Source organism: Aulonocara stuartgranti (assembly GCF_965226115.1).
Source record: "Aulonocara stuartgranti genome assembly, chromosome: 7".
Classification (NCBI taxonomy): domain Eukaryota; kingdom Metazoa; phylum Chordata; class Actinopteri; order Cichliformes; family Cichlidae; genus Aulonocara; species Aulonocara stuartgranti.
Genome location: NC_138945.1, coordinates 18,446,508 through 18,515,936, shown reverse-complemented (window position 1 = coordinate 18,515,936; position 69,429 = coordinate 18,446,508). Strand labels below are relative to the sequence as shown.

Here is a 69,429-nt window from a genome sequence, read left to right as displayed (position 1 = left end):
TCCTCATCGTTCAGACCACGAACTGAAAACGCCATCTTTGCCAACCTATCAGGCTTTCTATGGTGCTGGCTGTGTACAGCTGCCAGGTACTGACCGTCTTGAGTACGTGCAACACATTGTCAAAAGAAACAGAAAAATATGAGAAAAACAGTGAGGAGATCGAGAGCGCTGTTGAGTAATATGAGCAGAACAGAGGTGTGACTGACGAATGGTGTAATCTGGCACCTGAATCAGATCTCGTAAGTTTGCCACTTGTTGAACAAGAAAGAGAGCGAGACAATGAAAATGAACAGGAAGATGTGCCCGACTACAGTCGTCAGGCTGATGCTTCAACAGAAGTCAGAGCCATCAGGGAACCCCCCTGCTATTGATCCCACATTGTTACGTCAGATGTTTCAGAATCTGAATAAGAAGCAAGCCTGCATATTTTATGCAGTTAGAGACTGGTGCACTAAAAGAGTCTGTGCTCTAAATCCAGAGCAGCTTTTCTTTTATATTAATGGTGGTGCTGGAACAGGAAAAACACATCTCATCAAATGCATCTACTCAGAAAGTGCAAAGTGCCCAGATATGCAGATGACGTTGACATATCAAAACCCACTGTCCTGTTAACTGCTTTCACTGGGACTGCAGCTTTTAACATTTCTGGAACAACACTGCATTCTCTTCTCAAGCTCCCTAGAAGCTTAAAACCTCCCATTTGGGGACTTGGCAATCAGCTGGATGAAGTCAGATCAGAACTTTTGAATGCTGAAATAATCGTCATTGACGAAGTGTCTATGGTGTCAAGACATCTCTTTGCATATGTAGATGCAAGACTCAAACAGATCAAAGGGACTCTGAGACCCTTTGGAGGCATGTCAGTCATTGCTGTTGGAGACTTCTATCAGCTACCCCCAGTGCGACAGTCTAAACCTCTCTGTGTGCACGGCCCGTCCGAGATCGACCTGTGGCGGGAGCATTTTCAAATGATCACTCTGACTGAGATTATGCGTCAGAAAGATGATGTTGTCTTTGCTAAGATGCTGAACAGAATTCGTGTGAAAGGAAAGTTGGATGAGCTTTGCGAAGCGGATAGAAATTTGTTGTCATAGGCCATAATTGAACCAGCCCTTTGTCCGACTGATGCGTTGCACATCTTTGCAACTAATAAAGAAGTGGATGCACACAACTCTTCAAAACTGGCTCTGCTCCATACTCATGTCATTGACATCCATGCAGATGATTTTAGAAAGGATCCTAGAACTGGCAGAATGGCACTTCAAGACAGACCATTTAAAGGAGGTAAAAACGAGTTACCAGACACACTGAAAGTTGCAGAAGGAGCTTGTGTCATGCTCACCAGAAACATTGACATACAAAATGGTTTGGTTAATGGAGCTTTTGGAAAACTACTTAGAGTAGTTTACTCTGAAAACGACCAACACATCATCAAGCTTGGACTTAAAATGGATAATGAGACATCTGGAAAGAATAACCGCACACCAGCAGATGACATGGTGTACATTGAGAGAGCAGAGGAGAATCTGAAGCAGAAAGGAGTGGTACAAAGACAGTTCCCAGTGAAGCTGGCCTTTGCATGTACAATACATAAGGTACAGGGTATGACAACTACATCAGCTGTTGTCTCTCTTAAGAGCATTTTTGAGCCCGGCATGGCCTACGTAGCTGTCAGTAGAGTGACGTCTCTCAGTGGACTGTATCTTCTTGATATGGAGGAGAAAAAAATATTCACCAACCCAGAAATCACTGCAGCGCTTGAGAACATGAGACAAGCCAACCTTGATGACATGATGCCTCTTCTACACGTGAGACAAACACTCAGCAGGTCAGAAGTTTTCACCATTGTTGATCATAACACAGAGGGACTGCCAGCTCACGTTAATGACATCAAGAGTCACCATGAATTGTGTCTAGCAGATGTTTTGTGCCTAACAGAAACACACCTGCGGGGCTCTTTTGTCGCAGAGAGTCTCCACTTGGAAAATTACAATTTGTTCAAATGCAACAGACACCTGTCCTACACAAACTTTCCCCAGATGGCAAACAGAAGTGGTGGTGGAGTTGCTGTTTATGTGAAAAGTGACATTCAAGTGCATGAAAAACAGTACATCCATAATGTAACTGACCTTGAATTTCTGGCTTTAAAGGTTGAAGCACCAGTCAGTGCTCTGATTGCAGTTGTGTACAGACCTCCAGACTACACTCTGAGGCCATTCCTGAAAAACCTGGTAAGCCTATTAGACTCATTAGAGATCATGGACTGTCATCCCATCATAGTTTGTGGTGATTTTAATGAGAATGTTTTATCCAGCGCAAACAAACCAATCCTGGAGCTGTTTGAGTCTAGGGGATACGTACAGGTCATCACTGCCCCTACCACAGAGAAGAACACACTGCTTGACCTAATTTTCATTTCTCAGCCAGAGCGATGTCTCCATTCTGGAGTCATGAAGACCTACCATAGTTACCATGACCCTGTATACTGTGTTTTGTCCTGTGATGATTCTTGATCTAGATCTTTGAATACAGTAAGTAATTTCTATATTTTTGAATGACATAAGATAGTAGAGCGATATTTAAAAGTTGGCTTAAGAAAAAACACCCTGCATTGCAGGATAATGTTTGAATTCTTTACATAAAATACAATTAAATGAATTAAGTAATGATATCAGTAAAAGATGACAATTTTATTTATTACAGAAAATCTAAAAATCACCTACAGTAATCTATGAATGTCAGAAAAAATCAAATATAGCAGTTTAAAACGAACAGTGTAGGCATATCCTCTCTGCAGCCAGGCTTCAAAATCCTGCCAGGCTGCCCCAGTCTCACTGTGGCTGGGAGGGAGGGAGGGTGGACCAGAGGATTGCCCACACAACAAATAAATGTTCAACAGCTTCTTCGTTGTTTCTGGGAGAACAACACAGACTAAAGGTTTAAAATACCTAATTACAGCAATAATGACAGTTAAGCCGCTTTATGTGTGCCTTTATTTTAAAATACTATTTACAAAAATGTTATTGATTTTGGTTTGTTATAATCTTTAAACTTTATCAAAAGTATATGATTATATTTTTGGACAAATCTTACAATGAAACACACATTTTTATGAGCTTTTATCATGTTTCAGCCAGTGCATTTATCAGGGTGGGTCTGGGTTGATAACTGCACACTTCTGGCCAGAAGTGTTTCAGCAGTGTCACATATGTACTACATATGTGACAACTTGCTTTCGGTTACCAGCTGATACCCTACATTTGTATAGACATTGGATCTTGTGAGGCTGGGGAGTTGAGTGGAGTGGGTAGGTGGGAGTTGAGTGGGGGGGTGCGGTGGGAGGTTTTTAGGGGGGGGGGGGTTTGTTTGTTTGTTTTTTTAAGAGAGACACAGTCCTCCTGTGTCTTCTTCAAGCTTAAAAGCGTAAAATCCAACAGTGTGAAGCACACAGCAGCCAGAAACTGTAATGCCACAGATCAGAGAGGCTTCATCATCACCATCTTCGCCATACGATCAGAGCGTGAGACTTCACATCTGGAGCACAGGAGAGATTCTGTGATAAGTCTTCCTTCTAGCTTGTTCCCACAAGCAGTCGGTGAGATAAAGGGTTAATGACATTATTTCCATGAAAACATGTATTCATTTTTGTGTTTAATTGTTTAAATTGTGTTTTCACTTGACCTTAGGAGTGTTATTTTGAGTGTATTTGTTTTGAAGGGAGGAAGGTTCAGGGCTGAAGCAATCAGCTTCATGGGCTCATCCGGTTAGAATAAGAAAAGCAGCCATCTAATGCAGAATTAGTTTCAGGGTACTCCTTTTATTCTCAAATAAATAAGGCAAAAAAGGAAGGAAACAAAGACACACATGGACTGCCAATGCTCAGCTGCCGCCCCGTGTGGAAGTGCGGAAAGAGTGAGCCAAAAGTGAATGCAGTCCTTATATACTGTGTGACATATAATGTGTGACAGGTGAGTGCAATCAAGGACAAGCACCACACCCAATCAAAGGTGAGAGAACTAAACAAGGTGCATCTGGTGAAGTGAGTGGGTGTGCTGGGATGTGCTAAAAGGTGGGTCTCTACAACAGCCGCCCCCATATTTCTAGTGAGAAATATGTTGATATGATCAGGATCAGTCTTCGTCAGGAAGCGAGGGCAGGGGGATCAGACAGGAGACAGGGCGGATATAGGTTTTATCCTGTACTAAGACCTCCACAGTTCTGATGTGGTCATCTGGGCTTTTCAGCAAGCGCGTCACTCTTCCTACAGGCCAAAGGGCTCGTGGAAGGTGTGAATCCATAATCATGACGACAGAGTTCAATGTGAGATCTGGTTTTTCCTTCTGCCATTTGGGTCTTCTTTGGAGGGATGGTAGATAGTCTCTTATGAAGTGTCGCCAGAAGTGATCTGCCAATATTTGTGCATGTCGCCATCGTCGTCGGCCTAGGAGGTCAGAATCAGAATAGGATACCAGGGGGAGTGATGAATCATGTCGGCCCATAAGGAGAAGGTTTGGGGTTACGGGGTCAATGTCCGCAATGTCTGAGGATACATAGCCTAGGGGTTTTGAGTTAAGAATGCCTTCAATCTCAATTAGGACTGTTCTTAAGACCTCTTCAGTGACCATCTGTGCACCAATGGTTCTCTTCAGAGCATTCTTCACAGAACGTATCTCCCTCTCCCAGGCTCCGCCGAAATGGGGTGCATGTGGGGGATTGAATTTGAAATGGATTCTTTTAGTCATTAGGACCGGCTGCAGAGTCGGAGCAAGGTTGTTAAAAGCTGCCCGTAGTTCCTTATCTCCTCCTTTGAAGTTAGTTCCTTGATCACATAATTTCCAGGGGTGTTCCTCGTCGAGAAATGAATCGTTGGAGGGCCATGAGGAAGGAGTCTGTATCCATACTGTTTAGGAGGTCAAGATGTATACACCGAGTGGTGAGACATTTGAATATTATTCCCCACCTTTTCTCCGATCTGCGGCCTGTCTTGACCTTGTATGGTCCAAAGCAGTCTATTCCTGTGGAGTAGAAAGGTGGTTTGAATAACCTAAGACGAGCAGCAGGCAAGTCTGACATTTTTGGAATGATGGGCTGTGCTCTCCATTTCTGACATGCGACGCAGCTATACCGATGCCTGCGTACGGCTTCCCTTCCTCTGAGAATCCAGAATTTCCGACGTAGTTCAGCAAAAAGTCTTTCTGAACCAGCATGATGCAGTTTGTCATCATAATTTTGTATGATCAGTTTGGTCACTGGATGAGCAGGATCAAGTACTATTGGGTGAATGACATTCAATTCCAAGTCTGGGCTTTGCCGTAATCGGCCTCCTACATGGATAAGTCCAGAATTCCTGCACAACACTGGTGACAAACACAATAGACGGCTGTCGGATGAGAGGGGTTTGTCTGACTGTAAACGGGCTAAGTCTTCACCGAAACTGTCCAGTTGTGCCTGACGAAGGATTTCTTGTTCTGCTGTTTGATAATCAGCTGCAGAAGGAATGTTACCCTTTTGGTTGGAGAGTGAATGAGCCGTGAAATCCAATAGCTCTTGATACGTTCTGAAGCTGGGTGTGTATGTATGGGAGGGTATACTGACAATACCAAAGAAGTAGGATTTCTTTAACTCAGTCTGATCATCATCAGGATGGAGATCTGTAACTGTGGGCCAGTTATTTGGAGGTTCATGCAGAAACGAGGGACCCTCAGTCCACCTGTTTGGGCTAAGGAACTCTTTCAGGGATTTACCTCTCGTAACATCATCAGCAGGATTTGTGGCTGAATTGATGTATCTCCAGTCTTGACTGTTTGTGAGGTTTTGAATTTCTGAGACTCTGGCTCCTACGAATACCTTGAAACGGCAGGAATCTGACTGAAGCCAGTGAAGTACAGTTGTCGAGTCAGACCAAAGGGTGGTAGTCCTGACTGGTAAGGTGAGTTCTGTTTGTATGAGCTCACTGAGGCGTGCGCCTAGTAGGGCTGCACATAGCTCCAGTCTGGGTATTGTTAAATGCCGTTTAGGAGCAACACGTGAGCGAGCTAACAAGAAACTCAGTTCTACATGGCCTTCAAGATCATCTGATCTCAAATATGCGACAGCACCATATGCTCGCTCTGAAGCGTCACAGAAGATATGAATGTCTCGAACTGTGGTAGAAACATCCATTTCCTTAGAAGTATAGCAACGTGGGATGGCAATTTGTGGGAGATAACAAAGTTCTTCTTCCCAGGACTTCCATGCCTCTAAGAGGTCGTGTGGAAGGGAAGGGTCGTCCCAATCTCTCTCTTTTCTCCATAGCTCTTGCACCAAGGTTTTGGCGCGTGTTGTGAATGGGAGTAAGTAGCCTAATGGGTCATACAGACGAGCAAGTACTGCATAGATACGACGCATTGTGGTGGGGTGTGAGGCTAGAGTTCTGTATTTATAGGCAAACAAATCAGTCTCACAATTCCACAATAATCCTAATGTGCGTTCATGTGGGCCAGATGGCTTGTCTTCAGTCAGGCAAAGTTCATTACTTGCCATTCTTACCTCAGATGGTAGATGGCTAATCACAACAGGATTATTGCTGGCCCACTGGCGAAGGTCGAAGCCTCCTTCTGATAGATGGTTTCTTTTTTTTTTTTTTTCTTTTTTTTACTTTGATTTTTATTAGGTTATTTTATCATTGTGGACATACAGTAAAGAAAATAACAAACAGACATACATATAAACAAACATAGAGTCTGGAGTTTACATATCTTTCTCCATTTATCACATTGCAGAAAAAAAAAAGAAAACCTATTATGTTATTTCATTTGTGTCACTTCTGAATGTTTTCCACTTCCTCCATAGTCTGTCGTATTTACCTCCCATCAGTCTAATGTTGAGTGTTATTTTTTCCATCTCTGAGATATCCTCTACAATACTGATCCAATCCCGCTGGGTGGGAGGATCTGGATGTAACCACTTCTTTGTAATTGCTTTTTTTGTTGCGGCCAGAATTATTTTGACTAAATACACGTCCTCTTTTTGTATGTATTCTTTTATGTTTCCTAGATACATCACTTGGCAAGTATTTGGGAATGTATAACTCAAAATATTATCCATATTCATTTTTAAGTCTTCCCAATACTTTTTAATTTTAATGCATTTCCAGAATACATGAGAATGATCCGCTTCCATTTCTCCACACAATCTCCAACAATTTTGTAAACTTGAGGTCAGTTTGCTTTTTATTTTGGGTGTAATGAAAAAACGTGTCAAATTTTTCCAACAAAATTCCCTCCACAACGGCGAATTAGTTGTACTGTGTTGCAATTCACACATATTGAGCCATTCTTTCTCTGTTATTTTTATGGTCAGTTCAACTTCCCATTTCTTTTTAATATAGAGTGTTGAATCTTGTCTATTTTCTTCTAATGACCTATAGAAGGTGGAAATAGTTTTAAATTGTTTATGTTCATAGCAATCTTTTACTTTTCCGACAACCCCCAGTGGTTTCCCAAGCCAGTCAGTTTTTATTTGTTTTGCGTAGTAGTCCCTAACTTGCAAATATCTAAAGAAATCTCTATTTTCCAATTTGTATTTGTTTTTTAGTTGTTGGAAACTCATTAGTCCTCCGTTTTTCATAAGGGTACAAACTGCTGTAATCCCTTTTAGTTCCCACTGTTTGAATGTTTGGTCCAATTGTCCTGCCTTGAAATTTTTATCATGTCTAAACCATCTGAGTATAAATAATTGTTCTTTTAACTGACATTTTTCTATTACTGTGTGCCATATGTCTAATGTAAATTTCACAATTTGATTCATTCCACTTTTATTCTTTGTCATTAAATGTTTGTCAGAGATAAAAATCTGAATGTTGTTTCCCTCGATTTCTTTCTCAATTTCCTTCCATCTTGCCTCATATTCTGGTCTACACCAACCAGCAAGTGGTCTGAGTTGGGCTGCATAGAAGTATTCCCTTAGGTTCGGCAAGGCCATCCCTCCCTTGCGCTTCGGGAGTTGCAGTGTTGTTAGTCTTATTCTGGGCTTCTTCCCACCCCAAATAAACCTTGATATCATCTTGTCCCATATTTTGAATTTTTTTTGAGATATAGGAAGTGGGAGTGACTGAAACATGTATAACAGTCTTGGGAGAACATTCATCTTTATTATTTGGATTCTTGAGTAGAAGTTTGTAGGTGTTGCCGACCACCGTTCTAGATCTTTTCTAATGTTGCCCTCCACCTGATTATAGTTTATGTCCGCCATATCTGATAATGATTTTGTCAAGGTTACGCCCAAATATTTCATGTTGTTCGAGTGCCAATTTAATTTGTATTCGTCTCTGATCTTTTGGGAGGGTATATAATTGAATGATAGAATTTGTGTTTTGGATACATTAATTTTATAGCCTGATAAGTATTCAAAGGTATGGAATAGTTGCATCAAAATTGGGAAGCACTTGTCAGGGTTTCGTAGAAAAATAATAACGTCATCAGCAAACAATCCAATAAGGTGTTTTTGTCCAGCAAGGGATACCCCCTCCAACTTTGAATGTTGTCGCACTGCTTGTGCTAGTGGCTCAACATATAAAGCAAAAAGAATTGGTGACAAGACACAGCCCTGTTTTGTACCTCTATATAGCCGAATTCTATCTGTCAGACTGCCATTCACCTTGATTCTAGCTGTAGGTTGATTATAGATTGTCCTTATACATTGTATTGAGCTGTCCTTAAACCCGAATTTTTCCAATACTCCAAATAGGAAGAGCCAGCTTACGCTATCAAATGCCTTTTCTTGATCTAAGCTAATTAACACAGTACTGATATTCGTTTTTTCTGCATTGTCAATAATGTGAAGGACTCTCCTTATATTGTCCTGTGCCTGACGTCCCTTGATGAATCCAGTTTGATCCACTTCTATCAGATCTGGTACAAATTTTTGGAGTCTTTTGCTAATGATCGAAGCGTACAATTTATAGTCGTTATTTAGGAGGGAAATGGGTCTATAATTCTTGCAGTATTCTTTGTTTTTTCCTTCTTTGGGTAAGATTGTTATAATAGCTTCTCCCCATGATGGTGGAGCTATTCCCTGATTCAGAGTCCAGTTGAAGCAAGATAGAAGAAGTGGCTTGAGTTCTTCTTTGAAAACTTTGTAAAATTCAGCCTGAAAGCCATCGCTTCCTGGGGCTTTATTTGTTTTTTGTTCGGCAATAACTGTATCTAGTTCCTTATCTGTAATCTGTGAAATCAGTAACTTGTTTTGGGTATCTCCTATGGAGGGCAGATCCAGCGGGTCAAGAAAATTTTTTATTGTCTCAAGGTCTGCGGCTGCCGGTTGTGAATACAGTCTCGTGTAATATTTTTTAAATTCATTTTCTATCTCATTAGGCATATAGTATAATTTGTTACTATCCAAATTTCTTACTTTATCAATAATCCTTGATCTCTGCTTTTTACGCAGTCTACTGGCAAGTATTTTAGTTGCTTTGGGCCCTGATTCGTAATAGGTTTGTTGCATATACCTAGCCTTTTTTTCTACTTCTTCTTTTAGTAATTCATCAATTTGGTTTCTGATGTCTGATATTTCTTCTAGAATTTCAGGATTTTTAAGTAGTTTATGTTCCCTCTCCAGATGTTTAAGTTTTTCTATCAAATTTTTATATAGGGCCAGTCGCGCTTTTTTTTGTGCTGCTGTTAGGGCTATGAGTTTTCCCCTTAAGACTGCCTTTAATGCATCCCAAAGTATAGTTGGGCTCACATCTCCGGTATCATTGTCTTCTATATACATTTTTATATCTTCTTTAATTTTCTTAACATGTTCATCCCTATTTAAAATACCCAAATTAAGTCTCCATGCTGTATGTATTTTCCTATTATCGAGACTGATTTCTAGACTAATCAAACTATGGTCTGAGACATCTGCCACACCTATTTTACAATCTATAACATTATGAAGTTCTTAGATGGTTTCTTAATTTGTCTAGGAGTGTTCGAGCTAACTCTGCTGATGGAAAACTCTGCAAGCAGTTATCCACATAGAAACACTGCATTACTGAAGACTGCACATCTTTGTCAGATTGATATTCCTTCACATGTCTCTGCAGTGCATAGATTGCACAACAAGGGCTGCAGGTCGTGCCAAAGGGGAGTACCTGCCACTCATACACTGAAGGGGGAGCTGCTTTGTTCATGTCACGCCACAGGAATCGGAGGAGTGGTTTATCAGGAGGCAGAAGACGGACTTGGTGAAACATCCCTTTGATGTCGCCACTTATTGCTACTGAATGTTGCCTAAAACGCAACAAAACACCAAGAAGTGTTGGGCCTAGGATTGGTCCTGGCAATAGGTACTTATTGAGACACTGACCTTGAAATGTGAAAGAGCAGTCAAAGACTATGCGATCTTTATTGTTGTGACTTGTCATATGATGAGGGATATACCAGGTTTCTTTGCTATTGTGCATCTCCTCTGGGCTAAGTTTGACTATATAGCCTGCTTGCTCCAATTTCAAAATCTGATCCTTGTAAGACATGGCTTTGCCAGGATCTTTAGCTAACCGAGCCTCAGTGTTGCGGAGTCTAGACATGACTACATTTGGAGGGACATTCAAAGGAGGAAAGTTTGCCATCCGAAGAAGAGGAGTGGCGTAGCGATTAACACCATTGATCTCAACCCTTTTTGTGGCCTGTTCAAGGAGTTCCAGTGCCAGTTGATCTTGCTTTGATCGGATCACAGATTTCTCACTGTATTCAGGTAAAGTGTCTAGTTGCCATAGCTTCTCAACATGATAACGCAGTACATCTGCAGATGAACTGAGAGATGTGAACAAACACTGCACGTGCTCTGTACTGCTCTGGGGATGAAAATCTGTGATCGGGCCTTGAAGTGTCCATCCTAATTGGGTTTTAACTCCTGCAGGAGACCCATATGGTCCCTGTCTCAATGGAGCAGTAGGCGTGATGAGGTGAGTATGATCTGAGCCTATGAGCAGGAGTGGCGCTGCTTTATTAATAATGGGTAATGGGATACCTTGAAGATGCTTGTATCTCCGTTGGAGAGATGATACAGGGTAGGTGTGGTCTGAAAGTGCTAGGTGATTTGCAGTGAAGGCATTAGTAATTGTGTAGGTTTTCTCTGGGTGTGCGATGGGTGAGATTTTGAAACTTACGGAAGAACCATGAATAGTTTCAACTTCTTGACGGACCGTTCTAAGTGATAATCTCTCTGCTTCCCCAGTTAGGTTGAGATGCTGTGCAGCTGATGTCAGAAGAATGGTACGCTGGGAGCCATCGTCAAGTACTGCATATGTTTCAAGGGTTCTTTTGCCATTTCGCAGGAGCACTTTCACGACCTTTAAAAGGACACTAGGACAATCACTAGGTCTATCAAAGTATAGCGTCCTCACTACAGGATGAGTGTCAGTTTTAGATCTCTTATTTACATCGCATAGGATCTGGAGATGTAGTCCCATACAGGTGGCACATGCTTTCTTCAGGTCACACTTTGCGGCCTGATGATTCCTAGCACAACGCCAACACCGTTTGTTTACTTTTATCCAGTTTGTTTTCTCATCCTTTGTCTTCTGAATAAACCCAGGACACTTACTAATGTGATGTTCTGGTGAGCAGCAATATGCACATGTAGCCTTAGTTGTCATGATCGGCTGTGTTGCATGTACAGAATCATCAGATGTATTTGCTTCATGTAATATTGTTGTAAGTGGAGAAGCGTACTTACGGGCAGGTCGTGTCTGGTTGAAGGATGGAACAGGACTGGCCTTCTTTGGTTGACACCTGCATTCCATTTGCAACCAGGATGAGAACAAAGGCAAGGTATACGTCATTTCTCCCTGTTCCCTGTAAACATGCCGTTTGAAGCGACTGAAATGCTCTGCAGGCAACTTCACTAACAAGCGATCGACATGGGAGCCACAGTCTAGTTCTGCACGTCCTTGTTCTCCCATAGTGCTAAGCAACCCAACTAAAGCCTGTACTCGAAGAGCAAAATTATCAAGGCTCTGACCATCACCTGCTCTGATAGGAGGCAGTTCCAGTATATTCTTTAGCTCTTTCAATGCCAGCTGTCTTGGTTGCCCATAACGCTCATCAAGGGCTTTGATGGCTTGAGTGTATGGGTCAGGAGCGTAGGAAAAGGCAAGAGCTAATCGTTTAGCTTGGTCTACTTTGAGGTGATCAAGAAGGACATGATATTTGAAGTGCTCTGTCTCATGAGGATCAAGAAGGTTTGTAAGGGCCATCCGTAACATCCTGTATTGCATTTCGTCTTCTCTACTAAGGTCTGGAAATGAAGGACCTTCAAGCTTATATACATGTGTTCTCGTGCTAGAGGAGTGACCCGAGCTAGCAGTACCAGATATCAAAGGTTTCTGTTCATATGAGGTATTGGATGTAGCTGGTTGCTGCTCTAGAGGAGGGCAATGCTTGTGGTCAGATATGCGAATGAGAGGTTGAACAGGGTCTTCAGCTAAAGGAACAGCAGGTTGAACACATGAGATCTGGTCGGGATCCTGCCGTGATAAGGCCAGGAAATCAAAGGGAGTCTCATCTTCTGTAGCAAGGACTGGTCTAGGCAAACCAGTTGAAGGGATAGCAGCATCTAGTATTGTTGCATTAGGTACGGGAGGGCTGGCAGCTGCAACTAGGCCAGGCTGACGGCTAATCTGCGGGGGCTGGATTGGTGATTGACAGGTTGCTGTATCAGTTACTGGGAGCTGCTCATGTTGTTGATGTGTTTGAGGACTGGCTCGTAAACTGCATACAGAAGCTTTGATTCCATCTGATGAGACTGTGCGAATGGAAGATCTGGAGCTACAAGAATGGGAAGGAGATGATTGAATCATAAATTGCTTAATCTTCCTCATGGTCGTTAGGAGTTCCCTCATGACCTCATCTTGGGTGGTGGGTAAAGGAACAAGGGATGTCTCTGGTGGTCTTTCTGACTCTCCGACAGGATCCTGCAGCCCATGTGTGTCTTTATCACTATGCTGGCATTCAGTTTGGCTCTCTGTCTCACATGTAGCTCTTCTAGCTCCAGGGTACTGAACTTCATACTGTTGCAGGTAGGCAGGAGGTCTACTATCACGACTGGATTTTCTAGATGGCTGCTGTGTATCCATGATGCTAATACCTCTCCGGCTCGGAGGACCATGTTTTGAAGGGAGGAAGGTTCAGGGCTGAAGCAATCAGCTTCATGGGCTCATCCGGTTAGAATAAGAAAAGCAGCCATCTAATGCAGAATTAGTTTCAGAGTACTCCTTTTATTCTCAAATAAATAAGGCAAAAAAGGAAGGAAACAAAGACACACATGGACTGCCAATGCTCAGCTGCCGCCCCGTGTGGAAGTGCGGAAAGAGTGAGCCAAAAGTGAATGCAGTCCTTATATACTGTGTGACATATAATGTGTGACAGGTGAGTGCAATCAAGGACAAGCACCACACCCAATCAAAGGTGAGAGAACTAAACAAGGTGCATCTGGTGAAGTGAGTGGGTGTGCTGGGATGTGCTAAAAGGTGGGTCTCTACAACAGTATTTTAATGTCTGTACTCAGGTGTTTCCCTCTGTGATCCATCCCCTTCAGGGCTGAGACACTCAGGACTGAACAGACTGCACAGTTTCTGTGACTGAGCCTTCTTTGAAACCACACATGATAGAAGGGCTTTATATTTGCAGCAGCACTACTACAGGTATTCAGTTTATTACAGGGTGTGTTTGTTTCTTAGGACCAGCTCTAAGTGCACACTACCTAACATATACACCTTTCTGTTTATTACAAACCAACTACTCTGGATCATATGGCCAGTTGTCAGGAATGTTGCTGCAGGAAAACATCCCTGGAGATCACCATCATTGTCAGACTGACTGTGCCTCCTCTGTGCAGTGTCAAGATTCTCCCTAAATGAGTGTGTAAGTTAACATTTTCATTATTTTATTCCCTTTGACAAGACAACTATCACTGATATTCACATTTACAACTACATATGTTCCTGTTTTCTGCTCTTCTTTTAAATGGACATAATGACTGCCTCACTCTGATCAACAGGCTAAAGGATTGTTTTCATTGTTAGAGCTCTGTACAATGTATGCTTATTTAATATTTCATCACAGAGCAAACCTTTATTTATTTATTTAACATGTTTTTATTTTGTTTTAATGTTGAATTAACTGTGGGGATTTTTTTTTAAGTGGACACTCGGGATGTCATATGACCAGAAATGTGATAACTGGAATTCAACAGTATGGGGGAAAAAATCTGCTAAGAACAAAACACACACAAAACCCCCGAGAGAACTCAAATTCATTCCATGTAATCCAATCTAAAACATTTTAAACTGCTGAACAGCAACACAAACAGTGTTAAAAAACAGTGTAAACAGAATGATTATGATGAGTTTGTACCAAAGTTTCAGGTCACATGGCACACCTAGTGTTTAGTGTGGGGTATCAGCTGGTAAGTATAGGTTTTTTTCATATTTGTGTCCTTAGAGTTCAGATAGATAAAGCCTTGTGTATAATAATTAGTCATAAACACAACTCAAAGTCAGGGACTAACTAAATTTGGGACTTTGTGTCTGAGCCCAGGTTAAAACAATGTGTAAAAAAGCATTTAGTGGCATGGCTGAACAATGCTGTAAACTAATGATACTTATTTATCCATGTTCACAAAAAGGACTAATGTGTTTATTTGATTATTTGTATGTGTTAAACTGTGTCACCACCTTAGGCTTTCATTTGAATTTACTCAAAAATCTCTATACAGGGGCCCGTTCTTCGTACGTCGCTTACTACATCCAAGATCAAATGACACATCCAAGATCAAATCATCGCGCTAACCGTGAGCTCGCTAATCCGGTTCCCCGAACACACCTGCTGTTGACGATTACTACAGCTGGACGCAGGAATGTGACATCACTGGGTGTCGTAAAAGGGGCTACGCATCGATAGTAGAAACATTGATCGGCAACCCGCTGATTGGTCGGCGAAAATGTCCAAGGGGCGTGCTCGGTATTTTCCGGCAGCAGAGCAAGAACTCATGAGTGAGGGATTTCAGGAGTTTCAGAGTTTAATTAAAACGCAAGAGAACACTGCAAAGGCTGCAAAAGCAAGGAGAGAGGGCTGGCAGAAAGTTGCTGACAAATCAAACTCGTAGGTAATTTAATAATAATAATAATAATAATGGATTGGGTTTATATAGCGCTTTCCAAGGCACCCAAAGCGCTTTACGATACCACTATTCATTCACTCCCACATTCACACACTGGTGGAGGCAGCTACGGTTGTAGCCAGGCTGCCATATCGCGCCATCGGCCCCTCTGGCCAACACCAGTAGGCGGTAGGGTAGATCTATCATATGACACTATATTGTCCAATATCATATGGCATTATATTATATTATAATATGTTATATTATATCCCCTTTCACATTAGAGCCACAACAGGACCCACAAGAACATGGGAACAAGTAAAAGTGGAATACAGGAGTATTCTACAGAATGGTAATATTTATCTCTTAGATTGCTTTGCGTCTCTTGGCAAGGTAATACTGGCCTGTAATACTCTGTTAGTTTGTTCATAACAGCAACCAAGAAAAGGGCAGAGGAAAAAAAGACAGGTGGTGGTCCTGCACCCCCTCGTCAACAAGTTGGTTAAGTAAATAATACCCTCACGGGAATATCGATATCTCTCTATGAGCACACTGTCGCGCTGAGCTAAAGGATCCTGTCTGTCCCACAATATACGCTGATTTCTGAGGACTCTCCTTATCAATCTTGCACCTTCCGCAATGGGTTGGTCGCGTATACGGACAGGACATGGCTGTGACAGGCTTCCCAAATCCACCTTCGCTTTTATAGCCGTGGTCTCTCATCTTGATTACACGAAGTAATTTACAATTACTACTCTGAAATATGAATTACATCTGTAATAATCACATACATGTAATAGAATGTTAATAGTACATTTCCCTTTTTTAGGAAATGACCTGTATGTATCTGTGTGACATCAATAAAAGGATCAAGTGCTGCATTATCTTTAGTTACATTGATAATATTTATTTATGGTGAAACAGTGGAAAAATATCGCTGTTGCTTTCGTATAAATGAAGCGGACATACCTGCGTGGCCGCGATCTAATCCTGTTTACATAAAGTAAACCTGCTCCCGAGCAGGTTTACGCTTACGGCTCTGTTGCTATGACAGCAAGTCCCGGATGAGCTTCGGGGAACCGACTGATCCAGGATCACGCGAAATCGTCAACAATCTAATCCGGCTAACCTACTTAGCGAGGTACGAAGAACGGGCCCCAGTTCTCTTTTACCACTGTGTGGACTCTGTTTACATTAAAACACAAAAAAGAATGAGTAATAAAAAGATGTGTAGACAGATCAGTAGACCAATAGAAACAGCTGTTCAGCCATGTTCTAAGAAACCAACACAATTTAAAGGTTCAGGATTGTGGTTTTAAAAGTTGAATTTTCATGTATTTCATATGTTGCTTAACATTTTTTATTTAGTTATTTAATTTAGTTATTTTTATTTATTCTACTAGTCCTTTTCAGAAAGAAGCTGTAAAATATGACTTAAGATTTTTATGTTATGACATACAAAACAAATTGATGTATATAATACTATTAAACATAATATACACAATATGTCTGAAAAACATTATGCTGTATATTAAAGTTTGTATTTTCTCCAGAATGTTTGTTCATCTTTTAAGTTCATTTCAACAAATTTGTTTTTACATTTATTTTTAATAAGTTATTATTTTATGAATTGGAGATTTATAATACATAATTCCACTCTTTAAGTGATTAGAAGAATATAAACTTTTAATATTAATTCAGAAGTTTTCTGACTCTAAATTTTCTTTTGTCAATACTCATCTTTTTCTAATTTACATTTTAAACATGTTCAGCTATTTTCCAAATTCTTCCTTTGTGTAAACGTCAGCTTTTAGCAGTTCAGCACTTTTGTTTTCAGGTTAAAAATTCAGTTTTTTTTTTTCATTTTTAACTTAATTTCATCAATTAATTCATTTCAGCGCATACATTCAGATTTGAGCATTCACACTGCAGTTTCTTCAGAAAATGCACTTTCTAGTTATTATTATATTTTATATATATATTTAAACTCTTATCTGTCCGTCTATCTCCTTCAACACCATTCAACTTAGAAAAACCATTCAGCTACCGTTAGATTCCTCTTCTTTTGGACATTACTGCTTCTATTTTTGTCATTTTTAACTTTTGTATTTTTTAAATTATTCAACTTTATTCAACAAAAATTTATAACGTATTTCAATGGGGAGACCCTTCAAAATCTCATTCAACTTACTCTTATTTCAACTACTTCCACATACGTTGACCTAGAGCCACCATTTAAACTTTAAAATGAAGCCAAGACATTCAACTTGTATTTATCTTTTCAATATCTATTATACTTTTTCTTCAGCCCCAGTTTAAGTTTCATGCTTTTTTTCACCCGTTTCAGAGTTTATAATGGGTGTGTATGGGACGGAATGTTGGAGGTTAGAGTGAGACAGCTCAACTGCTAGAGTGGGAGCAGGGGGAATTTTTATCTTGAAATCTTCTCTTTAAACTGCTGCTGTGTCCACATTGTTGGCTCTACAGGTATGATTTTGCCCTCAAAACGTAGCCACTGCTGTCCTCTTTCATCCAATGTTGTTATTATTGTAGTATATATTATGGTTCTTTCATAAATGTCACCAATGCACAGCCACCTCCCTCCAACTCTTCCATAGAGTCCAATGCTAAAATAGATCCCAAAATTTTTCTGAAAATCAGAAGTACAGGCTGTCTTTACACTGTCACCACATCCATATAATAAACTCCAAAGGCATGAAAATCTTAAAATCTTATGTTTCAACTGCTGCTGTGTGCACAGTGTTTGCTCTACAGCCACCATTTTACCCTCAAAACGTAGCCATCGTTGTTGTCTTTCCAACAGTGTGTATTTCAAAGCTCAGCGATGTAAACTTTTTGAACTGTGTGGATCCAAGTGGAGAGATAACCCTCTAACTGACCCATAGACATACATTGTATGTTCAGTCAGGAGTTTGTTTCAACAGCAGGAAAGACCCCACTTTTTTAATTGCTCCTGTAGCCAAATGTTTGACAGCAGGAACATGAAGAACACACTGTTGTATGGAACAAATCCTCAGGACACCATTTGAAAATGATTTTGATGGGAGTTAGGGTCTTGGATTTAGAAGCAGTTGTTCAACAGGTGCACCGAAGCAGATTTGACAGGGTTTTGCCACAGAGTAATAGTAAGTCAGTAGTTAGACCTGGACAACTGATTGGTGGATTTGTTTTCAGCAAACAGGTGGTTCAGATCTGGGCATTTGGAGTCAGTTGATGACTTTTAGAATCATCTTTTCTGACTAGATCATTAAAACCTACAGCTAGTGATGGCCAAATGAAGTTTTCTGAAGCACTGAAGCTTGTATTGAAAAACGGTTCATTACTCAACACAGTGCTCTCTGGTGGCATCTGGTGGCCAAAAATATGAAGAGCAGCTTGAATCCCCACCAAGAAATTTTGTTCCACTCTGCCATGGCCAAACCTGTTCCTTTTCGTGGAGATAATTTCTCCTGCCTTAAGGAAAATCCCTTCACATGGAACAGAAGAGCCTGGAGTGCATAAAAACTGGTAGTTATATAGTCTACCTGGGCCCCACAAACTATCAGCTAGAGAATAAATCAATTAAATTGCTGCACATTTTGCAAACTAACAGTTTAAGATTATTTAAAAAATAAAATATATCTTTTTATAACATTAAATGTAAAGAGTCATTTTAAGTTTTCCCCGTTTCCAGATAAAATAAACACTCACAAAACAAAGGCAAACAACAAGAACACAAAGCTGGAAAACCCACCTGATTGACCAAAATCAACTCAATATACTCCCACACGACAGAAACTCCTCTAGTCCTCGCTGGCTCCAAATCTCTCAGTAGAAATATCAGTGGTTTGCTATCTGCCACCATCAAAACACTCCACAAATCCCGCGAATGATTCACTTCCTTATAAACCGAAGCACTTGGGTTCTAAATGAAGCTTCGGACATCACTGATCTCGTGACTCTGGCCAAACGAATCAAGCTTCGACACAGTGCTTCTAGCAGTGTGTTGATTTTTTTGACACACGCACCGGAGCATCAGCTTCAAGAGGGCCATCACTACCTACAGCATTGATCTTTCTGTAGTGGATTCTCACACATTTCAGTGATTTGGTGATTAAAAGAATATGAACTTTTAATATTCATTCAGATGTTTTCTGACTCTAAATTTTCTTTTGCCATTTCTCAGGTTAAAAAAAGTTGAACTGAATCTGATGTCGGGAGCCACTCCAGTGTGTCCTGTGTGTTCTGAAACCCCAATGAGTTCCTATGGCGTACAGACAGCCGCTCTGTGATCATCTTCTGGGGACCTCCGTACACGATAAGAAAAGATCCCAAAGCAGCCTTTTATGGATCGAGAGTCAACATGACCTACAGAGACATCTCCTAATTTACTGTCACCCCGAGCAAGATGCTCACATTTGATGATCTTTTCCTAAGAGAGACAGGATGTGACCGGTGAGTATCAAGTGTGTTGACAAAATGTCTTTTCTTATTCTTCTTGTTGGCGACTTTCAAGCCTTTGAGTCGCCGAGCAGCTGAATAGGGGAATAATGTTGACGCGCCCGCTGTTTAAAACGTTAGTCAAAGTTCCAAGTTAAAACTCCTTTATTTGTTATCAAATCCTTAAAATCCGTAGAAAAACAGTGATCAAAAACATTCCAAGCTTGAGCGGTCAGCAAAAGTCGACTTCCCCCATCACCCACTCATTCACAAAATTTCCCTCGGGCCGTGAACAGGTGATATAGCAATCACTATTACAGACACCACGTGACCCAAAGCTACGCCTATCCATAACACTGTTCTTTTGGAGGCGATGGAGGTCCGTTATAGTCATTTGTACCTTGCTCAGGAGTACCTCAGGATAGCCGTTCAGTGGATTCGAACCTCCAACTTTCAATCATGGGGTGACCACTCTACCTACTGAACTAACCCTGCCCCCGGAATTGTGTCCACCCCCAGTGGACCCACTAATTGTGTGGCATTTAAACCTTTTTAACTCAATGTCACGCTACATGCAGCTTTAGTTCAATTCATCCACAGTATGCATCGCAGTCGTGGTATGGATACGTTTTTCGATCTTTGGCCTGGACCAGATAAAGTCAACTTTCAGTTTCATTCAGGTCCCATTTTTTAAAACTGTTATAATAAACTTGTAAGTAGAAATATTTTACTACAGGAACATCACGCTCAGTTTACATTGTTGGGTGTATATAGCCTGCTTTGATATCAAGTATGTCGAACCAGCGAAAGATGTTTAAACAACATGTTTTAAAGACACATTTAATCCCATTTAATATTGAAATTTGTGCAAGTTTAAAAAGAAAATGTCATTTTCTTTACTACACAATAAAAACAAATTTTTCTGTAGTAAAAACCACAAATCTGTCAGCACATAAATGTGGTAAATTACAGAAATGGGCCTGCTAGTTCACTGCCTAAAAAAAATCTCCCCCAGTGGACCCACTGTAAATAAATACAAAATTCTATATAGAGAGGTTTTTCACTATGGTTTAATAACTATTGGTTGTCTGTTACTTAATTATTTAGGAGTAGTGTGAATTGCAATGTTGGAGGTCTATATCATTAGGAAACCCTTTAAAATCTATGAAAATACAGTTGAAAGTTCAAAATCTGTTAATAAACAGTTTGTTCCCATTTGTTTGTCCATGATGGTCTCTGCACTGTTTTTCATGAAATAGATTTGTACTGCTGACACAAAACACACCAGTTCATGCATCTGAATAGTATTTATGGTTCAATATGTGCAATTTCTTGAAGCAACGGGGATAATAAACATCAGACAACATTAGCAGATCTATTGCTGACTGCATTCAATGCAAAAATTGGGTGAAATATTCTTACAGAAGGCAATGCTAAATGCTCCAGATCTGGACATTAAAACATTTTTGTGTTATTGTATCCTCAACTCTCTAATGAAGCACTACTGCTGGAAACGGCAGCTGTGATCTTCGGCCGCAGGGCCGCCATGGAAATTAAGATGGCCTCCTGGTGACAGGAAGAAGGAAACAAATAAAAACACAGTCAAGCTGCAAAAGTGTTTATTAAGGTTTATAATTTGAAAAATGCTTTTCAAACAAATTTTGAATAACTGGTCTCACCTCGGTACGAATGGTCCTGCTGCCCTGACCGGGGCAAGTGTTGAGGTAAAGGTCAAATAAAACACTGGGGTCAGTTACATCCAGCTTTTGGTCGGCATCTAAACTGGCCTCCAATCCCTGAAGACCTCCAAAAACGACCAAGAGATGTCTGCACAGTTAAAAAATAAATAAATAAAACAACCTCCGAGAGGATGTATTCAGAGACACTTGTTCTACCGCCCTAATGCTTACCAAATTTAACATATTCTGAATGTTGAGTTTGCACGCTAACGGTTAAAGGCCGCTTCAAGCAACTTACTTGAATGGCGTCAGTGATGCCTGGTCCGCATTGCTGCCTCTTTCTGATGTACCAATAGTCAAATCATATCCTCCTTTAAAGGGGCTTTCAGTAAAAACTGCACCTGCAGGAACGGGAAATAGACAAGAGTGTGGATAAAGCAGTGGTTGGCAGTAGTCGTTGACACAGACTGCAAATGAATGCAAAGCACAATGTTGAGAGTTAAATGGGAAACCTACTGAGACAAGATGCCAGACGAACACTGTAGCCCCAATAATAACCACCTTCAGTCCTGGGCACGTGAGGAGCCACGACAACACCTTTATATGCTTTGCCTTCTGCAGACAGTTTCACAGATAGATGGACCCAAACTTAACTGATGTGCTAAAAAAAAATAAAAAAGAACCTTGAGATTCTGGTGAAGAAAAGTACCTGGATTTTGTGTCTTGCTGAGCCGTACTGTGACTCGTAGTCCAGGCTGCAGCTGCTTATCAATCTGAACTTCCTGTGGGACCAGGAAAGTGAACATCGTTCAGTTTATATTCTTAGATAATTACCAATAAATAAAGAGTACACTAACAACAGCTGTGCTCCCAGTGCAGAATAGCTCACCTTTCTCATTCCACAGTCGACAAACGACCCTTTATTGTGTTTGGTAGGCCTGTCGACCACGACGCCTTCCCTGTAGTCAGATTCCTCGTCTATCCTCATGTGGTGAGGACTGTCTAGAGGGTTAAGCAAACCTACCAGAGAGAGAGGGAGAAAAAGATTCCTGATTGATGATCATGAAAATCATGAAATATTTCACACCGTATTTAATTTCAGACTCATCACAAGAACAGCTGTTTATCAGGTTGTTGTTTTTCTTCCATTTGTTACTAAGTTACCTGCGTACTGTAAATCTTGATGCTTTGGGAAGAAGGCCTTGCGCAGATATCTGATGGAGAAGAAAAGCTGGACTATCAAAAGAGATAAAATGTACTGATCAAATCAATAATGGTGATCTGATTTTCTCCAAACTTACTGTGGACATTCTAGATACTGAAGTATTCTGGCAAGTTGAATGCAACCGTGTCCCCTCTTCCCAACACCGCTAAACTCGCCCTCCACACTCCTGTGAAACACAAACAAAAAGCAAACTCCTTTCCATTAGCTGTCATGTGGGTCAAGGCATATTTAATCTGCAAGTGGGCACTCTATGAAAACGTACTTGACATCTTCCCCTCGTTCATCAAACACTACGATCTCATCAACAGAGAAAACAACGCAGGCGCGGGCGATCTGTCCGGCCAGGTACGTGCGAAGTTCAGGAGACTGAGCATTATCCAGGATAGACCCCGGCAGAGCCAGACTCACCGTGTAAGCCCGACCTGAGAGAAAAACAGATTAGTAATTATAGCACTCATCACCTATTACATAGGAAAAATCAACAGTATAATGTTGTTACCTTTTTTGCTCTGGCTCAGTTCAGTTTCTGCTTTCTCAGCAGCCTCTTGCTGTTTCTGTTTTTCTAGTCGATTGATCAGCTTGGCCTCTTTCCTTTGCTTCTTAGCCTCCTTTACTGGTATTCAGGAAGAATCATTGACATTTACAAAAAAAAAAAGAGCTCATTTCTAAATAATCACTGTGAATACCTAAATCTTAATTATCTGGACAGAAGTACTGGGCCACCTATAGGTTACATTTACATGACCTACTTGGTCATGGAAGCTCCCAGCACAGTGCTTACGCTGATGTTAATGGTTTGAAACTTTACAGTTACTTGGTCAGTGGTGTTGTTTTACACAGTATGCACCTCAGCACCTGGTGACCCCACTCTGTAGCTTTAAAAGTGAGTTGCTGTGGTTCCTAAATGCTCCCACTTTGCAATAACACCACTCACAGCTGACCCTCTAGGAGGGAAGAGATCTAGGAAGTCTTTAAAACATCCTGTTCTTTCACAAATGTTTGCAAAAACGGGTTGGTTATTTACACTTTTGGCAATGGTGCTGAATAAATGGCCCAACAGTTTTGTCCATAATGTATATATAAATACAGAATATATGTTTCCACTATAATTGTATATTGTAAAACAAAGTATTTTGATTAATAGTTAAGACGAACATGCTACATTTTATATTGTGTTTTAATAAACTCCCTCTTCCGGTTTTCGACTGCTGAGCAGACTTACATTGTTATGTGCTTTTTTTTAATCAATAAAGAAATCTGCATTAAGCATGTTGTCAATACATGACAAACCTTAAAATGGATATGCACATTAATTCTCACAAAAATAAAGTTTTTTCTTTCTTTCTTTTTCTGTTTTAATGTCCAAAACAGCCGTATAGTATTGGCAGGGATGCAGCTAAAAAAATGCAGCAACCCCGGTTCGAATCCGGGTCACGGCATTGTGAAACAATGTCACGGCAGATGAGTTTCTTTTCGACTATGTAAGAAAAATATGTGGCTAAAAACCTGTTAGCTACATGCAGCTAGTTAGCTGTTTACTCACTTTCCGCTTTCCTTTTCTTCCAGTCCACCTTCTCGACTGGCTGCAAACACGAACAAAGGACAGAAAAGGGGTGTAAATAAAGACACGCATCAGTGGTTTTGTTTGTTTTAAGTGTCAAACAGTAACAATACCTGAGAAGACCCAAGATTGGGTCGCTTCACTGCAAAGCTAGAAGACATATTCAAGCGTCGATGTACCAACACGTGAACAGTCTTTACTTCCAGGTCATGTTCTGCGTTGCCCGCAAAGCACTTCCGGGAAGTTAACCACGTGACGATCCAGTTGTGCTTCTCATGCTACAGTCACTGCCTACAACCGCCTTAATTTTGACCTTATATAAATTATTATAAAACACCACTCTCTGTACAAATAATATATATTTAAAAAATATATAAAACATTTAAAATGATAAAATATTAGATCATTTCCCGTGGGGGTAAAAAAGTAAAAATTTACATCCATAAATTTGTAATTCTTAGCAACTAATGGTGTCTTAAATTTGACTGATTCTAGCTATTTAAATAAGCTGTTATTAAAACTGCTATTAAATATAAACTGGATCAAAAAGCATCTCAGAAATCTCATATCTTCATTTGGAGCTACATTATTCAGAAATTCCCAATTAACCTCTCCACTTTCCATAAACAAGTACTTTTCCCCCTTTATAAGTCAGCTGTTCAACAATGTTAGTTAATTTTGCAGGTACAGAGCGTTCCGAAACAGATACAACATACCGATAATCCCAGAGGAGATCCGTATTGATTTTGATGCCAAGTCATCTGGTTTGTCACTGTTTGTTGGAAACAACCATAGCTCAGATGCTATTTTCTTCATTTATACATGTGTGTAAACTTGCTTGTAATAAATAGAAGCCACGGTATTAAAAACACTTATTTCTGTAACGGCAAGGTGCAGCCCAAATTACTGTGGCATGTGCAAAGTCCAGCATGATGCCGTGTCTTTGAAGAAACAATTTAAGAATGTGTCTTTAGGCACAAAATCAGCATAAATACCAAAGGTAACACAGTGCATACAAACCTTATTGAAGATGACAAACACTTTACAGTGCAAAAACATGTATATTATAAACTTGTAAGTGCTTTATGCTGATATTAATATAAAGTTCAAAAATGGGTAGATAACTGGTTTTATGGCTTTACATTCAGGAGGCACCCTTAACCACAAAACAAGAAGTGAGACACTGATATCTTTGAAATACATTTTTAATGAACTGACAAATTAATAGCCGTGTCACAGTATGCCACCATTATTATTTTGAATTAATACTGCTCTATGTGCTACCCCTCCTGACATCATTATTATTATTAGTAGTAATAGTAGTGGTATTATCATCATCATCATCTGAAAGCACACATACAACTCTTTCTACCCTTATCTAGCACTTCTTGTTTCTTGTGCTAATGTCAGATTTTCACACCAAAGTCCTTTGATGTAAAATGAATAACAGCCTTTAAAATGATGGCAGTTACATCCAATCAATAGAAAAATCTACTCGCAGAAAACAGAATTCCCATTTTTAGTGCAACACTCATACGCCTCAATTCTTAATGCAAAAAATGAGACCTTCTATTAGTGAATGTATTTCATTGTATAAATCCTTACCAACAGTTGTTGGTTTAATTCCAGCCAGAGACAGAAAATGGATGGTTTTATTCATCCAGTATAAAGCACTGCCAAATGAAGCAAGTGGAAGTACCAGCTTTGGTGCCCACTTGTGGTGGGAGAGTGGCTGTTACAGAGTGAATGGGTGGCTCATGTTCCCAGTCTTCCTCAGCCAATGGCTCATGTGAGAACAATTAATATTAGCAATCATAAAGTGATCAGGAATATATTGACTCTTCTCATCACTGATGATTAAATTAGGCTGATTATTTGTGACTAATACATTAAGCCTGGTTCAGCAATACTCACATCCATCTAGAAATGACTACAAAATAAAAATTCTCTCTAAACAAATTCCTTTATCTGGCAGGAGTGCAACATAAGTGTTGATGAGGTTACTGAGCACAGAGCACTTATTTTACCAGTTTAATGGATGCTTTTATTCAGTGATTTCATTACTTCAAAGTAAGGGCAAATATCCCTGGAGGTAAACTGTGATGTAGAGGTATATTGTTAACTTAAAAATATTTACTGAAAAATACTTCCTCAGTGATTGCTCAAGTGCAAGTGGATGCTCTGTCCGTGCACCTTTAACTGGATCAGGTCAACACCTGAGTTTAAGCAGACTGGAAGAATCTGGGTGGACGGATAAAGCCTCACATCAGTGGTAAGTTTACTCTTTCTGACTCCACTTTCTCAAGATGGCCTCTGCAGCATCCAGCGTGGAGTCCTCCTGTGAGGAGAAAGCAGAGACAGAAAGACTGACAAACAGGAAGTTGTTTCTTGAGATGTACCACTTCAGTAAGAAAGGTCAGGTTTACCTTAACAAAACAGAATCGGATGTACTTGTCAAACTCCTTGCTGTGCTCTGGACTGTAGAACGCAGAGACGGGGATTGTTGCTAAACCCTGCAGATAGAAAAGGCAGGAAAAAACAACAAAGAAAACTCAAAATCTGTGGCAATGGATCAGATTTTGACCACTTAGCATCAATTGTCTCCAATCGATGCTGAAAGTTTGTCCTGTTCATCATCAGTTTCCTTACATGGGGGCATCTATCCCCAACAGTTTTCTAGAATTCGCCAAGCTCAGGGAGCATTCATCAAAAAGTATGCAACTCTTTATGTCTCTGTTACCCACCCTTCAGATATGTACCACGCACTTTAATCGCTGGTCTAAGCAGAAGGACTTGATTGGTTATGTCTCATTAATGTGGTGTAGGTTTACATTTGAGAGTTTGAATCTTCAGTACTGTTTTTCACCTTTCAGGATTTTTTTTTTTTTACCTCGATCTTCGCTCCATCTTCTCTATCCACCCTCCACCCTTGATCATCTTAAGGATGACCTTACAACATGTGCCCAGATCAATCATTTTATATCCCCACATTTACTCCAAACAAACGTCAATAAAACCTTACATTTTTACCTTTTCTTTAATGAGCCATTTAACAAATCTGAAGTCATACAATTCATCCTTTGTGCTCAGGTCATTCAGGTCCACCTCTGTTTGAGGAAAAAAGACAAAAAGGTAAATACTGATTTCAGATGATGAAAGATGTATAAAACAAAGATGACTGTTCATCACTCACTGACTGAGGAGATGTCTGTGACCATGAAGTAGCCTCCCTCTGGCATGATAGGCTGCAGCCCCACGCTCTCCAGACACGAGGCCAGCTTCTTTCTTTTGTGGTGCAGCATCGTGGGAAGCTGCTGGAAGTAGCTCTCAGGAGTCCCAAACAGCTCATATTCCCGTTCAAATCCATGAGCGACTGCCTCCTGGTGGTAAGGAAGAAGGATGGAGAGAGTTTTAAAATTTAACCTGATCAAGCAATTCTGATTAGATAAAGCACAAGAAGAAAGAAACAAAACAAAATTGATCTGCTCAAATAGCTATAATTTCACAGCCCTACTAAAGTAGTACTAATATTAATTTAGAAAGTATGCATTTACTTGAGCGGCTGTTGCGCAGTGATAAACAGAGTTCTGATGGATGGTTTTCATGTATTTGATGATATTTCCAGAGCCGATGGCCCAGCCAACCTGAAAAATATGAGTAAAAAAACAAATCAGATCACACTAACAACGTGTTGCAAAGACAATGACCCTACAGACTGTGTGTTACCTTCCAGCCAGTAGCACTAAATGTCTTTCCGGCACTGCCGACAGTTACAGTTCTTTCCCACATGCCAGGAAGGCTGGCTGCCAAAGAATAGGAAAAACAAACATTAGATGACACGTCGGCACTGTCGCTAGCTAGTTTGTGTGTAATCTGCTATCCCACCTATCTTTATGTGCTTGGCTCCATCATACGTGAGCCATTCATACACCTCGTCACTGAAGCACAGCAGATTGTGCTTAATACACAGATCGGCAATCATTTGGAGCTCTTCTGTCTTGTAAACCTGTAACACACACGGATGCATGTTTGTATCCGAGAGTAAAGTCGATATATTAAATGAAAACATAGAAAATGGCAAGAAAATAAAATCCCATTAGTTGAAAATTCCACAACCCAAATCAGACTTATGTGCACGGTAACGGCCTCGTGAGGGCATAATTAATCTTACCTTGCCTAATGGGTTGTTGGGAGTGTTGATAACAATGGCTTTAGTGCGAGGAGTAATTTTACTGGCCAGCTCGTCAGCAGAAAGAACCCAGTCTCCACTTGATAGGATAGCACTGCCCTCTCTCTGTTGCAAATGGGAAAACACAAAAGAGAAGAAATATGTACAGGATCCATACATTGAGGATCCTAAATTGAAAAGAAAATGTGAAATTATCAGTTTCTATTCTATTTTTTAGAAACATGAACCACTCACTGGTCTCAGAGGAACATAAACTGCCTTTCCTCCAGCCATCACCACCATGGGCTGGTAGCAGTCAAAGAACGGTTCGATAATGATGACCTGAAACGTAAATTACTTTTTTAAGAGAGAGAAAAAACCCAACTCTCAGTTCTTTATATTTTCACTTGAACGTTGATCACTAGTTTCTTGTTTTTTGACAGCACTACTTATCACTTTGTTGATTTCTGTACCTCATCCCCTTCATCAATCAGACCCTGGAAAGCGCAGAAGAGGGCCTGATAAGCACCAACGGTCACCAGGATATCTTCGAGAGGGTCGATGTCCTGTACAACAATCCTACTAAAGAATTTAGCCAAACTTTTAACAAGAGGGGGGTGACCCTGAGGAAAGAATATAATAAAAAAGCCATTCATTATTTGCTCTGCAACTATTTCAATTTCATCTGTCCTTTTAATCCCTCAGAAAAATGACTGAAATCGGGTCCCCCTTTGGGATGCCTTTGTGCTTACAAAAGCTCGGGTGTACTGGTGCATTTGAGGTCCTCCGTTGATGGCCTTGCAGAAGGCCTCCTGGATAAACTGCGGAGGGGAGAAGTCGGGAAATCCCTGGCCGAGGTTCACTGCTTTGTAATCTGCTGCGAGCTGTGTGAACTCAACCCTGTGGGCGTGAGGTGAGTGAGACAAAGCAATGATGTTACGAGATGTGTCAGTAAGAATGAAACAATCAGAGGGTTTGTTCCATTTCAATTCATCTCAGTTAAGAAGATTGTTGATTTCAAGCATCCATCATTCTATTTTAGCTTGAGTTACACTTCTGAGAATCTATATTTTAGAGTGGTAGCATCTTTACCCTAAAATATTTGAAGGACCAAGTTTAATTAGTTTTCTAGACTTGTGAATCAAAAAATGACTCCTTAAAAATGACAGGGATCTGACATTTTTTTTAATAAGTCCTATTAAAACGTGTATCATACATAAGTATTTAATGCACATTCTTTTTGTGATAGTTGCCATTATATTCTGCAGAAATCTGCTTGGCTTGTGACAGACACATTTGCACTTGACCCACGATAACAGACTTGGGTAAAAGTTAAACACTAAACTATGAAAGTGTTCAATGCTGACCTTTGTAAACAAGACGCAATCAAAATGTGGAAGTGTCTCAGTATTTGAGACGGAGACCAAGGGTTAAAAATGCAGTGCAGTCCTTCATGAAGTCACACATCTGATCACTCGGGGCCCATCTGAGCAAACTGTAATTTACTAGCTCAACCATTAAGCCTAGGGCTGGGGACAACTACATTTATCCAAGGGCCAGAATTTTTCTCAGGAGACACTGTGAGTAGCTCTCATAAAATAAAATAAAAATAGTATCATAGGTAATATATTATTTAATTATGCTAATTATCTATTTCTAAATTTACGTTATTCCTTATCCCTTGTCACTGTTAATACTTGCATTACTTGAACTGGAGCAAGCCACTAAAGGGCGATTGTGATACACTATTTTAGGTTTCATATTTGTGAAGCTTTCAAGATAATCATCGCCTACACATGCAATGTACTTGTACATTGTGGAGTCTGGGAATCTGCAATTTGTGTTTGCATCTTTTCACTGAATTTGTTTACCCGCTCTTTAATTGTTTGTCGTTTTAGCTGTGTTTGGTGGTCATAGAAATGGTTTTATAGCTTGGTGACATAAAACGTGCACATGAAACACTACAAGAAATGTTAAATGAGAGATACTACTTATTAGGCTATTCCTGTATTCAGTCATATTCTAGGGGCTGGGTGAACAGCTCTGGTGGGCTAAATGTGGCAATATTTCAATAATTAAAAATATGCAAAACCTTAATTAAATAAAACACCTGACTTTTTCTGCTGTCTATAATGACATATATGGATTCCACTATGAAGCACATTTTTATTAGTTTGTGACACTTTAAAAAAAAAAAAAAGAAAGTGGCTCAGCTCCAAACTGTGCGACCTTGCTCTCAACCAATCAGATGTAGGTGATACATCCGATTGGTGGAGGTAGGAGGCAGGTCATAAGCAACAAACTGGTAGAGTTTTATTTTTATTTTTCTTCTCTTTTCAGTTAAACAATTTGTTTAGGAGAAGGCAGAAAGCAGGTCAGCTTAATTCAGTTCAGTGAAATATGCTGACAAAAACATTTCTCTTTCTGTTTCTGTTCTTCTTCTTCTTTTAACCATAAATCGCCCAATGAGCAGGTACCTGAATGCAACTTTAAACGTGCTCAGCAACTGCAGACTCTGTTGTGAAATATTACTTTGCTGTTATAGTTAAAATATTACACATATGATACTTTACCTTTGGTTGAGTAATCATCCCCCCAAAAACACGGACATTTCAGTGTATTTACTCACCAGACATTCTTATCCACCCCGTCTGTCCTGCGTGCGTGAAGTCGCCTGGACATTATGACCTGAAGCAACAAAACAAGCTTTAAAATACGCGGTCATGCTGGAGACCTCTGTCTTCAGTTTAACGGAGCTGTGCCTACCTTATGATTGTTTTTAACTGAACTCTGCCGAAGTAGGACCAAACTTGCTGCAATGTTCCTGATTATTCCCATTAATAAATGATCACAGCCTCACAGGAGCAGACGACATTTAATGTTGTCACTGAGTCCCTGCAGAAGGAAAAAAAATATCTGTAGACGTTTCTGTTCACCTGAAAGTCCAGGGTTGCTGTTGTTTGGGACCAGTGCGAGTTGATAACGAAGGCCCCAGCAACTCCCCTTCAGCCTCCTTGTGTTTTGATATCTACTTCCTGTGTGGGCGTGGCGAGATATTACAATTAGAAACGTCACGGACAACAGACAAACACGGGCCCAAAACTCAAGCCGCGGTTCAGCTCTGTTGACGTATATGTCATCAACTAACCATATGCTAGTTTTTATTTTTTTAAATACTGTTTTAAAAAGTAGCCGTGAATTTAGGAGAAATATTCCTGAACGTTTCATTTCCTGCAGTTGCTTTTTTTTTTTTTTTTTCCGGAGAGGACTCAGGTAATCCTCCAGCAGCCTCAGGACTGACTTTTATCACTGCCAGTGACAAAGTAGTCCGAAAAAAAGTTAAACCACAGTCATTAATCTTTTTATAGTTCAAATTAAAAAAATTACATCGATAAAATTAAAAAATATATTTAATGAGTTGGCGCTCATTGGCGTTTGGCCTGAGAGAAAACCAGGCTTACTTGGCTGTATTTGTGCTATGCAAATGTTTTGCTAACCAGCGTCTTTTTGGTCAACAGGCACACACACAAACACACACACAGAGCCTGTTAATTTGAATTATATTCATTATCATGTTCATAATACCATTTTATTGACCATGAAACAAGGTATTTCTCCTGGGCATTAGGGTCAGGCAATATCTGCACAAGGAGAACATTTATTATCATGTGAATATCACAGTGCCATACAGAAACTGAAACAAGATGCAAGTTGTCTTTCCTTCGACTAAACTGTGGCTTTTTTCAAGTCCTCAGGCAGCACCCGGCCCTTCTTCCGCGCCCTGTCCTTCTTCTTCTCTGCCCTGACTTGCTTGCGTTTCCGCAGGTTCTTTTGCCTCTTGTCCTGCCGCTGCTGCATCTTTTCTAGGACGTGCTCGCTCCGCTGCTCCCATTTCTTCTTTTTCTGAGTGCGCCTCTTCTCCTTCTTCTTCAGCGACTCGCGCAGCATCTCCTCGTTGTCCTTGATTTTGATGCCCTCTGCCTTGTAGAGCATGTTGGTCCACATGATCTTCTTTTCCATCTCGCAGGCCTTCTCCTCGTCTTTCTCTCTCAGCTGTTCCAGCTTGGCTTTGCGAGCCTCCACGCGGCTGAGCAGCTGCTTGTAGTTCTTCCCCGTCAGAGGAGTTATCTGGCCTTTTATCCCCTGTTTCTTGATCTTCTTTTTTTGTTTCTTGTCTATATAACCCTCGTCCACCGTCTCAACCTTGTTGAAGACCAGAGCAGTCTCATTTCTTTTGCTCGAGGCAGGGACGTGCTCCTCTTCCTGTTTTACCTCTAACGGCTGTTCTTTCCCACTTTTTTCAGCCAGTTTCTTCATCAGAAATTCTTTTCTTTTCCTCTTCTTGCGCTCCCGCTCCAGCTTTCGCTTTGCTCGCTTCGCCTGGACAGCTTCTGATAATGCATCCTTTGGAGTTCCCTGATAAAAGACAGGTTAACATGGTTAAGCTTCAACAATAATTCTAGGGCACCCAGCGGTGACATCACTTCCTGTTTTAGATGATCCTCAGTACCCCTCCCCCCCTACAGTCTCTGTCTTTCATACTGTGCCATCTCTGAAAACTGCATACCTGTCCTCTGGACTCTTCAATCTTTTCATGGAGCCTTTTGCGTAATACATCGACTGTAGTGAAGCTGGAGTCTACACTTCCTCCTTAAAGAAAAAGAAAATAAGCATTAAATGAGACCCAGTTATGTAAAGAGAAAAACCTCCACACAGGACCAGCGTAGGCTTGGTATACCTTGATGCTTCTGGTGTGCAGCTCCATTTGCGGCCTCAGTGTTGGACCCGTTTGGTTTCACGGCAGCTTTGATTTTCTGTGCTGCTGGAGAGGGTGAAGGCTTCTGTTGGGGTTTGGGAGTCTTGCCATCTGTGGCCTCATCTTTCTTTTTGCATTTTTTCTTCTTCTTTGGAGGACCAGTGTCACTTTTAGCTTTGAAATGAACTGTACACACACAAACACAATGCACATATTGACGATTGCATGTATATAATGTGTCACTGCAGTTCTACAACATTGCTATTACAGTTACTAGCCTAGGGCCTGCAACATGTTCAGATAACGTCAGCTAACTGGAGAAAAGAGGATTTGAAATTTTCTGTTGGTAAACTCATGATCAGCTTGTTTCCTCATTTTTCATGAGAAAAAAAAACCCAGTCACAGCTGATTTGGTGGGTGACTCTTCTCTTATAAAAGCAATCCTATTAGCAGTAAAACACCTGCCAGTCAGTTTATCTCATGACTTCTTAATATGAAAAAAACCTGTCCTGGCATAATGTGATCAAAGGATGTATGTCTACAAGTTATGAGCTCTTTGGTTTAAAAGTAGTCCACCTGGAGGTCTAGTGTGCACATACTTGTACAATGAGACATTTTTAAGCCATTTTGCCATATTGTCACTTTTATTGCATAGATTTTTCTCTATAATTTTAAATCTGAGTCCTAGACAACAACCATGCATTAGCCCCAGCTGATGGACTTGAAGAGGACATTAAAGAAGTGTAATGGGAACTACTGTTGAATCTCAGTTGTCTGCATCTGCAATGGAATATAACCAAGTCTTTAAGTTGGGTGCACAGCCTGTCAGAGCATCTCAAGGGAGGAAACACAACACTAGGTTGTAGACTTAAGAAATCTACTGCTTAGGAAGACTGCAGAAGTATTTAAGACTTTATTTATATTTTAAATTAAGTTTATGTGTCTATTTACTTTGAGCATTTAAAAGGGGGATTTGTGTAAAACTTCTGTGGCACCTAAATAGTTACTGCATTACTTTTGTTAAAGCCCTTGAATAAAAGTTGAGCCTCTGGACTTGCCTGATTGATTTAAAGTCAACAGTGTACAGAGGAAAAACTACAAAAACAACAAAAAAGTAGCATTGTCCAAAAACCTATGGAGCCAACTTTAAAAGACATAAAAAGGTCATTTACAATATTAGTTCCCACCGAGTTATAAATTAATCTTGTTATCTACAACTTCCCACATAAATGAAATCAGTGAAAAGGAGAAAATTGATACCTTTAGAAATTTAGATAAATGACAAAAAACTCATTTTTTAAATCAGTTTTGGGGACAAAAAAAGTATTTTAAGGTAAATAGCAGATTATTTTTCTGACATGCTATCAGTTTGGTAACTTTAATGAACAAGGGGCGCATAAAGCCATCAGATTAAACACTGTAGCGCCTCCTGTGGTACAAAGTAGGTAAAACGTGAAACCGTGGCACAAGGTTTGATGACACTTGCTGAGTTTTACGTAGTTTTTCCACAATAAATAACACCTAAATGTTAAAGTCTGCACTACAGCTTCAATTTTACCATGTAAACAAACCCAAGCATTTAGCTAACATTACCGAACGGTCTCTTCCTGGACTCCTGGTCTCGTTGAGAAAACACTTTACTTGCAAGTTTCTGAATGTACGAATCCTTTGAGGCGAGATCCATGTCGACAAGTGAAACGGGCTCCCACCTTTAATCCGGATAAAACACACACACGATATTTACCGATAAAAACATCAACACGTTCACATACGCACGTGTGTAAAAATTTAAAGGGGCGGGGCGTCCCCAATCCGGAAGTAGTAACACCAGAAGTGGTCCCCCTCCAAGCAGAAACTTGTCAGTTATGTAGTTGTAATGTAGCCGGTTGTCTCGTCCATTTTCATCCATTTCCACGTTGTTTTGATTCAGAATGGTCTCTCTGACATCTCTGCTGACTTACTCCCGGAGGCTGCTGCCGACACTAAAAACACAGGTGCGTTAGTTTTCGCAGTTTTTCGTCTTTACGGCTCAAACAAAAAAAAAACGTCAAAGTCATTTTCATCGCCGAGTGAACGACTTGCAAAAATGCTGAGTTTATTTTATACATTTGTATTTCAGAATCATGCATTTTACACCAAGAGGTCTTTCTTCTTGCCAGGAACCTTCAAACGTGTAGACGGTACAAACTAAACTTGTCAACAATTACACCACCTTTAGATAATTAGCGAATAAAGTCACTGTTACATATTTTTTCCACTTAAAAAAAAAGACTAGAAAATAAATCTGTTTTGTATCTGTTATATGGTATTTTGTCTTTAATGGTGAAATTAGGTAAAAAAGTAATTACTACGTAATAATATAAGAAAATCAACAAAACCTGTTCGGTTTACATTAATGTCTGTCTGCATGGCTGCTGAAATAATCTTTGTGTATAATTTTTTTGGGTAGCATATATACGTTATTCCATTATATTATTTGTAACTGTTATGTCAATATGCTGTTCGATTCTCCAAGGAATCCACCTTTCACTATTATTCTTTACATATCCAGGCAGGTTCCTTGGCTTTGGACGACAGTCCAGCTCCACAGCAGCCACAGCTGCAGAGAAAGACTCTTTTCTTAAATGGTTCCTGCTGCTCATCCCTGCCACCACCTTTGGCCTCGGCACATGGCAGGTACCACTTATTTGTTGATTGTTATTGCTTTTTTAAATACACACAATGCAGTTACGTCTTTCTGGTTGTTGTTGGGTGTACTCCAGTGTCTTCATTGCCTTCATCTGTAGGTGAAAAGGCGTCAGTGGAAATTGAAGCTGATTGATGACCTGACCCGACTCACTACGGCAGAACCCATTCCTCTTCCTCTTGAGTAAGTGGCAGAGAGTGGCTAGGTCCTGTATCTATGACAGAAAATATGAAAAAGTATAACAGGTGCTCTTTAACACTTCATGTAATATCTTAATGTGCAGAAGTTGAATAAGCTGCGTTTTTTACATATGTGAATCATTAAGGCACAGATTTACATACCATTTTCCCGCCTTGCATTCTAGTCCTTATGAGGTTAATAACCTCGAGTACAGAAGAGTCAAGGTACGTGGACGTTATGATCACTCCCAAGAGCTATACATTATGCCCCGCTCACCAGTCGACCCAGAGAGAGAGGCCAGAGAAGCAGGAAGGCTCTCTTCAAGTGCAGAGACCGGCGCTAATGTCATCACCCCATTCCACTGTACCGACCTCGGGTAAGGAGCCAGATAAAACATCTCACCATAGCAATATCTGTACATTGATTGATACATCGCTGCTCTCAACACTGATTTATACCGTCTGTGTCACTGAAGCATTACAATCCTGGTGAACAGAGGATTCGTGCCAAGGCAGAAAATAAGACCAGAGACCAGGATGAAGGGACAGGTGAGGGGAAGACATCAGATGCTGGGTAAACACAGAGGTTTTACACCAGGCTGGAGTGTTAAGTCTTTGAGATTTGTTAATTGCACAAAGACTAACTTATTCTTCAAGACTAATAAGACTAACTTATAAGTCTAATAGGTTTGTCACAAGCTATGTTAGAACTAAGACTACAGTTCAGTTCTTAGGTTTTACATACCACGACATAATAAAAAGTCATCTTGTTGACAGCAAGTCTTAACGGCTAAATACAACTTCAGATGAACAACAACATGACACATCACACCATGTAATTATTTACTGAACAAAAACTAAGCCAAAATGCAGAAGCAGCATGTGTAAAAATGATCTACACCCTGATAAATAAGTGCACTTGATTCATTGATCATAAGCAAGTATGAGCACCTCAGTAAAAGTAGAGGTTTTGGTAGTTCGCTGGTCTGGAGCATTTATGTGTGTGTTAACAGAATACCAAAGAGATAACAGCAATGATCCCTTGCCTATCTGGGAAGGGTTAAAGGACCATTTCCAAACAATTTGAAATCCATCATTGTACGTTGAGAAAGATTATTTACAAATGGAAAACACTGAAGAGTTTCCAGTCTTCCCAGGAGTGGAAGTCCTGGCAAAACACCTCAAGGCCAGACTGTGCAATGCTTAGAGAAATTGCAAAAAACCCAGTAGCTACATGCCAGACTTTGCAGGCCCCAGTTAGCGTGTTAATGTTAAACATGTTAAACAGCACAAAGAAAAATAATGAACAAGTATGGCTTACTTTGTTCACAGATAACCTATTTTGGAGCACAAGTTACTATGTTGATCCACCTTGGTAAGAAGCGAACCATCCCTGAAGTTACCTGGTCAAGACAAATCCCACGTCCTGGTATAGGCCTGGGGTGTTTCCAGTTTTGAAAACCTCTTTATGCACTGAGAATTCATCTTCAATTAGGCCCCAACTCCCTTTAGTAATTGAATAGTTTAAATATGCCTGTGAAAGTGCCTCGAAGACCCATTTATTGTCATGTTACTCCTACAGAACTGACTTACACCGCTTGACTGTTCGCTAAACTACTAACACCACCTTTGTGTTGTTGTAAACACTTGAATCACTGAAATGCTGCCTTTATGCAGGTGGAGGATGAGGTGGAGTTGGTGGGAGTGGTCAGACTGACAGAGAATCGTAAACCCTTTGTACCAAACAATGACGTGGAGAGAAACCGCTGGCATTACCGTGACCTGGAAGCGATGGCACAAGTCACTGGAGCCGCACCCATCTTCATTGATGCCGACTTTGGTATGTTTAGTGCTCTTTGACGCAGTGACTTTACATTAAGATTAAACCTCTGCAATCCTCCATGTATGCTGTTTATCTCACTCACATCAACAGAAACACTTCAATTTGAAAGTAATTAAAAGTTTTGTGTCTCACGCAGGTAGCACTATTCCTGGTGGGCCAATAGGTGGACAGACCAGGGTCACACTGAGGAATGAACACATGCAGTACATAATAACATGGTGAGTGTTTTGTTTTGGACTGCTGTACATCTGTTACACTCATGTGTCAAGGTGCATTTGATTGATAAAATGCAGAATTACTTTTTTCTTCTAGGTATGGTTTGTGTGCAGCTACTTCCTACATGTGGTATGCAAAGTTCATCAAGAGGATTTAAAGCAATAAAATTATTTTACTTGGTACTTGAATGATGGGTTTGTGCTTAACTTGTAGCTCCAGCCTGGTACATATATTATGTAAATAGCTTCATGTGTAAATAAAGTACTCAAGATCGGGGATTCTGTCATTTACCTTGTTGTATGTACTATGTGCCAATAATAACCGTTGGGGGGGGGGGAAAGCGCCTCGTGTCCTGTAAATTGTGGTTTTGACAAAGCATCTTATGTTAAATTTAAGCCAGTTTTTCTGTTTTTTTTTTGTTTTTTTTTTAAACAGGTTAACTTTACTGCTGGATGATACTAAATATAAGTAATTTCAGTGCGATCAGATTCAGTAACTCCAGTTACAGAAACTTAGACCATCAATACGTCTTCACTTACAGGAATTGAAAGGCAGAGTTCATGATATTTTTCACCTTTCAAGTTGTGGTTTCTCAGTTATTAAAGAAAAAAAACTATCCCGATTTCAAGCAATTTGTCAGATAATGCCCAAGATTATCATCTTGATTTAAACTGTGACACTTCAGGATTCGGCATGGGAAACCTAAAAATGTCAGTTCCACCCTTATTATAACAATCAGAATTTAAAATGCTCCCATGTTTACGTTTCCTGCTGTCACTGTGTTGACACCTGCAATCTGATTCTAACATTTCTATCATTTTAGTTTGAAAATTAAACAACAGAAGTCTTCTTCTTTTAGGGCATACATTTTTTTATTCCAAACAATTTAACCAAGCTTGGTTGCAAGTTCCTTGGCCTTTGCCTTCTCCAGCTTAGTGATGCGGGCTGTGGATTTGGGACCCATGATGTTACCTCCCCAGTGACGGCGGATCTGGAAAATGAGATTGCGAACAGTTAAAATTTGTACAATTTGTTTTAGGATTTGTGAAATGTAAACACTGCTAACTGAGTAATGGCTATTCACCTCCTCGTATCTGTCATTGTAGTTGGTCTTGATGGCTTCCACGAGCTTAGCAAGTGCACCTTTGTCCTCACTAGGAGTAGGGGGAAAAAGAAAAAAAAAAGAGAGAAAAGATGGTCAATGCAGTACCGACACTTGTATTCAGATGACTAAATTTTCCTGTCTGAAAAGTCACTTCAAATTTATACATATTGTGGTCCCTGATTAAAAAGTCAACTGCTGTAGAAAATAATCCAAGCAAATTTGAAGATGTGAACTAAGATCTCACTCCAGAGGAAGTATCGAATCTTTTCTCCAGCCAGTTATTGAACATGTACTAAAAATCATTTGCCAAACTTCACTGTCACACTTGGGCACAGTTCAGTGTATGTTCATACTCACGGGTTAATCTGTGTGAAGGCAAATGAAGTGCATGTCTTTCTGTGCACCAGTCTGCCCAGTCTAGCCTTCCCCTTCACGATGCAGTAAGGGACACCCATCTTGCGGCACAGAGCAGGCAGGAAGACCACGAGCTAGAAATTCAGGGGAGCCACAGGAAGTATTAACATTTCAGGAAGCAAAAAATTTTGAGTTTATCCATGGAGTGTGGCAACCATATTGCCTTTTACAAAAATTAATAAATGATAACTTGTTTTTCATTTGTGGTCTGTGCTCAGGGTTAAAAAGCTCGTATGTTTTGATCCACACAGAGGATTCAGGTGAAGAAATTCAGACATCATTGCCAGAGACCACTTTTTACACTAAACTGAACCCAACATGCATTCACATATTACACCAATCTCACCTCAATAGGATCCACATCATGGGCAATGACGACCAGCTGGGCCTTCTTGCTCTCCACCAGAGAGGTGACGGTGTTCACACCTGCAGAGAGCGAAAACCAAAAGGCAGAAATTAAAATGTTTGATCCACCAACTTAATCCAGAAAAACTTTTCATTATTTTTTGGCCAACGCTCAGGGTTAAAAAGCTCAAAAACCATCACAGCAAGTTTCAGGTGAAGAAATTCTGGTCATCACTGCATTGAGGCCAAGTCAGATGAGGCTGAACTAACAAGAACACAAAATAGGTTCTAATGCACAGTTTAAGACTGTTTAGGAGCAAACCTACAATTCCAGCAGCACTCCTGAAATACATAAGACCGAGCTGCCAACTAGGCCAGCACAAGTCTTAAACTTTAATACATTTTTACTAAACTGTGGAGCTTAACAAAGACAGGACTTTGTTCAATCAAACTCACCTGCACGGATAATGGGAGGCCTCTTTGTTGGGGCATCTCCCTTTCCAGCAGCCTTCTGCTCAGCACGAGCCAGCAGCCTCTGCTTCTTCTCCTGCTTGGTCTCGGGCCTGTACTTGTGAGCCAGCTTGAACAGCTGAGTGGCTGCGGAAGAAACCAATTAAAATTAAAAATGTAAACACTGAAATTTGGGCAACAAGTTTGGCTTACTACAAAGCTACCATGATTACAAACACATGCATCAGTGATCTTGGTGGAAATCGTCCGCATAACTGGTCAGATAGCAAATACTCTTTCACATCACTTGCACAGTGAAACAGTCCTTCTTAGAACCCACATGACAACTCTGACATACTGCCATACAGAAGAAAACCACTTGCTTGTACTTACCAGTCTGGCGGTCCAGAGCCTGGGTGAACTGGTTGATCGCAGGGGGAACCTTCAGACGCTTGTAGAGGATGGAGCGCTGCCTCTGCAGGCGGACGTAACGAGGCCATTTCACAAAGCGTGTCAAATCACGCTTGGGCTGAATATCCTGGCCTGTGGTAAAGCACAACAAATTCATCATTATCTACCATTAAACAGAAACTTTCTCTTAATTTAATGTTAATATAATGTGCATCAGCGATCTTGGTGGGAATATTGTCATCAGTGGTATTAAGATAGCAAATATTCTTTTACATCATCTGCACCTGTATGACCACTAGCTTATGCCCCCAATAAAGTGGCACCTGCAGATACTCACCGATGCCAAAGTTCTTGGGCCTCTTCTCGAACAGGGGGTTGACTACTTTCTTGGCCTCATGCTTCTTGGCCACTGAAGGGGCTGGTGCCACCTTCTTCCCCTTAGCCTTCTTTCCCTTAGGCTGTGGAAAAGGGAACAGTGTGTTACAGAAGCATAAACACAAGCAACTTTAACCTAACATGACTATTAACTTGTAAACATGTTACTCCGCATGTAAACTTACAACACTGCTCTACCTTTCCCAACCGTGTCAGGGAGTTGCTTAGCCTAGCTTTAGCAACTACCCTTGTCAATTTCCCACAAAATAATTTTTAAATCTAGCAAAAATACAATCAAAAGACCACTTTAGTTCTTTTTAGAGCTGTAATGCAAAAAGCAAGAAATAAACCCCAAAAGCCAGAGAATGACTTCAGAGCTCAACTAATCTCCATGCTGCTACACCAACACCTAAGGGACGTCATACACACTGAACTAAAGACCGATTCAGGATGATAACGTATCAATGAAAACGTAGGTAAAACTTGCGTGTTTGTGAATACATTCAATAAACGACAGAAACACAACTAATGTGAGGCCAAAAGGAAGGTTAATACCGACCCACGCTCAGGCCCATTCCCTAATGCTAGTCAGTAAACTAGCAGGGCACACAAACTTGTACCCCGGTAGTATTGTACTTCTACTTTACAAAATACATACAACCGTCTGGAAAATTAAAAAGAAAAACACAAAAATTTAATAAAAACAAAACAAAAACGAGCTTCTAAAACAAGCATGTTCATCGCCTTTAGCTTCAGCACTCCACAGGCAGCCACAGCACTGTTAGCACCGGTTACACATCGACCAACATAACCTACGTTTTTCGCAAAAACAACACAGCATCAAAGCACAATATTAACATCACGGCCCTACACAAAGTTCAAAGACTTAATTGGCACTTTCTACAGTATAAAAATATAAATGTATGAAAGGATGCAAACAGATACAACAGATAACATATTTCCCCCAGAAGGAACAGCTATGTACCCACCATGTCGGTTCAGGCAGAAAGGAAGACCGGGGCATGCTGGGTAGCGTAAATACCGCGAGGCTTGCTGCGTGTTACGTGGCTTCCAAAAGTGCCGATCTGAAGTCAGATTTTACAGCTACCTGCCAGTTCAAGCTTTGTTTCTTAAAAAACGGAATACTGACTCGGAATCTGTGTTACACTGACGTATCAATGATTGGGATTTATTTTAATTTTCTTTGCCGCACTGATAAAACATATTATTCTAAACATTTATATGAATGAAAAATTAACATTAACGTTTTGTTTTAAAAGCATAGGATTTTTTATGACGTAGTAACGTCATACCACACATTTCTAGTTTAGTTTCACTTTATTTTAAAAACGAAAACTTAAAAAGTAGAAGAAAATAAACAGTAATAATTGATTTAACTTTATTTTATTGATCATAGTAATTCTGTACTGCAGTTTATGACCATTTAGTTTGTTTAATACTATTTGACAAGCATAAAATAGTATTTTGCCAACAATATGATTCCCAAAACTTGGCATGGTGTGCAAAAACTGAGGAAATCAGACCAGTAGTTGTGTTCTGTGTATTTACCGATATCTAAAAGTTTTCCTTTGAACTTAGCAGCCAGGGTTTTAGATTAAACCCTGAGGGTGTGCCATGTCTGTCCAGCATCCTGCCACCTGATCCAACTGACCACCACACAGCTTGTTGCTGTTCAACCGCCTGTGGCTGGCACGCCACCACCTGTTCAACCGCCTGCGGCTGCCACACCACCAACTACCTACGGCTGCCACGCTGCCATCTGCTCATGCCTGCAGCTGCCATGCTGCCACCTGCTCAACCGCCTGTGGCCTCTACACTGCTTTCAGGCCCAGTCGCATCTCTGCCTGAGCCAGAGGTCAGCATGCCGGAAGGACCTGCTCTGCCCAAGCCAGAGGTTCTGTGGGCTGTCTGGACTTGCCATGCCCACGCCAGAGGTCTGTTCTTTGTGGGGACCTATTCGACCTACCATAGCCTGAGCTGCTCAGCCACAGTTGGCAGCTCCATCATATCGCTGGTCATCTGCCATGCCACGCCGCCACTGGACCTGTGGTCGGCATCAGAACTTTTTCTCTGCCACTGCCAGATCTGCAGCAGGCCACCAGAACAATTTCTCCACCGCTGCAGGACCCGGGTCTCATGTGTTGCTTTGGGTTTAATGAATATTGTGATTCAATAAAAGGACTAGCTGTTACAATCCCTGATATTGCATTGCTTCTAATGGAGAAAGTCTTGAGGGATGGCTACTATGAGGAAAGGCAGCCTGGAAGCTTTACCAGCAGGACACATCATCAGTTGTGTGCTTTAACTTCACAGGGTGTTTCGGCCTTTTATCACAAGACACCATCGGCTCAGGCAGGCCCACCACAGGGCATGTGTCTTACATCCTCCCACAGTACCATCAGCTCAATGACATAAGCAAGTTTTTGAGAGTTAGGCCAAAAGACAAGGTCTGGTCACAAATGAGGTGTAACAATTTCTGTGGGGAAAATTAGTCTCTCATCCAAGTCAGCTTGCATCTGCCAATCCCTGGCGACCTTCAGCGGTCCCAGATCCGGGGGTTGAAGAGCTAGTTCTTAGCTTGTCCTACTCCCGGACAAATACCGATGCTCCTCTTGGTTTGTGAAAGGTTGGGTGTTAATGGATTCCCTTTTGTACTCAACTTTTTCAGCTAGACACCCGAGGACCTGGTTGTGTCTCCATGTGTACCTGCCTTGAGTAAGGCTAGTCCTACAACAAACCAAAATGTTCTTGGTGTTGCTGGGTGTGCACACAGGGGGCAGGATGGGTCCTTTCCAAACCAAAGCTGCAGATTTATGGGGAAAGGCAGCACATCATATGATGAAACTTAGCCTATTACACTCCATTCTGCAGATTTCACTCCATTGAGTTTCCTCTTTTCAAGACACTCCCAATTCATCCAGCGACCCTGCTTGGCCAGCGCTACAGCTCTGGCATTTCTTTTTTATTCAAAATATTGAGTATTTGTGGATATAGTTTACAAAGAAAAAAAGAAGATGGAAAAACACAAACTGTTTACAATGAATACAAAACAGAACTCATGTTGGAACATTGTTTTCTTCTCTTATTATTTACCAAACAAGCAACGAGAAAAAAAAACAAAAACAGACAAAAAACAAAAACACCCTGCTCTTTGCTCTGGGAATATACTTATCATCCTCTCCCGCTGTACCAAAGGGAGCAAGTAGGGGGTTGAGAGCTAGTTTCAGGCTGGTAGCCTTGTTCAAAGTGCAGAAAACCTCCTCCCAAAAATTTGCCAGGGCAGGGCAGGTCCAAAACACGTGGGTTAGATTGGCATCATTAGACCCGCACCTGTTACATTGAGGGTCTAAACTGGGATGAAGCTTAACTAGTTTGGATTTAGATAAGTGGGCCCTGTGGACTACTTTGAATTGTAGCAGGGAATGACGGGCGCAGAGTGATGTAGAATTTACCAGAGAGAAGACTGAGTCCCAGACGTCATCTGACATAGATATACCCAACTCCTTCTCCCATGTGGACTTGAGGCCCACAACGGGAGCTGGGGTTACACTGCACAGTTTGTTATAGATGCGAGACATTACAGCTTTGCCTGATAGTTGCAAATTAAGGAGCTCGTTCAGTAACTTAGCAGCTGGAGCTTCTTGAAAATTGGAGAGGTGGGACTGCAAAAAATGTCTGAGGTGTAAATATCTAAAAAAGTGAGTTTTGGGAAGACTGTATTTTCCTGCCAGCTGATCAAATGATGCTAGTTTATTGTGTATAAAGAGATCTTTAAAGCAAATAATACCTGCTCTAAACCAGACCTGGAACAAGTTGTCCAAAGTTGGTGGGAGGAATAGGTGGTTTGAAAGGATGGGGCTTTGAAGTGAAAAATTATTCAAATTGAAATGTCTCCTGAACTGCGCCCACACCTTCCCCAGACTGTAACCAGTAGGTCAGGGACCGAATATTGGCAGCCCAATAGTAAAAGTGGAAGTTAGGGAGTGCCAGACCCCCTTCAGTCTTAGGTTTCTGTAAGTGCACCTTAGTTACTCGAGGTCGTTTACCCTTCCAAATATAAGAGGAGATTATAGAATCTAGAGTTGTAAAGAAAGACTTGGGAATGAAGACCGGTAAAAATTGAAATAAGTATAAGAATTTAGGAAGGATATTCATTTTAATTGAATTAATTCGTCCAACCAGAGTTGTGTTCAGGGGTGACCACTGTTGAAGGCTTTGTTTGACATTCTTCAATAGTGTAAAAAAGTTGGCTTTGAGAAGTTGTTTATACTTTCTTGTAATTGTGATACCCAGGTAGGTGAACTGCTCTTTGAACACTTTAAAGGGGAAACCTGACAAATCTATTGGAAACGCTTCTTCATTTAATAGACAAAGTTCGCTCTTGGACAGATTTAATTTATAACCAGAGACTTGACTGAAATGCATGAGTAGTGACAATATAGACGGTAGGGAAGTATTTGGATTTGAAATAGAAAGCAATAAATCGTCAGCATAGAGAGAGCCTTTGTGTTCAGTTTGACCTCTTTGTATAACCTGGACAAGTTTACTGCTTTGAAAAAGCATTGCTAAGGGTTCAATAGCTAGATCAAATAACAATGGGCTAAGGGGGCAACCCTGACGTGTGCCTCGTTTAAGTTGAAATGGTTTTGATTTCTGGCTATTAGTGCAAACAGACGCAACAGGGGACAAGTATAGGTACTTGATCCATGAGATGAAGTTGGGACCGAACCCAAATCTTTCCAGCACAGCAAATAGATAGTTCCATTCTACACGGTCAAATGCTTTTTCCACATCAAGGGAAAGAACACATTCTGGAGTGTCCTTGGACGGCGTGTGCAGGATATTAAAAAGGCGTTGGATGTTGAAAAAGGGGTGGCACCTTTAACAAAGCCAGACTGATCTTCAGGTATGACTGCTGGCAGGACCCTTTCCAACCTGTGGGCCAGCGCTTTAGCTAGGATCTTAAAGTCGACGTTCAAAAGCGAAATTGGCCTGTATGACGCACACTCAGTTGGATCTTTCCCCTGTTTTGCAATTAAAGTTATGGAAGCATCGTGCCAGGAGGTTGGCAGTTTGCCCTGTGTGAATGCTTCAGGTAGAACTGAGTGGAGTAGAGGTACGAGCTGTGGGGCAAATGATTTGGAAAAATTCTACCGAAAAGCCGTCTGGGCCAGGGGACTTCCCTGACTGTAGAGAGAAAATTGCAGCGCAAATCTCTTTTTTGGAAAATGGCGCATCCAAGATCTCTCTGTGGGTGTCTGCCAGCTCAGGAAAGTCCAAGCTTTTAAGAAAATGTGTGATTGGTGAGTGATCGGTGGGAGATAGCTCTGGCATTTCTGGCTGCATCCTCCTGTCGACGCACCTCCTCCACCATCATATTTCAACATTCGGTTACAGATGCCTGTTACCAGAAAGGTGTTACTGCTCCAAGACCAACCCTCCTCTGCCCTGTTGGACGTTGCCCACGATAGAGAAGAGCAGATTTGGCCTGTAGCACAGCCATGGCTGGGGTTCACTTCCTCCCCGTTGCTAGGGTGGGAGCAGCGCCTCTCAGTCCCAGGAGTCTGTGAGTGATATCTCCAGCCTCACTTTTGCACATTTGAACTCCTCTGCTAGGTTAGGGATAGGCAATGACAGTATCCTGTCGCTGTAGAGTCCAACACTGCTTAGGCATTTCGGAAGTCCAAGCCACTTCCTCATGTAGGTGCTCACTAGCCTCTCCATTCGATTGGCATGATTAAGCGAGACCCTGTACATCATCAGTGGCCACAGTAGTCTGGGTAACAACCCAAACTGTAAGCACCAGAGCTTCAGTTTCTCTGGGAGTGTGGTGTTGTTAATCTGCCTGAGGTCATTAGCCATGTCATGCCGTATTTGGCCCATGTCAGTTGTTAGTTTTGACCAGCCACAAATGCAGTTCTGCAGCTTCTTTCCTACCAGCATTGATGGTCCAATAGTTGCAATGCTGGTTAATCTATTCATCGTTGATACCGTTCCAAGGTCCGTTGCCATAAAATCTGTCTCAAAATGGTCTTCTTCCGTCCCCACTCTCACAGACCCAAGACGTGTCTTCTACTTTGAAGTTTTTGTAGCAATATTGGGTTTACCAAAAAACGGTCTATCAGATTCTCAGGATTGTCTATTGTTGTTTGTTTGGTATTGTCTGCTCCTGGTCCCTCGTTTCCCTGTGTACATGTAAGGGTGTGTGTGCTGTGATGTTCGGGTTTTGCTGCCACACCAGGCCTTGAGAGTCTTCCCGCCTTAGAGCCAGCCACACCTGGAGTAATCACATTCAAATCAAATCAAATCAAATTCAAATTTTATTTGTCACATACACAGTCATACACAGTACGATATGCAGTAAAATGCTTACACAACTGCTCATGACCTAAAGAAAAAATGAAAAGGCTATGAATAAGATAGGAAATAAATACGAAAATTAAAAAGGATAAATTTAACTAGGAAGGAATAAAATAAAATAAAATATAAAAATTAAAGTTAAAAATGAAATAACTGTACAACACAAATTAGAATGAAGGGTAAATTTAACTGGGAAAGAATAAGATAAAATATATAAGTTAAAATTGAAAAGAAAATAACTGTACAACAAAATACACAATACACAGTATAGAAATATATGAGAATGTATGAAGAAATATAAATATATATATACAATAACAGCAGCCGTACAAGTATTAAATGGAAATGAAGAAATATAATGTCCAGTGTTGTGCAATCCACATTTGTAAGTGTCTTGTGCAGTGGAAATATCACCTATTACTGATCAGCCTTGTCAAGGAAGCACTACTTAAGAGAGTAGCGGAGCAGTGCTAGGCGCAGGTTCGTTGTATTAGGAACACAGTTCTCCTGCTCATAAGGTGAAGATGTACTAACTGAAGTGTCTCTTGTTTCCAGGAGGATTGCAGAAACGTGTGGCGGGAGCTGGGCACCTATGTACATAGACTCAGAGGATAGAGGAACATTTACCGTGGACCACGGAGGAAAATCACTGCATGGGAATTGAGGAACTGTCGCACAGAGAACTCACACACTGTGAATTATTAGTACTTTTGTTGGTATTCTTTGCTGTAAATAAACACATTGTCTACATTCAGAAAGTCCTGCATTTGGGTCCTACTTCTGCCAAACCGTGACACTGTTGTTGGGACTGCTGTCCCCTTCCCCAGACTCACTTTTAAAACATCATTTAAGTACTACATTTTATATTTATTTTGGGATTTCACTGCATAACATTAACATTTGCTTGATAATTTCGGCTAAGATGCCCTGATGAATATATATTTGGTGTCCTGACAGCTGCATAGAAAAAAGCACTCACGTGACATTTATACTACGGAAAGGACTACTTTCTTTCTCTTAAGAAAAATGATTTTGATTAAAACTGTGGGATAAGTGGGTCAAATATGGTAAACCTGTAAAATTATATTTTGTGCAGGTCCTAGGTGAATTTCATGTATGTTATTTTAATCTACTTATTTGTTTATTTTTTTGTATCTATACAAAAAATATTGTATATATGTTCATATATTACTTAGTGCCTGAACCTATCTCCACTCATAATCTGTGTAAAGAAATCTTTGAATGCCAGAGGCCAAACATTACTCTAGCTTCATTTAAATTGTCTGAAATTGTGAAAAGAAAATGTGACAAATATGAGCCCCGTACAAAAAACAAAAGAACAAAACAAAACCAAACAATCAAACAAGAAAAACTAAACTAAACAAGAAAAGACAAATGGGGAAGGAGACACACTCGTTTTTTCACGGCACTGTAAACAGTCAACCGATGGACTCGAGGGACCCATTTAACTTACGTACCTCTGACATACGTACAGTATTATGTCACTTCCGTAAATAGGGACTTTTACGAAATCGAAGCGCACTTTGCGGTTTATGAATCTGAATGTATCTATATATACAAATAAAATAGTTATGAATCAAATGTTAATCAGGAAACAGATCTATTATTAAAAAAGAAGAGAGCCTTCATTTTCATCAGCGGAACTGAATTTGCATGTGCTGACCTAACGGTGGCCGGGGCTGACGTCTCCTCCTTCAGCCTGACGTCGTCCCCAGTGGTCGTGCGTGCCGTGCCGGGCCTCTCTGCAGATGGAGGTGGCGCGGGGGGGAGGTTGTTTGGGGATGGTTTGCCGGGATATCGCGTCACCTCCTCGGTGTCTTGCTAGCATACTGTCACCTGCTCGCATTCAGCACGAGCTGTTTGCACGGACATGAAAAGTAAGATTTCGGGTCGCGGTAGCCGCTCCTGTTTGTGAGCCCTTTGTAAAGCACGTCGCTGCGGGCCAGGAGATGTTTCGTGAGCTTTGGTGGGTAAACAGAAGGCCTTTACCTTTGCAGGGTTGACAGCTTCTGTTTAGGGGCTTGTTGTCTTCGCGGTAATGACAGACTACAGCTGCTGCTGCATCTGCTTTTGAGCTATCAGCCAGAGACGAGGTGAGTGCGATGTCTGTCTGTGTATTTGGTGTTGAGGTGATGGAGCTAGCGTTAGCTTACAGCAGCCCCTTTCTGAAGACTTTATTGCTATTAATGGCCTGTCACGTTTGCAGACGTCCACCAGAAGAAGATAGTTGGTAACTATGGCTGAACAAGACGTTTGCCTCCACCTCGATTCAATAGGCGAGGTGACAAAGGAGGACCTTCTGCAGAAGTCTAAGGTGCGCTTTTCATACAGTGAAGCTGCTGTCAGATGTAAAATATACCCTGTTGTGGATGGCGACTGAAATAAGCACTTCAGCTGTGTTGTGCTCATGTAATATCCATGCATATAAACTTCTTCTTCTTTACTATGTTGTGTTAATATTGCCTGTAGGGAACTTGTCAGTCATGTGGAGCTGGTGGTCCAAACCTGTGGGCCTGTCTACAGGTAAGGTTAGGACTTAGATCCTGTTAAATACCTTACGTTATTATCTCAAATAGTTAGCTATAAAGCTAAAAGGTGGCTTAACTTCTAAGCCAACACTGCGCTTAGAAGTGAATGCTGTATAATTAATGTTAGCGTGGAGTATAAATGTGCTTAAAAATGCAGTTCCTCTTCAGTTCAGGAAAGCGATAAAGGGTGTTGATTGATTTTTGGATTCTGAACAGAGAAGCAAAAAGGAAGGAGATCCTATCTTACATTGTGTCTGATTTGCAGAATGACTGCCCGTATGTCGGGTGCGGAGAGTCCTACTCTGATCACAGCACCCTGCATGCACAGGTACGGCCCTTTCATACAAAATTTATTTGCAAGCCCCTTTTTTTAAATTAGTAGTCTATAAGCAGATTGTGTGCTTCCTTTTTAGGCTAAGAAGCACAACCTTACCGTGAATCTGACAACGTTCAGGATCTGGTGTTATGTGTGTGAGCGAGAGGTGTTTCTGGAGCACAGGCCGGCCCTGGTGCCCGTAGCTGCTGCAGCACACCTCTGTAAAGCTACAGAGCAGGTATGAGTTCAACCCAGCTCATGTTTTTATGTTAAGTGTCTTACTAGTGGAATTTACATTTTAACATAAGAACAAGAAATACACACACACACACACACACAAGATGCTTATAATATTTGTTTATTCTCTTTCTAGGAAACCTCTCCCCAGACAGTTGGTCACCCACTCAAAGCGGTACCGATTGCTGTGGCCGAAGAAGAAGGCTCAGAGTCAGAAGAGGATGAGCTTAAACCCAGAGGTATATATGCATGCATGCTTGATCAGCTTCAAACATTTCTAGACTGGTGGTCAAAGTTGCCCTGGTTTCTTTTTATTCAGGCCTTGAAGGTTTTTCTTTTCTCTCTGACTTGTACAGCAGTCTTTATGTCTAAGATGTTTAGTTTGAACGCTTTCTGAGAGGATAAAGTGTTTCATGATTGGTGATCTTTTTTTGGATCTTTGTTTGTAGGGTTGACAGGAATGAAAAACATTGGAAATTCCTGCTACATGAACGCAGCTCTTCAAGCCCTGTCCAACTGGTGCGTGCTTTTCCTCCTAAAATGTAGAACAACTTTAATGTTTGTTTTGGTTTTAATCAGGTTAATCATTGGACATATTTCAGTCAAACAATAAAGCTTCTCTTTTGTTTTACATCTACTACTAATGTTAGAGGTGCTTTAACCTCAGCTGTCCCTCTGCCCCCTCATTAGCCCTCCTCTCACTCAGTTTTTTCTGGACTGCGGTGGATTGGTAAGGACTGACAAGAAGCCTGCTTTGTGTAAGAGCTACCAGAAACTCATCTCAGAACTCTGGCATAAAAAACGGTAATTAAAGCATCACAGTGATTGTATGTAAACTGGACAACAAACTAGTGTTTAGTCATTAAAATGAAAACATAATTGCATGTCTCTTATTACTGCTCCCCTCTCAGGCCCAGCTATGTTGTCCCTACCAGCCTGTCCCACGGCATCAAACTGGTGAACCCCATGTTTCGTGGTTACGCTCAGCAGGTAGGGCTGTCCGCCCGGCATGCTTCAACAGCATCTTGACACTGTCCTTTTATTGGATTTTATATCATTAAACCCTTGGATTTGCAAAAAATGCTTTTCACAAGATTTCTCGGTTGTGTATTTTAAAGTGCAGTCCATTATTTTTGACTCAGTTTTAAATCTGCAGTTTGTCTCCCCCTTGTGGCAGTTAAAGCAAGTACACAAACATGGTTGATTGGCCTTTGACAAAGAGAAATCCACATTAGTGTTAATTCCTGTTTTCCTTTATCTTTAATCACTTTCATTGTTAGACTACAAGCCTTCCGTCAAATGCCATTTGTCTGGAGGGGGAACTAGACAAAGTAATAGGAAATGGATTTTTTTTCTTTTAACATAAAGACAGGAATTGAATTTCCCTTTCCCTTCTGAGAGGCTGCTTAATCTGAAAGATAACTGCTCCTTGGAATAACACAGGCTTTACTTCTGTTGTTCTGTATCCTTCATATTTGAATACTGAAAAGACCGAGGGCTTCATTTTTACCCAGTTATGTTTCATGGCACGTCTAAGGATAAACTTCAAGTCAGACTTAGTATTTTAGTTTGTCTGATCCTATTTAAAGAGAAAATGCAGACAGTCACACAGTATCGAGATATCTCCAATCCAGTTTCTTGTTATTTTTTCCATATTTTCTCGGTGGCTTAGTTAATGTTTGATTTGTCTGTTTACGCAGTGGCTGTGATCGGCACATGGTATCTCGCTAATGTGCAAACCGATTTCTTGTTACTCCAATGTTTCTGTCTTTTTGCTTGCAATATTTGTGTTTATCTATTGTCCATTTACAAATGTTCTCTGTGAATGCGGCCCTATCCATGCAGTTAATATGAGGTTTCTGTGTTGTCCAGGACACTCAGGAGTTCTTGCGCTGTCTGATGGACCAGCTACACGAAGAGCTGAAGGAGCCTCTGTCGGAGTGTAGCGTGGGCTACGACGGGAGCGACGGGGAGGACAGAAGAGACGGAGACCGCTCCCCCTCTGAGGATGAGTTCCTCTCCTGTGACTCTGGCTCCAGTAGTGACCGAGGGGAGGGAGGAGGGGTGGGTGACAGCGAGCTGCTCATCCAGGATGAGTGTGATGGGATACGGTCACCGGCAGGTGGAATGGGGGACGTCAGTAGTGGTACAGTGATCTCTGAGAAGGAGAGGCTTAAAGAAAGGAGGTTACCCGGCTCCCCGCTCCATGGAGGCTCACAAGAGATGGATGAAGATGCTGATGTGGACACAGCAGTTGAGGAAGGGTTTCCAGAAAGGAGGGCGGAGGATGAAGAGGAGCCTGCAGCCCCAAACACAGAGGTCCAAAGTCAGGAAAACCATCAGACGTCTAACACAGGGCAAAGTCAAGTCCCGAGCAACAACAGCTCAGGTACAAGACCAGCAGGAATACAGTGATTTTATATATTTATATATCTATATATTTATATATTGGATTATTCAGTTATGTATTGTAGAATATCATCAGTTATCATTAAGTTTGTGTTTCCACTGTGATGTTTTCTAGAGCCAGACAATGAAGCATCGATGACCCAGCCCCAGTCCACTCCCTGCAGTCCTGTGCGCACCCTTCAAGAGCTGCATCCCAAACTGTCCTCCAGTCCCCCCCGGTCCAGCCCTCTCCGCTCTTCAGGACCTGCATACTCCTTCAAAAAAGGTGAGAAAATTTCTCATAGACTGCTCAAGATGCTTCACAATTTTAACAGAGTCCCCAGGTTGAGAAACATTTGCCTCGGTAAAACACATTTTTACCGCACTACCGTGGTAGTCGCATGTACAGAACTGTAAGTAAACAACATAGGATGCTTCTTAATGTTTCACATATGAAGCAGGCGAGTCTTTGCCTGTAGAATCACACTGTCCAAAGTGGAGTTCTTGAGTCTTTCTAAGTTTTTTATTTTTGGAGATGTTGGCTGCTTTTACACTCATTTTCACTCCAAGGTTTAGGTCAGGTGACTGTGGAGGCGCACGTGACTCGTGTATCATTCAAACCGTCAGTCGGTTGAAAAAAACCCACATAATTTATTCCCATTTCTTTGGCTGAATTTAAAATGTCAATGATAACACAGTTTGATAGGCATAAAGTAGTACTTTGACACACATTAGCTGAAAACTTGGGATGTCTCATCATGGTGTGCAGTGTGGCCTTTAAAAAATGAGAAAACTGGACAAGTGAAGGATGAATGAATTAGTGGCAGGCATTAAAAGGTATGTGTAGCTGATGAATAGTATCTGAAAGTCATTTTCAGTTTGAGTATACACAGTTACAAAGATGTTAGTTAAGGTGGCACTCTTTGAGATGCTCTCTGCCTTTGTCTTCTGAAGCCAGCCCTCCCTCCCATCATGTGTCTTCCAGCTCAGCTGCTGCTCAGTGCCAGGAAGAAAAAACAGTCTCACTATCGCAGTGTGATCTCGGACATCTTTGATGGTTCGATCCTCAGTCTAGTCCAGTGTTTGACCTGTGACAGGGTAAGATGCACTTCACATATTTGAACACAAGGGGGAGGTAGAGTATACGCTTGATAAAATATGTTTATTTGTTAAATTATATTACATTTCCTATCAAAGCAGGTTTAAATGAAATGAAGTGACTTGTGCAATTATTTCATTTCAGTATTATACAGACTTTTTTTGTGTAATTAGAGTGATTAAAACACATTCATAATTGCTCCTTTACTGCTAGAGGTATGCTGTTTAAACTGGTTCTCTGAATTTGGTACAGGTCTCAACTACAGTGGAAACCTTCCAGGACTTATCCCTCCCTATTCCTGGTAAAGAAGACCTAGCAAAGCTCCATTCATCCATCCATCAGAACCTGCCGGTGAAGACTGGTGTGTGCCCTGACACTTACGGCTCGCAGGGGTGGATCTCCTACATCATGGACTCCATACGGCGGTCAGTGAATGAAATATAATTGAAAAAGGCTGAGACGACGTTTGCATGTTTGACCCTTAGTTGTGCATAATGTTGACTGCTGATGTTACCGATATACTTTTAATCTGGTATGTTTCTGACTTTAGTTTCCTGTAACTTCAGATGTAGTTAGATAAGCTTTCTATATGCCTGCAAGGTAACATTTTTACAGAATTAACAGCGAGTAGAAACTTGCTTGGCCTGTCGGTTTTTTTCAAAGTCTTTGTGTATTTCCTGAAAACGAATCATAAAACTACAAAAGCTTCTTATTTAGCTAGTCTTTTCAGTAGGTGCTGCAACACGTGTCTGTGTGTTCGATGATGAAGATGAACGCATGTGCTATGCCAGATCTATAAACTAAATAGATCTAAAAAATGAATAGTTTATTTCCTCTAACTAGCAATCACTTTGCTAGTTAGAGGAAGTGTATTGCAGGTGATGCCTCATAGATAACTTCCTTCAATGATTTATCACATTTTTTTCTGAAAATGTGCTGATAAACAGATAAAGTTTGTGTGTAGGACATGTAGAGAGGCCATCTAGAGTCACTCAGTTACTCATTGGTTGGACAGATTTGGTAAACTTAAGGTGGCTCTGAAAAGCACTACACTTACACTTTTCAGCAAAAATACTCTGGATAGTGACGTCACACGGTTGCACCGCATCGAGTTAACAGTTAGCAGTGCCCTGGAAATGGGTTCTGTTCAACCTTTCCAGTTTGAACCAGAACAATCTGAGAGAGGATGAAAATAGTCAACCAGTACTTAGTTTAGATGAAGATGAAAACAATCCGTCACACGAGGATGTGAAAGTGAGGGAAAACTACTGGTGTCTATGCAGCTACTGCTTGCCAGTGGCAATGGTGTCGTGCCAAATTATGCATCCCTGACAGGGACCCAGAGTGCACTGAGAAGTAAATAACAATGGCGGCCTACTGGTAAATCGGTTTTGTATAAAATGTGCCTAAAAGGAAAACATTTGGCGTATTTTAATACCACATATATGTTATTGGAAGCACAGTGCATATTTTAGCGCAAACATGTGTTAATAGCCGGGGTTCCCTTTAAAAGCTACTCCTTTGATTTCATAATAACACTCAAGCAATGGTGGAAGAGGGCTTTTATTGTTTAACCCAGATTTATTCTCTTTTTAAAAAATTCTGCTGACTTAGAGCATCTTTGAACTCATTACTGTTTTTGTTTTTTGGCTTAAAACATTACTGTATTTCCCGGACTACAAAGCGCACCTGAATATCAGAATCAGAATCAGAATACTTTATTGATCCCTGGGGGAAATTATTTTTTGTTACAGTGCTCCATTATAAACCAACATTAAGACAAGACAGACAATACACTAACTAAGAATAGTACAATATATACATATATATACATACATACATACATAAGTCACTCATAAATAAATAGCTGAAAAAGAAACATGTGTAGTTATAGCAGCAAACAGTGTGTTAAGTATTAGCCGCACAAGCTAAAATCAGGGGAAAATCCTGTTTTGTACATACATTAGCCGCACCTGACTAAAAGCCGCAGGTGTTTCAATGTTGACTTATCATATGTAAGAGAATATGCACAAAGGGAATTGTCAGGAAAGAGATGGCTGTTTGGAGACATCCCTTTTATTAATATTTTGAAAAACAAGTTACGGGTACATATTTGCATAACTTTTTAGGTATGTGTACAAGTAGCGGTAATTACAAGTACGAAACATGTGCTGTGCTTCATAAACGAGTAACAAATGTAGTACATAACAATAACCTGCAGCACACCAGGAAAATAGATTCGGCCTACCTTTTAGGCTCAGGTGCAGTGACACGGCTTTAACAAGAAGAAAAGTCAGTCATTCACCATCTTTCTCTTCTTCCTACGCACTAAAACCACCAAAGTCCTCTTCTCCAGTGTCGGATATGAACAGGCTCAGGATGGCTTCGTCATCCACTCTCCGCTTCTCTCCTTTGTTGTCACTTTCAAAACCAAAGAAATCCTCGTTGTCAGTGTCAGAGTCGAACACCCTCTGAAGGGCCGTGGCGGTGTCCTCCTCTCCATCATGCAGCAGTCCAGCCCTTCGAAATCCGTTGGTGATCGTGGATGTTTTCACACTTTTCCACGCTGTCAGAATCCACCGGTGGAGTTGAGCATAACTTGCTTTTCGCAAGTTTATCGCCGCTCGTCATCCACGCCTCCCACTGAACGCGTAGCGCTACTTTGAATTTTGTTTTTCGCGCTACTTCGTACGGCACTACGTTGCCTGGCGGATGGACATGTGACCAACATACCACTCTTGAACCCCGATACTGTGTGTCTGATCATATGCCCTTCCGCCAGGCAACGTAGTGCCGTACAACAGCGGAACAAACAAAAAAATCGTCTTATGATATGACAAAACTCATGGATAATCCATAGAAAAGCCGCACCTGACTAAAAGCGGCAGGGTTCAACGCTTGTGCAAAAAGTAGCGGCTTATAGCCCGACAATTACGGTACTCTTTTGGTTCGGTCTCATTGGTAAGTGTATTTTTCCAAAAATCACCATCAAACTACCTGTGCACGTATGTTGGCACTATACAGGCAGAGCATCCGGAGACTAAAGAGCCAGATATCTCCCTCAGGAAGGAGTGCAGATAAGATCTGACCTATAAGGTCATACTCCTATGCTTTGTTTGCGTCATCATAGCTCAAAAATTCATGTTCACATTACTACTCTGCTGTGATGGCACAGACTAGTTTATGAAGTCTTGTTTCAAAGCTTTGACTTTTACCTTCACGGCTGTTGCAATCTTGATATTATGGAAACAGAAGTGGCCGTGTTTTGACAATGCTGTTATCAGCTAACACAGGGGTCAGCTTTTTCCCCATGAGAAACCGGGACTGTTGTGGAGCGCTGCAGGTAGAAATATGAAGGACAGCAGACAGGTGATCATCACTGAGAGGGGATTTGTTAAACTTAGTCACTAAGCATATTTATTGACATATGAAGGTAGAGCCAAAGAGCGTCTTCTGATACACGGAAATCTCTCCTCTATGAGAGAGCAATAAAGATCCAGCAGTGATGATGATGTGAAATACTAATGATTCGGTGCTTTTGCTCTTGCAACATGGTTCATTTTTAGCAATGACTTACACAACACTTCCTGGTGTATAATTCAGTGCAAAAACATCAATTTCAGTTCTGTGTTCATTTCAGTCACTTTATCTTTCTTCAGATTTAGACAGCCATTCGTTGTAACACCTGCCAGTTTGTGCCGTTTCAGCTCCAGCCTATCCAAGCATGCGGTTACCGTCATGGACGAATCACTCCAGCTCCTCCATGATGTCAAACTCTCTTGTTTCACGTGTACATAGACTTATATTGGGCTGTGTTGCAGATATCACATTTCTCATCCGGTGGCAAGGAGAAAAAGTCAAAATTGTCTGCTTTGTTTTCAGCCGAAGCTTTAGATTTCCCCGAAATGTCCTCGTTCCTTCCTGTTAACAGTTTGCACATTTTCAAATGCTGTTTTATCAAGGTGTGTTAGTCCGGCCCAAAAAGTAAAAATATTCTTACTGAGAATATTTTTACTGTTTTTCAGTTGTTTTTGTGGGAACTCACAAAGCTGGTCTTGACCACCCCATACGTGGATGTTTAAAACTTTCACTCTCTAAAACAGTCAAGTTCTTCAAGTCTACGTGTTTCATCTTGTATTCATCTTTTCATCGTGGTGATTCAGTGGTGAATCACACTAATCTGCTCTACACAAACTAAGCATACAACTTTATCTCCAACTTCAGTAAATAAATTCTTAGAAGTCAAAGTCATTTTTAAAAACTACTTAAAAAACAGACATCCGCCTTCAAAATAAAAGCAACAAAATTACATTATGATTTGAAGCTATTCTCCAATGGAAATTTGGTGGTTACAATGGAAAACACTTGAGTGATTTATAATTATTTATATGAGTGCTTTTGGATGAATTGTTACTCCATTTTTTAGTTATTGGCAGGTAATTCTTATCAAATTAACCCAAAGTCGCCTCAGAAAGGGCGAGTGACTTCAGTTAGCTTTAATTAGCTCTGGTGGAGTCTTTGCAAAGACTCTAGTGATTATAGCGGACATCTGTAACCTTAAGATTTCCAGTTATTAAGTCACGCCCCCAATAACCTTAATTCTTAATACAATAAATATAATTTTGACTCGCTTTTGGAGCCAGCCCCAAACGGCCATTTCAAGGAATTGCAGTTTTCCAGATGTTCTAACTTTCACATCAGTCCATCCTCTAACTCACTTTGTTTTGTCTGAGAATCAAGCTTAAAGAATATTCAGGCTTATTAGTAAGAATAATTAAAAATGACTAATTGAAAAAGGGGAAACATTTTCACTATGTGATCAACTGCGCTGAAGTTTAGAGTTGCCTTTTAAAGCTAATATTTCTCCAGCTTGCTTTGGTTTTTTTTTGTTATGAGTATTTGTGTTTGTGTTGTGCAGGTTTGTAGTCTCATGTATCCCCAGTTGGTTTTGGGGGCCCATGGTAACACTAGAGGACTGCCTTGCTGCTTTTTTTGCTGCAGATGAACTCAAAGGTAATTGGTGCTCTAATAATGCTCCAATACTAGCATAGTTTATATGTCAGAATTTCAATTTCCATTCATTTTCTTTGTTTTTTCCCAGGGGATAACATGTACAGCTGTGAGAGATGTAAAAAGTGCGTCAAATTAAATGCTTGAAATATATATCCTTGATTTAAAAGGAGAGTACTTGTATGCATTTATTCACGCAGTGTTTTCTTTTCTACAGGTTGAGAAATGGTGTCAAATACTGCAAAGTGCTTAGACTTCCAGAGGTGCGGTTTTCTTTTCTTTTTTCTTTTTACTTTTTTTTTTTTTTTTAGCTCAGCACTTTCTTTCCGTAGATAACACATCGGTTTCATTTGCAATCTGCTGCATAATGCCATCTTTAATTTCCTTGTTTTGTCCTGTATTTGCTGCATAGATTCTGTGCATTCACCTGAAACGTTTTCGGCACGAGGTCATGTATTCGTTCAAGATAAGCAGCCACGTGTCCTTCCCGCTCGAGGGCCTCGACATGCGACCTTTCCTGGCTAAAGAGAGTCCATCGCAAGTTACCACTTACGACTTGCTGTCAGTCATTTGCCACCATGGCACTGCAGGAAGTATGAGACCACAAAGTTTCCTGTTGATATATTATTTCCCCCGTGGGCAATATTTCTCACAGAGCGAGCAAAACACATATCCGATTAGCATCTGTCTCTAATATGTTTTGTCATGCTGTTTATGGGTGCAGGTGGGCACTACATAGCTTACTGTCAGAATGTAATCAACGGCCAGTGGTATGAGTTTGATGACCAGTATGTTACCGAAGTCCATGAGACGGTGGTGCAGAACGCAGAGGCTTATGTGTTGTTCTATAGGTGAGCAAAGGCGTCATTTACATAGACTCTACGCTAATTCGTCCAAGATGTGTTAAGTGATTTATTTCTATTGTACTCGTGCAGGAAAAGTAGCGAGGAGGCTGTGAGAGAGAGGCAGAAGGTGGTGGCTCTGGCCAATATGAAGGAGCCCAGCCTGCTGCAGTTTTACATCTCCAGAGAATGGCTCAACAAGTTCAACACCTTCGCTGAGCCAGGCCCCATCAGCAACCACACGTTTCTTTGTCAACATGGCGGTATGTGTGGTTAATAAGTCTCTTCTTTAAAATCAGAATTGCTCGCTCTACTTTCATGGCTCAGCCTGCAGCTTGGTATAAATATTTTTATTAAGTCGTCCACTGACTTGTCTTGATTAGAAAAACATGCCTGCACTGTCTTTATTAACGTGTTTCATCTCTGTGCAGGGATCCCTCCTAATAAATACCACTACATAGATGATCTGGTTGTGATTGTTCCCCAGAACGTGTGGGAATACCTTTACAACAGGTAAACGTGCTCCATGCTGCCAAACAAACCTCAGTATGACTATGTTACGACCTTGGCCTGGGATAACCTGGGCGTAACAAGAAATGTGATTTCCCCACTCCAACTCCACCCAAGAAAGAGCCAAAACACAGAGCAATTGCAAATGCTATGCAGCTATTTATTGACTTCAGCAGTGAGCTATGGCAATGAAACAAACAAAAGATCTCCAAAGGTCCCTAATCTTCCCTGACCAAATTAAGAGTCAAACAAAAGACAATTTGCTCACCTAAACCCCTATCCAGTAAACAAGAGAAAAGAGGTTTTAATGATTGAAGGCTTCTCACTCCTGTAGTGTTCAGTATATACAGTGAAACAGAACAAGTTGTCTGATTTACAAAACTATTTACACAGATCTCAACCAGCACTCTTGAAATCAGACACACAAAAGTGACAGTCACTTTGTGGCTGAGTTGCTTTGGTGCCAAGCACTTCTGCTTTGCAGTAATAGCACTTAGAACAAGGAGGTTGAGCTAGGAGGAAGGAAATGTCGCAAACTGACTTGTTCCAACGGTAGCATTGTATTACAGCACCACACTTGAATTCACTGAGCGCTTTAGAATGACCCACTCTTTCACCAACGTGTGTAAAGTCAAGCTGCGTGGTTAGGTGCTTGATTTTTATACCTGAAAAAGGTTGAAGAGGTGTCACTCAGTACTTTTGTCTGTATTAAAAAAGAAACCAGACGCTGCTGCTGTTTAGAATCAAAATGACCAAAACTGTCACTCGGCATAAGAGCTGAATGGTTATGTCATGTAGCAACATTGTTGACCACTTTGATTATATTAGGCAGCAGCACCCATTTAAAGATGACATGCATCTCAGCATTGATGTAAAGACCAACAAAAAGGCCTTATACTTCCTTATCAAATCATGTGTTAATCTCTCTGTTACGGATTTTTTCTGCTTTCAGCTTCGGAGGTGGCCCAGCAGTCAACCACCTCTACATGTGTGCAATCTGTCAGGTGGAGATTGAAGCTCTAGCTAAACGCAGAAAAACAGAAATTGACACCTTCATCAAGGTAAACGTGTGTGTTATGCAAAAGTTTACCTTTGTGCTAAAGTGTCTTTGTGTTGAATGAACTTTTTTTTTCTCTTGTGTGTAGCTGAACAAAGAGTTTCAAGCTGAGGAGGCTCCAACAGTGATCCTGTGTATCAGCATGCAGTGGTTCAGAGAGTGGGAGAGCTTTGTGAAGGGCAAAGACAATGGTACGATGAGTAGCAGCGCATTCGAGTTCCCATCTTTCTCTCTTTACCAAATACTTTTATACTTTCCTTTTCCCAGAGCCACCCGGTCCCATCGACAACAGTAAAATCGGTGTTATGAAAGGAGGACATATACAGCTAAAGCAAGGTAAGTCTGAGGAGGTTGAAAAGGACATAAAGGTAGAAAATCAATGTACTGTTTTTAGACATTGCGTGTTTTTTCACCACAGGTGCAGACTATGGTCAGATCTCAGAGGAGACTTGGCAGTACTTGTTGGGAATTTATGGCGGAGGCCCTGAGATTGCAGTGAGACAGACGGTGGCCCCGGCTGACCCCGACACCCTTCACGGAGAGAGGAAGATTGAGGCAGAGACGAGAGCACTTTGAGATAAAGAGAGGTTGGAATCTTTACACTTTGCTTCATTACTGTGCAAAACTTTTGAGACTGATGTTTTTGAATTTTTTAAAAGTGATCTTTAGCAATAGTTCTCTGGCCTCATTTTGAGTCCAGTCCTCGTACCTGACCATTTTCAGAGGAAATTTGTTTAATGTTTGTTGTTTAATTTTAAATTGTATCTTTAGGCACTTTGTTATTAGGAGCCTGTCACGAAGATTATTTGTTCCCATTTCCTTGAGTTGAATCTATAAAAAAACACCCCAAATCCAAACATAAGACAGTTACACAACACAGAGCTATTAGCTTTAAATTTGGCACATCTCCACATGGTGTGCAGTGTGTCCTAAAAAAAAATTAAGGAACCTGGATAAAGACGACCTGGCAAGCCTCAAAAACGTGAAAAAATGGACCTAAAAGTTGCATCTGGACTTCATCTCCTGTTATCTGAAGTGGCTGAGGTGTGTGTAATTACACAGGAGCTGGAGTGAAAATCAGTGGCAACAGGTCTTATAAACAAAGGAATTCAGATTCTGTATTTTTGGTGTAAATTCTGATCACAGAGCAGGGGATCCACATTTAAAACTTATTATCAACATGTATGGTGGCGGTCAGAAGAGGTCCAACAGTGAGTGTCTACAGCCATCTGTAAAACACGGGGGAGTTGCTGCCTTGGTTTGTGGGATTTGTGATGAAACAAATATAATAAGTATTGTCAGATATTGATTCACCATGATATACCATCTAGAAAGTGTCTGATTGGTAACAGCTTCATCTTTTAGCAATAAGTGATTCAAAAATCGCAATAAAATGCCTCCTCAGAGCCCAGACCTCAACATTATTGAAGCAGCGTGGGATCATCTTGACAGAGAAGAGAACAAAAGGCCTGAAGCTCTGTTGCTGAACTTGTTAGAACTGTACAAACTCTGTATTTCCGTGTATGTTTGCAGGATTCAATAAATGTCTGGAATTTTTTTGGAAAATATATAGCAGTGAGAGGTGGCTCAAGACATTTGCACAACACTGTACTTATAAACATACATATCCCTATATATGCTGTATATACACAGAGTGGATTCAGGTATGCCTTTTAGTGTATTTGGGTAAATCAGCAGAAAGAAGGATATCTGGTCTCTTAACTGCTATGAATCCAAAATATAGAGTTGGAGATGATGCCTCACCAAGGGTCTGCTCATTCTTAAACTGTTTCTCAACTTTTATCATCCCCAGGTCTTCTGAGCCCTTTTTCCACTCTTGTCCTCACAGGAAGCTGAGGAATTTGCACCACGGTGAAGAAGCCCCATCTTGAGCACTTTGTAAATGTAGCAGCATGTTATTCTGAAGCCATGTTGCAGCAAGAGAAAACGCTACCTAAAAACAACACGGTTTATTTGTTGGATAACTTTGATCCTTAATGTTGAGGTGTACAAATAAGATGTTGTCACATCCCTGGAGCTGTTTTTGGTAGCTGTGGTGTCTCAGTGGCCGCTGTAGTGACATGGTGTTGTATAATGCTAAACGGGCAGATGGCTGCAAGTATTACAAGACGAAATGCTGCGGAGAATAGAATTACAGTGTGTTGCTTTTGAGGACTTCTCTTCTTCCCTGGAAGCAAACCCAGAGACATTAACAGTGCTTTTTGTTATTTAGTTACATATCAGCAGGTACGGCCATGACGAGAGGGATGTCAGATAAATCACAGTCGGACACTTTGATCTTTAAAGGGGACATATTATGCATATCTACTTTGTTTTTCCACAAAAGATGGCAAAAGAGCATCTCTAGAGATATTGCATGTAGTTACATACAGGCCCCACTGGTGAATAGATGCACCTGAATACAACAGACCTGCCCCGGTGTACATTTCTGTGTTTTCATGTCACCTTTACTGCTTTAGTCCAAGCTCAGCTCGGTCCTTTACGTCTCTTTGCATCTCTCCTCATCGCACCCTGTACTGCATTTCAGCACGTTTAAAATCCCACTACAGCTGACCTCATTTACATAATCTTCAGTTTTTGTTTACAGACAATGAAATGAGTGTGAAATATGAAGACACAAACTACAACCTGGCTTGTAACCTGTCGCCAGTTATGAGCCAGTTTTTAAAGCTGCATTGCTAAAGTTTCAGTTTTTGAATTGATCCATGGTTCATAATCATGAGCTCAAATCAGTGGTTGTTTGTGATTGCTTTGTGTTGCATGTAAAATGATCACACTGAGAATGATAGAAACATCAGAGTCTCTCATTCACGTCTATGTGGCACACTGTGCTGTACTGCTCTCACTGGGTGGTGCTTTCGGCTGCTCCCGTGTGTGTCTTACAGACCACTTCCTGAAAAGGAGATTGGGCACCAGCAGCACTTTTAATTTAAAGCTACAGGCACTGAAAGCGTCTGTTGAAAACTGGGGGTATAAGCTGAACCTTAAACATTTCGGGGACATGTAAAGCCTGCATCAACATGTTAAAGTGGTATATAATATGTCCTCTTTAAAAGCACTCAGGACTGTGAGTCTTTTCAGGTTTGAATTTGTTTAAAAGGGTTTACAGACTACAAAAATGCATGTTCCAAAAGACTTTGGGTATAAATGCATGAAAAAAAAGTTGTTGTTTTTTTTGTTCTTCTTTGCTCAAGTGAGGACATTTCACTGACAGGTTGAGTTTTTTTTTATTTTTTATTTTTATACCCCAAACAGACAACCCGTTATCTTTTTGTGTGCTCAAAATGATCGAAGTGTTGACTCGCTTCTGTTTAGTTTACGCAAGCAGCTATCAATACTTAGGAGTTTATGAATATTAACAGATGGAAATTTGGAAATGGGAATTTTCATGGGGCATAAACAGAAAGTTGAGCGTGAGAGAGGATTAATGAAGAGAATCTTGTGCAACAAAACATCAGAGCTGGTTTTTATGACGAGAAGAGACAGAAGCTTTTGATTTCTAAGTGTAAATTAACTTTGAGATGCCTGTTATTACAATAGACCATTATGCAGTATTTGTTTAAAGGGCAGTATTAAGTACAAAGTGCTTTTTCCCACCATCTTCTAAAAATTTAGCAGAAATAACACAACAGCTTCACAAACAGATATCACATATGCAAAAAAAAAAAAGAAGAAAAGAAACATGTCGCACCAATAAGGTTACTCCTTATACTGATTCGGTGTATGTATACTTTTTTTATTATTATTATTTTGTTTTATACTACTGTGCAATGTTTGGACTCCAATCTGAAGGTGGTAAATAAAAAAAAAACCTTGTAAAAATTTAGCATAAGTATAAAATGTTAGATATTTTCCTGAAGTGTGCAATTCATGTTGCAGAAATGCAAGAGAGATAATTCGATAACAAATCTGTAAGAAGCTTAGCTAAGTAAACTTAGTCATCCTCTTTCTCATTTCAGATAAACCACACGCTTGCCTTTTTTGTTCTTTTTAAAAAATAAATAAATAATAGAACCCTAACCCTTGCCAAACGTCGCCCCCACATTTTAAGTAGTTAATGCTTGGCATTATTTTAATAAGCTAATTCTTTCCCTTTAATATATTAGACTACATTACATTATATTAGTCTAGTCTACTGTCAGTTAATAATAATCAGGTTTAGAAATGGTGTTAATGAGCTATTACATGCTTCTTCTTTTTTTTGTCAATTTACATGACATGAAGTCTCCATAGGTGTTTTTCATAAAGTGTCAGTGCATATACATTGCTTTTAAATCTCTATTTTATCAGTAATCATTAAGGGAGAAATTATATGTATTAGACTGGCAGTGAAAAACCTCCAGAAGTAGACTGTGGGTAAATGTTGCAACTCAGCTGATGCCGGTTTAAAAGTAGCTAGAAGTACTTTGATAACGAAATTTTCAGGGCCAAATGACTGAAAATAATAGTGAGGGCTTATTTAATCTTTTATGTAAGATGAAGGTGCAAAGTGGTGTTTGTTCCAGAGTGTTCCCCGTTCTGTGTCATTTGCTTTTTTTTAAAAAATAAAAAATTCCTCTAAGTGAAATTACTATTTTTCCCTGATGACGAGTTCACCCACACATATTTGGGAGTAATCGTCTGAATTTCTTCACATTTGTATCAAGGAATCATTTTTGGCTATAATTTGAGGCATAACAGATGGGTCTCAATAATAGAGTATGATCATTCACCCCGGTTGCGTTTGCCAAATAGAAGAGCCAAAATAGAGGCACAGGACAAATTGACAGTGAATTCAACCATAAAGCCAAAACTGGCTCACCTCTGTACATGTAGTTATATATCTAGGTTTCCAATAAAATCAAAGTTAATGTTTGTTTGTTTTTTTGGGGGGTGGAGAATTAATGGTCAACCAGGGCTCCACCAGAGTCCAGGTACAGAAGTGGTAGATTGTTTCTGGCTGGGTGGGCCCAGATCACTTCTATCGCTTGGTAGATCATATGGTCCTTCTGACTTCATTAGGTGGTGACCTTCTGCTAGGATGGTTCTCAGTTCATCCAAATTATTGTAGTTAAAGGAGCTTGGAAAGAAAACCGTCTGGACTTCTTTAAGTTTCCTTAAAAACATCTCACCTCTTATCCGAGAAGCTTCTCTAGTTCTAAGAGCAATTGGTGAAGAGTGAAGAGTAGAAGAGCCACCTTGACAAGACAAGACTCAGCTATTCATCTGCATTTAAAGGACACAGGTCTCTCTTTCGAAGATGCCAATGTTCACATTTCGGACAGAGAAGACAGATGATTTGAAAGAAGAGCGAAGGAAGCATCTATGTCCACTGTGAACGACCATCTTTGAACAGAGGCGGTGGTTTAAGACACCAACTGTCTGCCATCTATAATCCAGTTTTGAGAACCCTTCCCAGACGCCTTAACGACCACTCACATCCTGAGCCATTTGACCTCAGTAAATCACCTGATAGGGTGGGGCTTAGTCTCACAATGGGTTCACCTGAAACATTGACTGATTGTGCCTCACACCCGCTTTCAAAGGTGTGGGGCAGAGGATCAACAGGGGGTCCACGACCCTCTTGGGGACACTCCCAATAGGGCTTAAAATCTGGAACTCTCCACCATTTGCTCTTACAACTGAAGAAGCTTCTTGGATGAGAGGTGAAAAGTCTTCAAGGAAACTTAAAGAAGTCCAGACACTTTGTTTTCAAGTGCCATACATTGCGCTAGGACGATTTGGAGCTGGGATGACATTTGGCACTTCCAAGTTTGAGGCCACAATTCCCAACCGAAAAAGGGTGCAGGTCTCTTTCCACTTTGGAAAGTAGTTTCTCCCATAGGGGAGTTCAAGTATCTTTAGATCTAGAGAATGGGACTAGCATATTGTCTGAAGAGATGCAGGTGCTGTACCGGTCTGTTGTGGTGAAGAAAGAAACGAGTGTAAAGGTGAAGCTGTAGATTTACTAGTCATGCTACATTTCTGTCCTCACCTATGGTTAGAGCTGGGCGTGAAGACCGAAAGAACGAGATTGTGGATACAAGCAGTGGAAATGAGCTTCCTCTGAAAGGTGTCTTGGCTTGCCATGGCTATTGAGTGGACTCACTACTGTGCATGTTCAGCTCTAAATTTTCCAGATTTCTAATATCTCATTCTGTGACATATCTACTTTAACCTTTTGGTTCCCGTGGCATTCTTGCCTTCCAGCTAAGTGAGGCGCCCCTTATCCAAAACAACTTCACATTTGGCACTGTGCTTGTATAGTCAGCAATACACCCATCCAATGTGAAACTTGATTGCGGAAATAGACGACAGTAGTTCAGATAGACACAGATTCATCAATTATTTAAATTTTTTTATATTTAAAAAGACCTTGGACATTTTTACTCTCTAACAAGAAAGTAGAAATAGGGTTTCCCTTTAATGTGTTCGAGTCATCTTAGCAGAATAAAACAAAACTTTGACAAATACCGATCAAAAATTAAGTGTTTGATGTGTGCTTTTTCCCTTAATAATAGCTGGGGTAACTCTATCTGCACTATAGTCATCCTACTTTTGAATACAGTGCCTTCAATCCCCTACACACTGTTTGTTAAGGTGGGAAATTTCCCAACATTCATCCACCTTTACATTAGTCATGTATGTCTAGCAGTGTACTATTAACTCTAACAGCTTTATTTGTTTGGAAGCTCAATCGAGAAAGCTCTCATTCATGCAGAGATATTAAGGAAAGCGATGAGAACTCAGGAGGTAATCATTCCTTTGTTCTCCAGCTTTATATGAAAAACAACAGGAACCTTTGAACGGCGCGTCCTAACACATGATAGGCAGAATTACTTTTTTCCATTGTTTTGTTTACACCACTGATTTGTTCATTGTTTTCTAATGTGTTTTCTTTTAGCACATTTCCATGTTGTATCCACGAGAGGTGTTATTGGCGATATGTGTATTATGTTTAGATACATGTTTTTTTTGGGGGGGGGGGAAGTGCAATGAAATAAAAGACAAATCTTAGTGCAATCTCAGCTCTATCATCAAAGATGTGCTTGACATGCTGACAGTCTGAACAGCTGACCTGAAGACTGGAGCGTTTTTTTTTTGTTTTTTTTTTGTTTTTTTTTTGTTCAGACTTTCTTTGCAGTGTAGAGAAATCGTGAATGGTGATTACTTAATTATCCTCATCTGTGAGTTTGTTTGTTTGTGTTACAGTGCCTAGCTACACGTGCAGAGTTTTCACTTCACTCAAAAATGTGGACAGTTAATCGGAAATGTTAAAACACACAACGGGATCTCATTGACTTTTGTTTTCTCTGTATCCTCTAATGTGTGGCTCGTGTGCTCATGCCAGTAGTGTTGCTTTGATAACGTGGGACCTAAGTGGTTGGCCTAAATTCAATGAGATGTCTTAATATCTGTATAACTGATGTAATAACTTATGACTAGTTTGATGATTAAAATTCCCTCGTATTACATTTGAAAATGCCAATTTTCTTTGGTGTGTGTGTGATGCAAGAAGGTACTGATGGTTGCTTTCAGCTGCTTTTTGGTAAATATTTGAAACCTCACTGACAATTGTTCAAGAGGAACACCAGTGGCCTGATTCCAGGACATTGGGTGTTCCTATCAGCCTCAAAAAACTGATGCAGCATTTTTACAGAGCTGTGTAAAAGTCCCCTCATTTCTTTATATTTCGCTAACAAGGAGCCAGACTGTCATGTAATTTTTTCAAGTGGTCTTGAGCAATAGTTCTCCAGATTTTTTTTTTCTATTTCACTATGTTCATGTGGTGTAGATAGGTTTTAGGCCTGCCACTTTTGTCGTCCACTTGTCCATTTAAGAACACACCCTGCTTAGATACCATGCCAAGGTTTTGTCTAATGGCTCTTTAATATTGACTTTGTTGGTTCTTTGGAAATGGTCTGTCACATGTAGACACAGTGCTGGTTTGTTAGGTGCCTTTTTATGCTTGAAGAATTCATAGGCTAGTGTTATATGGCTTTGTTAAGGAAAATGTTCTAAAACACTTCTTCAGTAAAGACCCAGAGAAGAGAAACACAC

General features: G+C 40.6%; 6 protein-coding genes across 7 annotated transcripts; 2 read left to right on the top strand and 4 right to left on the bottom strand.

Moving 5' to 3' along the window:
• Positions 1-20,858: 20,858 nt before the first annotated feature.
• On the bottom strand, positions 20,859-24,270 carry spout1 (SPOUT domain containing methyltransferase 1). Its single transcript, XM_082542371.1, has 12 exons — positions 24,145-24,270; positions 24,014-24,053; positions 22,970-23,083; positions 22,733-22,892; positions 22,547-22,636; positions 22,410-22,459; positions 22,135-22,265; positions 21,955-22,027; positions 21,762-21,860; positions 21,544-21,646; positions 21,246-21,393; positions 20,859-21,132 (listed from the first exon to the last, which is right to left on the bottom strand). Exons 1-12 carry the CDS (start codon positions 24,190-24,192, stop codon positions 21,049-21,051), a joined length of 1,140 nt encoding a protein of 379 aa, XP_082398497.1. The 5' UTR covers positions 24,193-24,270; the 3' UTR covers positions 20,859-21,048.
• Positions 24,271-25,218: 948 nt separating this feature from the next.
• On the bottom strand, positions 25,219-31,258 carry kyat1 (kynurenine aminotransferase 1). The gene is made up of 13 exons (XM_082542370.1): positions 30,966-31,258; positions 30,829-30,887; positions 28,952-29,099; positions 28,673-28,822; positions 28,455-28,541; positions 28,203-28,325; positions 27,917-28,037; positions 27,758-27,834; positions 27,586-27,675; positions 27,225-27,411; positions 27,062-27,138; positions 26,458-26,544; positions 25,219-26,369 (listed from the first exon to the last, which is right to left on the bottom strand). The coding sequence occupies exons 1-13, from the start codon at positions 31,035-31,037 to the stop codon at positions 26,310-26,312; spliced, it is 1,338 nt and encodes a 445-aa protein (XP_082398496.1). The 5' UTR covers positions 31,038-31,258; the 3' UTR covers positions 25,219-26,309.
• Positions 31,259-31,747: 489 nt separating this feature from the next.
• On the bottom strand, positions 31,748-34,773 carry surf6 (surfeit 6). Its single transcript, XM_082542041.1, has 4 exons — positions 34,549-34,773; positions 32,938-33,141; positions 32,767-32,849; positions 31,748-32,615 (listed from the first exon to the last, which is right to left on the bottom strand). Exons 1-4 carry the CDS (start codon positions 34,637-34,639, stop codon positions 31,926-31,928), a joined length of 1,068 nt encoding a protein of 355 aa, XP_082398167.1. The 5' UTR covers positions 34,640-34,773; the 3' UTR covers positions 31,748-31,925.
• A 63-nt stretch (positions 34,774-34,836) lies between these two features.
• surf1 (SURF1 cytochrome c oxidase assembly factor) lies at positions 34,837-38,210 on the top strand. Its single transcript, XM_082542042.1, has 9 exons — positions 34,837-34,949; positions 35,075-35,135; positions 35,507-35,631; positions 35,742-35,824; positions 36,006-36,197; positions 36,297-36,369; positions 37,498-37,660; positions 37,800-37,881; positions 37,976-38,210. The coding sequence occupies exons 1-9, from the start codon at positions 34,887-34,889 to the stop codon at positions 38,034-38,036; spliced, it is 903 nt and encodes a 300-aa protein (XP_082398168.1). The 5' UTR covers positions 34,837-34,886; the 3' UTR covers positions 38,037-38,210.
• Positions 38,211-38,726: 516 nt separating this feature from the next.
• rpl7a (ribosomal protein L7a) lies at positions 38,727-42,058 on the bottom strand. The gene is made up of 8 exons (XM_082542040.1): positions 41,969-42,058; positions 40,942-41,062; positions 40,587-40,736; positions 40,200-40,340; positions 39,745-39,824; positions 39,342-39,472; positions 38,964-39,033; positions 38,727-38,870 (listed from the first exon to the last, which is right to left on the bottom strand). The coding sequence occupies exons 1-8, from the start codon at positions 41,969-41,971 to the stop codon at positions 38,766-38,768; spliced, it is 801 nt and encodes a 266-aa protein (XP_082398166.1). The 5' UTR covers positions 41,972-42,058; the 3' UTR covers positions 38,727-38,765.
• A 6,802-nt stretch (positions 42,059-48,860) lies between these two features.
• Positions 48,861-68,861, top strand: usp20 (ubiquitin specific peptidase 20). 2 transcript variants are annotated; one of them, XM_082539152.1, is made up of 26 exons: positions 48,861-49,258; positions 49,379-49,474; positions 49,588-49,695; positions 49,851-49,904; positions 50,175-50,237; positions 50,323-50,463; positions 50,599-50,701; positions 50,912-50,981; positions 51,153-51,266; positions 51,374-51,452; positions 52,335-52,851; positions 52,987-53,136; positions 53,836-53,948; positions 54,202-54,374; positions 58,868-58,962; positions 59,051-59,084; positions 59,177-59,222; positions 59,372-59,552; positions 59,684-59,810; positions 59,895-60,064; positions 60,233-60,314; positions 61,264-61,372; positions 61,457-61,559; positions 61,636-61,704; positions 61,787-61,955; positions 63,182-68,858. In XM_082539152.1, the coding sequence occupies exons 3-25, from the start codon at positions 49,618-49,620 to the stop codon at positions 61,942-61,944; spliced, it is 2,829 nt and encodes a 942-aa protein (XP_082395278.1). In that variant the 5' UTR covers positions 48,861-49,258; positions 49,379-49,474; positions 49,588-49,617; the 3' UTR covers positions 61,945-61,955; positions 63,182-68,858. The 2 variants fall into 2 exon arrangements, with proteins under 2 accessions (XP_082395278.1, XP_082395279.1); XM_082539153.1 differs by having other exon boundaries at positions 48,861-49,474; positions 63,218-68,861.
• Positions 68,862-69,429: the final 568 nt, after the last annotated feature.

Coding starts and splice junctions, on each gene's coding strand:
- spout1 (XM_082542371.1), bottom strand. CDS start 24,192: ATGTCTTCTAGCTTTGCAGTGAAGCGACCCAATCTTGGGTCTTCTCAG. Junction 22,893..22,969: donor ACTGAGCCAGAGCAAAAAAG/GTAACAACATTA, acceptor TTTTTCTCTCAG/GTCGGGCTTACACGGTGAGT. Junction 22,637..22,732: donor GAACGAGGGGAAGATGTCAA/GTACGTTTTCAT, acceptor TGTGTTTCACAG/GAGTGTGGAGGGCGAGTTTA.
- kyat1 (XM_082542370.1), bottom strand. CDS start 31,037: ATGGGAATAATCAGGAACATTGCAGCAAGTTTGGTCCTACTTCGGCAG. Junction 28,038..28,202: donor CCAACAACCCATTAGGCAAG/GTAAGATTAATT, acceptor TGTGTGTTACAG/GTTTACAAGACAGAAGAGCT. Junction 27,676..27,757: donor TTAGTGCTACTGGCTGGAAG/GTAACACACAGT, acceptor CATATTTTTCAG/GTTGGCTGGGCCATCGGCTC.
- surf6 (XM_082542041.1), bottom strand. CDS start 34,639: ATGGATCTCGCCTCAAAGGATTCGTACATTCAGAAACTTGCAAGTAAA. Junction 33,142..34,548: donor GTCCAGGAAGAGACCGTTCG/GTAATGTTAGCT, acceptor GTGTGTGTACAG/TTCATTTCAAAGCTAAAAGT. Junction 32,616..32,766: donor TTGAAGAGTCCAGAGGACAG/GTATGCAGTTTT, acceptor GTCTTTTATCAG/GGAACTCCAAAGGATGCATT.
- surf1 (XM_082542042.1), top strand. CDS start 34,887: ATGGTCTCTCTGACATCTCTGCTGACTTACTCCCGGAGGCTGCTGCCG. Junction 34,950..35,074: donor TGCCGACACTAAAAACACAG/GTGCGTTAGTTT, acceptor TTTGTATTTCAG/AATCATGCATTTTACACCAA. Junction 35,825..36,005: donor CCCATTCCTCTTCCTCTTGA/GTAAGTGGCAGA, acceptor CTTGCATTCTAG/TCCTTATGAGGTTAATAACC.
- rpl7a (XM_082542040.1), bottom strand. Junction 40,737..40,941: donor GCCCAAGAACTTTGGCATCG/GTGAGTATCTGC, acceptor GCTTTACCACAG/GCCAGGATATTCAGCCCAAG. Junction 40,341..40,586: donor GGCTCTGGACCGCCAGACTG/GTAAGTACAAGC, acceptor TTTCTTCCGCAG/CCACTCAGCTGTTCAAGCTG.
- usp20 (XM_082539153.1), top strand. CDS start 49,618: ATGGCTGAACAAGACGTTTGCCTCCACCTCGATTCAATAGGCGAGGTG. Junction 49,696..49,850: donor ACCTTCTGCAGAAGTCTAAG/GTGCGCTTTTCA, acceptor TATTGCCTGTAG/GGAACTTGTCAGTCATGTGG. Junction 59,085..59,176: donor AGCTGTGAGAGATGTAAAAA/GTGCGTCAAATT, acceptor TCTTTTCTACAG/GTTGAGAAATGGTGTCAAAT.